The sequence below is a fragment of the Tamandua tetradactyla genome, chromosome 4 (assembly GCF_023851605.1).
Source record: "Tamandua tetradactyla isolate mTamTet1 chromosome 4, mTamTet1.pri, whole genome shotgun sequence".
Lineage (NCBI taxonomy): Eukaryota > Metazoa > Chordata > Mammalia > Pilosa > Myrmecophagidae > Tamandua > Tamandua tetradactyla.
In genome coordinates, this window is record NC_135330.1 from 71963417 (window position 1) to 72035505 (window position 72089).

The 72089-nt window shown below is 42.5% G+C and overlaps 2 protein-coding genes across 3 annotated transcripts in view; both read right to left on the bottom strand.

Annotated features, from left to right (window-relative positions):
- Positions 1-17251: 17251 nt before the first annotated feature.
- On the bottom strand, positions 17252-32346 carry BATF3 (basic leucine zipper ATF-like transcription factor 3). Of its 2 annotated transcripts, none has more exons than XM_077155793.1 (3): positions 32238-32346; positions 29496-29600; positions 17252-17437 (listed from the first exon to the last, which is right to left on the bottom strand). In XM_077155793.1, the coding sequence occupies exons 1-3, from the start codon at positions 32313-32315 to the stop codon at positions 17252-17254; spliced, it is 369 nt and encodes a 122-aa protein (XP_077011908.1). In that variant the 5' UTR covers positions 32316-32346. The 2 variants fall into 2 exon arrangements, with proteins under 2 accessions (XP_077011908.1, XP_077011907.1); XM_077155792.1 differs by having other exon boundaries at positions 32214-32321.
- A 31560-nt stretch (positions 32347-63906) lies between these two features.
- Positions 63907-72089, bottom strand: part of NSL1 (NSL1 component of MIS12 kinetochore complex) — an 81522-nt gene continuing 73339 nt past the window's right edge. The window contains exons 4-5 of the mRNA XM_077157781.1: positions 66108-66175; positions 63907-64845 (exon numbers count right to left, since the gene is read on the bottom strand). Coding sequence (XP_077013896.1) covers positions 64567-64845; positions 66108-66175 — 347 coding nt within the window. The 3' untranslated portion in view covers positions 63907-64566. The remainder of the gene's footprint in view (positions 64846-66107; positions 66176-72089) is intronic.

Here is a 72089-nt window from a genome sequence, read left to right on the forward strand (position 1 = left end):
ATGGAAAGGAGGTGGAGAATTTAGCAATCACTAGATATTTGGGTTTGGGATGCCCTGGCTACTATATGGTTTCCAGCCAGGGCCCCCGATGGCTTCTACTCTCTGGAGAGGATATATTCAAATGAGAAAGGTGAAGGGAGCCAAGAGGAAAGGGCTGGACAAGAGAAGTGTGAGGGCTCTAGGGCATCCCACACTCCTGCTCTGCTGATGTGTGGGGCTAGCATAGCACTCTCTGAAGTCCCTCCAGCCTTCCTGTTTCCCCCTTGGGAGTTTAAGAGGGAAATCTAAACTGTACATCTGTGATTCATTTACTATGAACTCACCAAGCTGGTGTTTGGCAAGAGTCCTTGGACGTCTCGGAAGAGAATTTGGTTTGGTTTCGTTTGTTTTTCTTTTTGTTGTTTCTTTGAAGCAGGAAGTCTGGGTTGTTTTTGTTTGTTTGTTTGTTTTTGCCCAGAATAAAGTGAAAAACTAGATTTGAGGTTAGATCAGAGCATAAACAGAAATTAAGATTATATCCTTACTTTTTTTTTGAATGGGCAGGCACTGGGAACCGAACCTGGGTCTCTGGCATGTCAGGCAAGAATTCTGCCTGCTGAGCCACAGTGGCCCATCCTTATCTTTAACTGAGCAGTACAAACAAGTAATCCTTAACATCCAATCCTGTGAGTTAGGCCCTATGGACATCCCCATTTTACAGACAGAAAACTAAGCCCTGAGATCATAAGTAACTCGCCCGAGCCCACTTAGCTAGTAAGTGGCCACCTATGCATCACGCACCACGCCTAAGGGACTGCAGTCCTTTGAGAGGCACATGAAAACGTTTTCTCTTCTTTTAAAATCAGAAAAAAATGAACTTTGAGGCTGAAAGAAGATGTTTTGACCTACCATATTAATCTGCTTGACTTCATGCTGACACCTTCATAAATGAAACATTTTAAGTTTGTAAAATTCACAATGCAGCCATACTTATAGATGCGTGTGATAGGGGTCAATTCAGCAATGTAAAGCATGGGGATATCTTCTAGAAGCAAGACACTGTGTTAGGTACCGGGGAGCAGCTTTAGCAGTTATTGAGCTCCCACTGCCCTGGTGTGGGCCTCCCAGTGTGTACAAAATGACTCACACTCATTATTCCCTGCACTGAGGGAGCACTCCTACGTCCGTGCATTTGTCAGATGGTGGTTGATAAAGTGATGCAGGATTTGGATCGGGTAGACCATAAGGGCTTCATGAAAAGGCTGGGACTTGAGGAGGTCCTTGAGGTTAGGATGGAGAGAAAAGGTTCGACTTGAAAAGAGGCAGATGGAAAAGTCCAGGCATGATGAGGAATGCCAAGTTTACTGGGCTGAAGGGAGATGGGGGTGAGTGACATAGAGACCATATTCTGATGACAGCCCCCCAGTTAAAACTCAGTTTCAAAACTACTTTTAAGTTTTATTCTTTCCTATTTCATATCAAGAACCCCCATTGAACTATGCCTTCTGTTTCCATTGCATTGGTAGAAGGGCATTGTATCACAGAAGGGTAAACAGGACTGCTGCTTTTGTTCATTGTTCTTTCCTGTTAGATATTAGCTAATGTTCATTCTTCAGTAGTTAATTTCCACCAATAATTAGCAAATTGTCCGAAAGGTCAAAAGAAACCATCTCACTTCCTTATTTTTGCGTCAGAATTATAGATCCAGCACAGTAATGTGGTTTCCATGGAGTGGACTGGTGGTTTACAGACAGACCTTGGGAAGACAAGGGGAAGTCAAGGGTCCTTCTCCCTGCTTTAACCAGAGCAAACTGTTTATATATATATATATATATATATATATATATATATATATACACATACAGGGATTCTATGATATATTTTGTTTAATAAAAAAGGGGGCCTTCTGGAAAAAATGTACTTGAAAACCACATCTGTAAAAAATATCAAGAAAGGTAGATTACAACTCTAGGAACTCATTTATTTATTCTCTGACTATCCCAGGAAAGACCTAAGGTAGTTTACAGAAACACACATGATGCAGCAAGATGTTCCTTTCTTTTCTTTTAAGAAAGAAGGAAATGGAAAGAAGAAAAAAGAGAAGTAAGAAAAGGCAGGAGTCTCCAGCATAAGGTTAAGGAGCCAAGGCACCGGCTGGGGGAAAATGGGCCGGTGGGTGTGGCCCCAAGAAGGTCATGTAGACACATCCGTCTTCCACCTGCAGAATGAGAGGGTGACATCCTGGGCAGGGGCCTGACCTCCCTGTGAATGCTCCTAGAAAATTAGTGAGGATCCTTTGACATTGGGCAGGCACATCCCATCCACCATCCTTTCCTTCCCTAAGAACTCATAGTCCAGGCCAAGGGGAGGGCTCTGCCTGTCCCACTTCATCATCCTCCGTCCTCTGACCACACCCCTCCCCCTCACACTGCCCTACACACTCCAACTGCCCTCATCAAAAATTACCCAGGAAGAACGACCAAATCCAGAATTTCACACCGAAGGACTCCTACTGAGTACAGACAGCTAACATTTACATCATGTTTTCTGTGTGCCACACCCCTTCCTGTAATACCTCCTTTGATTCTCACAACCCTGTGAGGTGGGTAATATTTTCTCCATGCCACAGAGCAGGAAACTGAGGCTCAGAGTGGTTAAATAATGTGCCCAAGGGCATACAACTGATAAGGGACAGAGCCGGGATTTGAACCCAGGCAGCTTGGCTCACTGCCCCTAACCAGTCTGCCATGAGGCCTTTTCACCTGGGAGAGAAGTGAGCTATGTTGGTGCCGAGTAGAAGTCCCAGGCTCTACTCTTGGGTGGGCCACTCAACCTCACTGTGGTCCATCCTGCTGGGCAGTCACAGCCATTTCATTCTTGTCGTAGATCTCTAAGAAAACCCAAGGTTTGAGGCAGTAAGGGAGCGCGCCACAGGCCTTCTTCACCATGGAAAAGGCAGCTGGAAATCTCAGCATGTGAGTCATCACTGTTGGTCCACAGTTTCATCTTATGAATAATCATTACAACAGCACTGCTCTAGGTATTTTACATTCATTATCTTATTTAATCCTTGAAGCAACTAAGCAAGACAGGCATTCTTAGCCTCACTACATAGACAGGGAAACTGAGGCCTAGAGAGTTTAGTAACTCCCCAGGGGGCACAGTCACCTAACTTGCCTGCCACTTTCTCCCAGACACTAGCTCTCCATGCATGACCACCCTGTGTGCCTGGGACTCCTAAGCCCATCTCACAGGAATTCCTTCATGATGGTCCTCAGGATCTTTCTTTGCTCAAGCTCCTGCCTCAGAAGGTCAGTTCCTCAAAGCCACGTCTATGTTTGCTAACTCTTTATGTCTTCTCTCCTCCAACTCCAAGGACCCCATGTGCAGTTCTTCATAAGGGGTTGTTACACCCAAGGGCCCATTCCTACTTCATAGCCATGGCTGCATTAGCTGCTGGCATCTCTGGGAGAAATGCAGAAATAAGGAAAGAGGTAAAAACATAGTTCCCTGATCCTTCATCATTCCTCAGACCTCTTCATTTGCATGCTATGCATAAAACATATATCTGCCTAAACGCCCCAGAAAAATGCCTACCCATGAGTGTCAGGGACCCAGCCATGTAAATCAGCATGCAAATGATGAGGCAGCTGCAGGGATTGTTGCCAGGGCCCCATCCTTAAGCACCCAGAGAGAACCCAAAGATTGCAGGAAAACCCCACTCCTCCAACCTCATCCCTGCCTTCATGACTCACACCGAAACCACGCAGTCCCAGCAACTTCCAAAAGCAGTCTGTGAATTTCCCTGCCAGCCCTCCAGTCCCCAGTCATGGGCTCAGACCCAGAGAGGTGATGATAAATGGGCTGTCGCCTTCAGCTTTGCTCAGAGCAACGCACTCACCCACCTTGGTCTCTGGGTGGACAGGGGCTGAGCAGGACACTGGGACTGGACCTGGGAAAAGCCATTTAGATAGTACTGACTTTATGACAACCTAGTGGTTGAACTGAAGTTTGACTTTTGTATAACCCATGAGGGCACTCATTTCTAAGCAACTTAATTATTTGTTCATTTAGTCAAGGCACTTATGAGGACCCATTGAATGGGAGCTAGAAACAAAACTAAACTAAACTAAAAATGGCCCATGCTGTCAAGAGAAAAATGAATATCTTGTAGACACCGCTTTAACCTATGGAAGACAACTGAGCACTTGCAGCCTGTGCCGTGGCCTTCATGTTTAGCAGAAAAACAGGCCAGTGAGTTTCAAATCACGCTCATCTCTTCACTGAAGCAGATGCACAGAATCCTCTTGTAACCTCTGGCCAGTCTACTACATCATGGTGAATATCCTTGAAAACAAAAAAAGCCACTGTGCTTTACAATATTTAAACAAATACCTTTTTTCTTCTTTTTTTTTTATTAATTAAAAAAATTTAAAAAATTAACTAACACAACAAATACCTTTTTCAAAAATGTGAACGGAATTCCCTGAATTCATGAGATGACCCAAAAGAATGACTGTTTAAAACAAACAAGCAAACAAAAAACCACTTTGGCTCTGGGATGGTTTAAGTCCTTGCCACTCAAACTGTGGTCCAGGAATCAGCAGCCCTGGCCTCACCTGCAAGCTTGTAAGAACCACAGACCCATGGCCCCCGACCCAGATATCCTGGGGCATGAGCTGCAGTTTAACGAGCCCCCCAGGTGCTTCCAAACTGCCTTAAAATCTGAGAAGCCTCCTGAGGGTTTTCGGGGCCAGTGCGCTTCCTTAATTTAGAGCCATGCCCTGCTCTTCACGGGGCTCCCGGGGGCTGGTTCTCTGTGACCCTGAGGCCATGCTCTGGGGAGAGGCAGACCTGGGCCTTGTTCCGGATGGAGGGAAACAGGGAGGGAACAAGCAGAGGCCTGCAGGATCGGGTCGGGTCGTACGGTGGTGTGCCCTGACCCCAGCGGCTGGCTTATAGGACGTGGAGGAGCAACTGGGGAGGAAGCAGCGCAGAAAGCAGGCTTTCCCAGATGGCAGGTTGGGGAGAGATGTCGTAAGAGGAAGCCTCGGTCTCATCCCAATGCTGCGGTAGGAAGGGGAGCGTGAAGCCCCTTCAAGGTTAGCACAGTGACAGAGAATAGAGGGCAGCCTAGCTCCACAGGGTCTCTATTTCAGCCCAGCCTCTGAGCTGGGTGGGCTGGGGGCTGAGGAAGGGTTAAAGGCCAGCACTAGGCTGAGAGCTGGCCCCAGGCCCGGGGTCCTGCCCTGTCTGCGCATGTGAGAGAGTGTCCTGTGCTTCATGGGCAGGGAGGCGGGAGCTGAGCTTCTGAGTCTCCAGCCGGCAGACCAGAGCAGGACGCGGGGACATGGGGACTGGCACTGACATAAGACAACCCCCACACCAACTGCTGCATGGGAGACGTGTGCAGAGTTCCCTGAACAAACGCCTAGGGGAGGCACGCCAGCAGCAATCCTGCCCCCCTCACGCCCCTACAACTGCATTCCAGTATTTCTCCAGCTCTCCTTGCAGGGGCACGTACTGGGAACGTACCGAGCCGGTGGAATTTCCTGTTGGATTTCTCTTTTTTGACTGTAGGGGAAGGAGGAAGGCCTCACAAATCCCTTCACAATCTCCTCTCTCTCCATCCTTGCATATCCTCCATGTTATATGGAAAGGTTTCAATAGTCAGGTAACTAGCATTAAGCTATCCATTTTAGGGTAAATTTTGCACAGTCTAGTACTTCTCTTGGGCCGGCGTGTGTGTTGTAACTTGGTAGCTAAGTCAAAATTTCAGTGTTACAACTTATGACATATATCATTGAAAAAAAAAAACATGAGAAAACCCTAAAGTCTACCAATACCAATTCAATAAATTATAGAACATTCACACCATGGAATACTATGCAGTAGTTAAAAAACATGAGGCTTATCTCAATGAGATTATATCCAAGATATAGTATGTGAAAAAAAGCAAATATTTAGTATTGTTCTGTTTCCAAAAGAGAAGAAAAGATGGTCATACATGTGTCTTGATGTATGTAGAATATTTCTAGAAGCACACACCAGAAACTGGAGTGTCCCCTGCTTCCAAGTAAGGGCCCTTGACGGTCAGAGTTGAGAGAGGGGCTTTGCTTTTACTGTGGACTGTTTGGTACTCTGAATTGTTTTGCTGTATCTGTGTTTTCAATTCCCAAAGGAATGTTATACAGTCATTAAGGATGATGATTATGAAAATTAATGTAATAACCTGGGAAATTTTATCATATAATATTAAGTGAGAGAAAGAACAAGATCCAAAATCATTATGTGATTCTGGTTTCAGCTATGTAAAGATAAACAGATAAAACTTGAAGGAAATAAACAGAATGATATCTGTAGTTGTGGTAGTTAGATTCAGTTGTCAGCTTGGCCAGGTGAAGGCACCTAGTTCTGTTGCTGTGGACATGAGCTGATGGTACGTGAACCTCATCTGTTGCTGATTACATCTGCAGTCGGCTAGGAGGCGTGCCTGCTGCAGTGAATGATGTTTGACTCAATTGGCTGGTGCTTAAATGAGAGAGCACAACGTAGCACAGCCCAAGCAGCTCAGCATACCTCATCTCAGCACTCGCAGCTCAGCCCAGGCCTTTGGAGATGCAGAAAGGAATCACCCGGGGGAAAGTTGTTGGAACCCAGAGGCCTGGAGAGAAGACCAGCAGAGATCTCCCTGTGCCTTCCCACGTAAGAAAGAACCTCAGTTGAAAATTAGCTGCCTTTCCTCTGAAGAACTAACAAAATAAATCCCCTTTTATTAAAAGCCAATCTGTCTCTGGTGTGTTGCATTCCGGCAGCTAGCAAACTAGAACAGTAGTTTTGTTACAGTGTTGGGATCTTCTGTACTTAAAAAAATCAAATTTATTGAGGTATAGTTTATATACAGTAAATGCATCCATTTTAAGTGCAAATTTGGATGAATTTTGGCAAATATACACCCATATAACCATCACCACAATCAAGATGTAGAACACTTCCATCACCCCAGAAATTCATCCTAGACCCTATCCTATTCAATCCTGGGCCAGATAGTCAATGATGTGTTTTCTGTCACTATAAATTAGATAAGACATTTTTAGAGGTTCACGTAAGTGAATTCAATACAGCATGTATCCTTTTTGGGTTCTGGCTTCTTTTTCTCAGCACACTGTATCCATCCTCACCTTCTTTCTTTGTAACAGAATCCTGGGCAATGTACCCAGCTAAAAAATTGTACTTCCCAGTCTTCCCTGCAACTAGATGAGGCTCTATAACTAGGGGCTGGCAAATGAAACATAAGTAGAAGTGTTATGTGAGACTTCTGGAAATGTTCTATAAAAGTGAGAGACAGGCATCCTTTTTCTTTTCTTTTTCATTTCTTTGGAAGGTGGGCCCAGTGGATGGAGCTCCAGCAGCCATACTGGAACATGAGGGTAAGCGGAAAAAGAAAATGAGCCTGGGTCTCTGCGGACACAGCAGAGCTGCTATACTAGCATGACTCTACCTCTCAGGCTGCTTTTACATGGAAAAAAAGTGTTTAAGCACACATATTTTGGGTTTTTCTGTTATCTGCAGCTGAAATGAGTTCTAATTGAATTCTAATTGTTCCATAGGCCTTCTAGCATTATTCAATATTTTGGAATTATGCATTTTAGTTAAAACACAAACTTTAATGTAAAAAATAAAACTGTGTACCAAAATCTGACAAAAGCAGTTCAAGAAAAAATTACAGACCAATATCCCCCACAAGCAAAGCTTCAGAAACTCTTGACAAAAGATTGGCAAATTGAATCCAGCAATATATAAATAGAATAATACACCATACCAAATGCAGTTTATCTCAGGAATGTAATCTTGTCTCAGCATTTAAATATCAACCAGTATAGTTTCCCCCATAGCAGAATAAAGGATAAAAATCAAATAATCATTTCAATAGATACAGGAAAATCACTTGACAAAATTCCATATGCCTTGATGATAAAAACCCTCAACAAGCTAAGAAAAGGAGGGAACTTCTTCAATTTGATAAAGAGCAATTCTGAAAAAGAAAAAAAAATACAGCTAACAACATACTTAACGGCGAAAGACTGAATGCTTTCCCCTAAGACTGGGATCAAGGAAAGGAAGACTGCTCTTAACACGTGTTAAATATTTTGCCGGAACCCCTAGCCAATGTACACGGCAAGAAAAAGAAATGAATGGTGTAAGGTCAGAAAGAAGAGGTAAAGCTTTCTCTGCACAGCAGACAACGTGATTATTTACATAGAAAGGGAGAGTAGGTTTGCTGTGGCAGTGAGGGGAGGGAGGCGGGGTGGGTGGGGAATTATGTCTGTCTGTCCCACAGAGAGCTCAGGAATTCTGTCCCCCTGAGTGTGCCCAGTCAGACAGAGATGACCAGCTTCAGTCTGCCCTTTAGTTTTTGCCTTCATGGGTCAGAGCCTGCTGGTAAGGAAAGTGTTCTCTGGGCATTAATTAGCTGGACAGATGCTGCATTTTAGGGCTCTGAGCAGGTATCAAGTGATCTTCTCCATGGTTTTGCTTTTGTTTTAACCCCTAGCTAAGTGCACTGTGGTCTAGAATTCTGGAACAGCTTCTACTAGTGTATCAACTGGGGCTCCAGGGTTGCACTCGTGTGGATCTGCTGGAGAGGTTTTAATGAGGAGACAATTCACAGGGATGCGGGCAGGATTAAGGGAACCAGTAAGAGATGTTGAGGCACCCAAGGGCTGTCAGCAGTGGGGAGCTGTTACCACTTCTAGGCCTGAAGGAGCAAGGGGAGGGGCCGGTATTCCTGGAACCCAGAGGTAGTTCCAGGAGAAACAGTAGGCACAGAGGGATGCAGTCACCCCAGAACCGAGTCAAGAGGGAATTGAGGGAGACGCTCCCCCATCCTTCCAGCCTCAGTCTCCCCCTGGTGCCTCCCATTGGCTGATGCCGATGGGAAGCCCGCTGTCAGGAACCCCCAGGAATGGGGCAGGTAGGGGCCAGCCGCCTGGACAGACAGCCAGGCAGAGACTGACGGAGAAAGGAACGGATGTGTGTGTGTGTGTGTGTTTAGGGGGCAGATGGAGGTAATAAACCGGCATAACCACATCCAGAACACAGCCGGTGCCAGGCAGCGTCGTGGGCGCCTCGGCGGAATGGCTGCAAACCCCCGGCACACAGGAAGTCAAGATCCTCGGCGCCCCCGCAGGCCCGACCCGCCGCTCCCGGGCGCGGGGGAGATGCACTGCCCCGGAGTCGCGGGCCTCGGCCGTGGGAGCTGGGAAGGAGGAGCCGGACGGCGTGAGCCCCGGCGGCTGCTGGCGCAGGTGCCCGGCGCCGCCGTAAGTCGCGCGCTCCCTCAGCGCGCCGCCCGGGCTGGGTGCTGGGTGCTGGGTGCTGTGCCCGCTGCCCCGCGCCCGCGCCACACATCCAGGCGGGGAGAGCCTCGGGCTTTGCAGACGCCGGACAAGGGGAGGGCCACGCGGGACCGCCAGCGCCAGGGACTCAACCAGGCGTGCCTCTCTTCCAGCAAACACAAGGGACGGGCAGAGTGGATGACCAGGGGCTTTCTTGAACGTACTTTTCCCTGCGGTGAGGGACATTCAAAAAGAAAGAAAGTGTATTCATCTCCAGAGAGCCGCCACTTCGCAGACCTGTGTTGCTGCAGCTCTAAGCCCTGGTGCCCCGGGCTCAGTTCCTGATAACTGAAGATGAAACTTGAACAGCAAAAGGGAAGTCTCCCGTCTCCTACAGGGTATCAAATCCTGTTTCTAGATGGTTTCAGTTCTTAAAGACACAGGATTCCATATTTTCTCACCCAATAAGCTGGAAGACCAAGAACCTTCGTTGACCACCAACCACATTTGCAGGTCCCCGGGGTGAAATGGAAATGAACCACAGGGCCTTTCTGAAGTCTGAGTTTGAAAGGGGTCCAGACGTTTCTGCAACGTTTGCTGTCAGTCTGATCTGGGCCCCAAAGTGCCTCTTGTGCTTTTACTTTTCTAGCTTTCTCTAGGGGTCAGATGAATCAGAGACGGGCAAGTCATCATTGTACTTTAGAGGTGAGAGGATCCCTGCATGCTGGCTTCAGGGTCACCTGCGGGTTGACCTCAGGTTTGGCCCTTTGTCATGTCCTTGAAGTGTCCAGGGCTGCTGGGAGAACGGCCAGAAGGGAAATGGATCTTATGTGCTTAGCCAGGTTCAAGTGATATGCAATTAGTTTTGTGGGCCCCTGTCATTTATTGAAGAGGATCGAGGAGGAAAAAAGACAAAAAGAAAAATAAGAAAAAGAAAAGGTGGCACAGATATTAGTGAGGGTCTCCAGGCTTGTGAAAATACATAGTAAAGAGAAAAGGTTATGCGTCTACTGAAAAAGAAGAAAGGGAAATGTTTCCACAAAAGATTTCATTTAGGCCTAAAAAGTTTGCTCACTGAAGTCAGACAGCAGAATAGGTGAATGAAGGATGCTGTGGAATCTTTCACATCGGGGTCCATTTATTGGCTTATTTTATTTTATTTTTATTATTATTATTTTTTTCATTGGCAGGCACCAGGAAATGAACCCAGGTCTCTGGCATGGCAGGCGAGAACTCTGCCTGCTGAGCCACCGTGACTCACCACTTGTTGGTTTATTTAAACAAGCAATAACAAAAGAATAGGAAGCATGTTACAATTTGTATACAGTCATGGGAAGTACACGGTAACTGCACTTGATTAAATTCTTCATGAATCATGGAAGGCTTCTGGAAGCGGTGATGTTTTGACTGTGATAAAGGATTTTTAGCAGTCCGAGAAAAGATGAGGGGGAGGAAAAGCCGGTATCATGATACACAACCAGGGACAGCAGAGCAGACTTGATGGCCCCAGAGAATTTCTGCTCCTTGTAGTTGTCACTTAGGGTCAACAAGCTGCTTGAGTTTCTTGGTGGCTCTGTCCACACGGTGCAAATGTCTTCCAACAACACTAGGATCACCTGACACTGTTTAAAATTTTTTTTCTATATAAGGTCAAATCATGACTCTTACTCAGATAGAAAATGAACAGGTGTTACAAATTGTATTTATTAGCGATCACTAATCAATGAGGGAACCGAGCAGTTAGAATCAGTTCAAAAGAGAATTCGAAGAACAGACATTATTTATAGATTGAGAATACTGAAATGAATGTGCAAATAGAGGCAGACCAGTTTTTCAGTGAGGGGTGGGGCAGGAAAGTAAACTGGCCAATCCACTGACAGGACAGAATTTGCATGTCTATAAATAAGAATTATTTTGCATTTTTATCAATCAACTACAACTTTCTGAGTTGTAAAAACAGCTCAAAGACACTAAGGATTATAATGAGATGACCCAAGGGGGAATCCCCTAGGTAAGGCACAGTTCTCCTGTTGAACTTTTCCCTACAACACCAACCCTTTACATTTCTTTCTTTTTTCTCTCTAGGCCAGTGTCATTCATTAATGATTTTGTGTACCCAGTGGCTCTATGCACTTATTTGGACGCTAATTCACACACGATAAATTAAACAATCCTAATCAAATATTAAGGCCCTATATAGTAATGATTGTAGAACAAATAAAAATATAACAACATCGACGACGTTTAGATAAAACTGAAGACAACTGATGCCGTTGGTGTATTTGTGTCCTGTGCCCCCACCTGCGCCCCACACTGGCCAGTGCTGTCATCAGTGTTCTTTGAAGGCCTTTATTAAACATCTGAGTGATGCTACAAAAAGATGGAGATTCATGGGGATTTATGGGAATTCCATCAACAGGCATACTGACCCAGATGAGGAATTACAGGAACAAAGGAAGTAGGTTGGGTCCATGCTATTCTGCTGAGAAATTCACATGACAGAGTGACAGTAAGTGATCTGGGGGGTGGGGGAGGGGAATGGAGTGAGGACTTCATTGCGATGAAGACGTGGGAGGGGGTAGCCATGCATTCAGCAGGTAATTCAAACAGATTTTTTTAGTGCTAGTGCTAGGTACTAGGTTAAACAACAAGGATAAATATATAGTTGAAGAAGGCTAGAGCCCTGCCCTAGTGATCTCCCCTGTTCTGACCAGACAAAGGAAAATCATTCAATTTCTTCTGCTCAGATGGAGACCGGTCTGGAAGTGAGATTTCAGTGTCGTATGTCTTTTCAAGCTGTCAGGGGGTGTGTAACCACCAATTGTTTGAACAATATTTAACTAGTGAAAAAGAGTAGCTGCAGCAGTTAAAGAACCACTGTGAGGTACATTCATTTGTTCTTTCAATTCTTTAACCTCGGGACCTTGGCCACCACTGCTGTTTCTCAAACTTTTCTTTCTCAATTTCGAAAAGTACTAGCTGGTGAATTGAACCTTTTCTGGGTTTGTGACATTTTGGAAGGTGCTTTTATTCCCTTGCCACTGGTCTAGGGTCAAGGTTGAGAAGACACTTCAAGAAAGCTGAGGATGCTTGGAAAATGGCCCTGCTTTCCAGGCTGCCAGGCCATGGCGACTCCACTGTCCAGGAATATGTGACCCTTGAGATTTGGGCACGGCAGAGGTGAGTTCAGAGCAGAACAGGAGCTTATAACCTGCTAGAGGTGACTAAAAACTTGAGCCACTTCGGGAAGAGCTTTGATAAAGTGGTGGGTAGATGAGTAGATTATTAAGGGGAATCAGGGAAGTTCCAAGCATCTCGAGGGCCTGTCAGGTTTGTGTTACTAGAATGCCAACACCGGACTCTCCCTCCACTTTCCCTCAGGGCTGTGGTCAGAATTCTGGGCTGGTGGCCTTTGGTTTGATCTGTGACGACATTTCTGGTCTTCTTTAAGAACATCTTGCCAGAAAAGATCATGCTAGAACACCCGAAAGAGCAGGAAGGCTGTCTCAAGAGGCAGCATCTGCCCCCAACACAGCCCCGGGCTTGGGGTATATGTTTTTGTTTTTGTTTTTTTTCAGGCATACCACACTGGCACCTGCCAAATCCAGACTTCTGGTGTAGGTCATGCTAATGGTGACACTGCCCACAGAGGCCATGGTGACCGCACTGATGACTTCTGTCCTGAACTGAAAGAGTGGGCCTTTTCAGCAAGGTGGGCAATTTCCAAATGGGCAGCCCAAAAAAGTTCCCTTGACTCCAACCTTAAGGCAGTTTCCAGAGATCTGGCCATGGCCAGTCCCACTGTCACCCAGCAAATAATGTGGCATTATCAGCTAAGCTTCCGATGGCATCCCCTCCTGGGCATTCAACCTAACTTCCTTAGGAGCTGGGATGGTCTAGGTTCAGCGCTCAGAGATCTGCGTCATGAGCCTCCTTTCCTCCTTCCCCTCTCCTTCTTCCTCTCCTTTCTTCCTTCTTTCTTATTGCTCCCTGGTTCTCTCTCTTGCAAACCTTCTTGTTGTGGCACAGTTGACCCTGCCAGGACTTCCTGGGTATCACGGGAGGAAAGAGACATCAGTAAGAGTTGGGGCTGCCCCTTTCTTCTAGCTCTTGTTGGGGTGGGGCCCACAGCCCCGTGCCAGTAAGTCTGCCCCGACTGCAGAGACCCTGGTGTTGATGGGAAAGAGAGGGGCTTTTGGGTCTCTCGCTTTCCTGTCCGTTAGAGTCATAGTTCTTACCGAGGCTTGAGGCCAAAATTGGAGGCTGATTCAGTGATGGAAACCCCAAGGCTTCAAGGCTGGGCTGGTGCAACTCCGGGTGAGATTGCGGACAGGAAGTGGTGTGGTTGTGAGCGTGAAGGCAGGGCTTCCTTGTTCTCAAACACTTTCTATGGCGAGGGGGCATCCTCAGCCTGCCTCCCTTCTCCTCAGCCGCTCTGAGACTTTAATGCAAATGCCTGCCAAGGCCTGGCACATAACAGCAAGTCCAGCCCTGAGCCACTTTCTACTTCCCTCGAGCCTCCCGCAATAATAGTTTCTCAGGTTTATACCGATTTTGCACTTGTTCAGAATAGAAGTTGGAGAGCCGAGACCACCTCTAATGTTACTAGGAGCTTGGTAAGGAGGTTCTTTGAAGCCCAGCTGAGGGGACATTTGCTCTGCACAACTCTCATGGGAAGTCGCATCTCCAGTCATTTCGGAGGGGACCTGGCCCCCATACCATGACCCTCCCTCCTGGGCTGCCCCGACTTCGGTTCTCTGTCTCCAAATTTACTGCTTTGGTATCAAAAGTGGAGGAGGTCCTGACACTCTAAATTCCAGCTCAACCTCAATGGATACATGATGTAAGGAGGAAGCCATGTCTCCAGGTCCTGCATTCAGCCGCTAATTTGAATACTCGCTAACAAATAAATTAGCATATCAGAGCAAAGTGTCTGGATATGGGGGATGTTTAGGAGATACAATTGCAAGACTTGTGGGTTAGCCTGATGACTCAGAAAAATCAAACATGATACCCGAAGTTTCTGGTCAGCTGTATGGTGGAGTCCATTACTAAATAGGTAAAGATAGAATAAGAAGCAGGTTTGAAAGGAAGGCGAGATCTTGCACACTGCTTTGAAAGAGTTGAGCTGGTTGCACCTGTGAGACATCCTATTCGAAACCCCTAATGAACTGCGGGTGATACAGGTCAGCCCACAGGGGAAACGGGCATGCAGGACACAGATGCGGGAGGGAGCATGGGGAAAGATGGGCCTGAGATTTCAAGAAGAAAAGCCCTTGATCCTAAGAAGAAGCAGATAAAGAGAGAGAGAGAGGAGAAGGAAGAAATGCAAAAGTCAATGCCATCTGCTGTCTGGAAGTAAGGGAAGATAGAGCCTCAGTCATGCCTATTAGATTTAGCCACTGCAGCTTTCTGATGACTGCTCAGTGGGCAGTTTCAGTAAGGTGGTGGGAGCAAAAGCTAGATTTTCATGTGGCAGGTACAGATCACACAATACTCACCAAGCCCAGACCCTTCTCCCCTTGGGCACAGGCTAATCTTCATTTGCTGACCTCCCTTGCAGCCAGTGCAACCAGGTGGCTGAGTTCTGACCATTGGAATGTGAGCAGAAAATGATTCATCGCCACATCCAGTTCTGGCCCGAGCCCCCCTCCCCCCTTTCCATGGGCTCTCTCCTCCCTCACCTCCCAAGCCAAGAGGATCTGGTGGCCTTGGGGACACTAAATGGAAGGAGCTTGGTCCCTGAATTAATACATGGAGACAAGGGACTGTATGAAGTCAAGCTGGACAAAATTTAAAGGAATCAGGCCGCTGGGGCCAGCAGGCGCGGACCCCCTGCAGTCAGCAGTGGCACGGGGAAGCAGCCAGCAGAACCAGCAGTGGCAGCAGGGGTCAAGGAAGGTCAGCAGATAGGGCAGCTAGGATTTTAGAAGCCAGGTCAGCTAGAGGGGGCAGCAAGCCAGGAGAACTTAGAAGTTCTGCAGAGGGTAACGTGCTCCTGGTAGGGCCAGAAAGTGAAAGAGAAGGAAAGAGACAGAGAAAAAAGGGAAGAGAAAGAAAGGACAAAAATTAGTTTGCAGCCCCTTCCAAGGATGATGGACTTAATGACTTGATACAAGGGTTATTACGGGCAACTCCCCGCAAGTCCACCCTTTCCCGAAGAGGGCTCCCCTTTCCTAAGGGGAAACGCACAAGGCACATAGTTTCACATGTTTACACCCACGGCCGCAGAGTCCCCTGGGACCCTGGCTCTGAGTCCGCCCTTCCCAGACTAGCTGTTCGCCTGGACCAGGCAGTCCTGGCCAGCCTTGTGAGGTGCTGGCAGAAGGAGGTGCCCCATTCGGACCCCAGCTGAGCAGGACCCTGTCCCCGTCGCCTCCTGGTGGTGTGGCTTCAGCTGATTCTAATTCAGCGGAGGGTCTGGAGGGGATCGGACCCACCTGGGGTCTTGTTCTGGTTCTGCCACTCATTCACAGGTACCGTGAAGCTGGGCCCTTCCTCTCTCTGCACCTCAACCCCCTCACTTGTAAAGTGGTCAGACTGGATGGTTTTAAGGTCTTTTGCACTAAAATTGCCATCCTTCCCCTAACATAGCTACATTCAGGAAGCTTTGGTCTGGTACTCCCGGAAGACATCAGCTTTTATCTAACACTAGCCTACAGAATTCTTACAATGCCTCTAACCAAGGGGGAATTTCGCAGCCTTCAGCCTGTGTAAGTTAGAGATTGGGCAGATCCCCAATAGGAAGCGGAGCCCTCCCCAGGAAGGGGTGGGCTTGCGGGGATTAGCCATAATAATCCTTGTATCAAGTCAGCAAGTCCATCACGCCTGGGAGGGGCTGCAAACTAGTTTTTGTTCTTTCTTTCTCTTCCCTTCTTTCTTTCTTTCTCTTTCTTTTTTCCTTTCTTTCACCATCTACATTTGCAACAAAGCACTTTCCTTTCTGTTCTCACTTCTTGTTCCTTTTATGATGGAATGACTCCACCCTCCGTGACTGCCTCCTGTTCCTGGGAAGAGAACTGGAGGGGGTGGGGAGTGCTTTCCCAATTTGCTTTCCTCTCTGTGGCTAAATTCAACTTGGCCTGGTTCTGCTTTTCCCAAAAGAATACAGAGTTGGAGTAGTCTTTTGAAAGGAAATTGCTCCTCGCCTCACCTACCCAAATATCTGTCTGTTTAAATAAGGAGGCAGATTTCCCCTCCCTCAACTGTGATTCAGGCTACTATAAAAATAAACCTGACTTCTGATCCCATACCTACTGATGGACTGGGAAGACGACGGGGCGTGCCCCCTGTAGAAAACCCACCTGGAGTAGCAAAGGTCCCGTGACCGCCCGGCCCGTGTTGGAGAGCTGGTGGAGACAGAGGGTCCTGGGAAGAGGAGACAAGCACATCCCTCCCCCCTGGCCGGGCCTGGCTTCTCAGAGCCCAGGGGCAGCAGGGAAGTTGGCTGCTCTTTGTTCCACAGCCCCCAAAGGTGCCTCCGGGCCCACCATGGCTGTGGCTGTGTGGGTGGGTGGGTGGGTGGGGGAATGAAGAGAGGGGAAGCAAGACCTAGGAGCTACCAAACAACCTGAGGAGACAAAGAGGACCTCCTCCAGTGGAGAAAGTGTGTTGTGTCTCTAAGTTCCATGAACTTGTTGAAAGGAGAGACCAAAAAAAACCAACCATCATTTTTATTATCCAAATTCTAGAGGAAAGGATCCTGCATATATGCCGGCGGAACCTACTAGCTGCCAAAGTGGACGAGAGGTGACCCCCGAGGGTGGCCCCCTTCCTGCGTCCCCGCGAGGCCTCCGCCCCGGGCGCCTGTGGGCGCTGCCTGCCCAGGCCCGGCCCCCGGCCCGCCCGCGCGCCGCCGCCCCGGGGACCGCTTCGTCCTCCGCGGGGAAACGGGCAGGGCTCCTGGCGCCGCAGAGGACGGCGGTGCTGGGCCGTCACCGGGGCAGGCATCCGGCCACCGGGTCCGGCCGAGGCACGGCCACGAAGTTCACGGGGCACAGTAGCAGCGGGCACATCTTCTCGTGCTCCTTGAGCGCCTCGCTCAGGTGCCGCAGCTCCTCCGTCAGCTTCCCGATCTCTCGGCGCAGCCCCGCGTTCTCCTGCTCCAGGCACTCATACTCCTGGGAAGACGAAGGGGCGAAATCGTTTCTCAAACCGTATTCCCTTCCTCCGATCTCCTGGCGGTTCCGACCCCACTGTGACCTTCACCTCCTTTGCACAGGAGCTTTATCACTCACCACCCCCCAGTCCACGGGTCCTATTCGGTTATCTGCTTGATGTCTCTCTCCTCCGCTAGAATGAAAGGTTCATGAGGGCAGGCGCTTTGCTTTTGAAATCAACTTTAATGATTTACACAAAGTATGATGCACCTGTTTGAAGCGTGTAATTCAAGGAGTTTTGACAAATGCATACCTCTGTGTTGATCAAGATATGGAATCTTTCCTTCACTCCAAAAAGTTCCCTCATGACCCTTTGCAGTCAATCCTTCCCTTCCCCCAACTGCTGCTCTGCTTTCTGAAGGGCAGTGTTGGGTTCCCTGCTATACCCCCAGCACCTGGAACAGTGACTGGAACATCATAAGTTCGGTCGTGGTTACATGAGTAAATGAATAAAACACCCCCTGCTTTGGCTTTACTCCAGCACTCAACTCTGAGGTTTCCACTATATCACAGGTTATGATGGCTTGGAACCCGAGGGGATCACAGAAACCCTTTCTTTGGTCCAACTCACGCCAATGCAGAAACCTTCCATAGGTAACTCCAGCTCGACACCCAGCAGCTTATGTAGGGCACGCCCTCCTTCAAAAGACAGTCCTTGCCATTTCGGAACTGCTCTATTAGGAAGCGCCTCTTTACACTGATCTAGAATCTCTCCTTCAAACACTCCCACTGAGCTTGGGTTCTGCCTTGCGGAGCCTGTTGGAAGGCAGCCCCTCACCACTTCCCCTAGGTAACCTCTTTCCTAAGCTCAGCCCTCTCGGGATCTCCAAGTTTCTTGGGTGACAAGACTTCCAGTCCCTCTGCTCTGCCAGAGGTCAACCCCGACACATACTCCAATTTGCCAGAATCTCGGAGGAAATGCCGCTCCCAAAATGCAGGGCATGACTGGGGACAGCCTGATTGTGCTGAGGACAGATGTGGGGTGGTGCCTCCTGCGCCTGGACCCAAGCCCACAGCCCCTCCTGGCTGGTACTTCTCCCTGAGCTTGAAGTGCAAGCTTCATTCATCTACATCGGCTGCCTCTCGGTCTGTGCTTGGGTGACTGAGGTTTCGGAGCTTAAGGGTAGTTGGACTTTACATCTGTCTCCGTGGAATTTCACCTGGTCAGTTTGGGGATATTCAAGCCTAGCAAAATCTTTTTGAATCTTGATTGTGTCATCCCATGAAGTAATGATAACCTACAGCTTTAAGACTTGATAAATAGGTCTTCCTTTTCTTAATCCAAATCATCAAAAAGCTTAGTAGCCACAGATCCCCAAGGCCCCAAGAGAAACCTTCTCTAGGCTGACAGTCTTATTTAAATCTTGCTGAAATGTTGTTTTCATTTATTTCTAGGTTGTCACATGGTTATGCAGTGTTGCCCTGCGTACACCATGCATTTCCTGGGTGTACCCAATACATCTTCTCTCTCTTATTAATAATTTTTTAGAAATATCATAAAAAGACAGATAAAGCCCCTGGAGACACATACAAATTCTCAACTCTTCCCCTTTGCTAATGTTGTTCTCCTCAACTGCCTTCCTTCTTTACTCAAGTCTACCACCTCCAGGAAGGCGTCCCTGATCACAGCACCTATCTGAACCACATCTTTCATTACGTATTCTATTCAGTCGTGTATCACACTTGGTCTCATATTAAAAATGTCTCTCCCCGGAGACCAGAAACATATAGCACCCAGGGCCTCTGCTCTTCTCTCCCTGCCCGAGGGGTCACAGTGGCAGCATCTAGGTGCTTTGTGACTCCTCAGCCTTCACCCTGCCTCTCCTTACCCCTTTGTCCCCCTCCCTCCCCTTCTAGGCATCTTCCTCCCTTTTAGACCCGAGGGGCCCAGAGGAGTGGCTGCAGGCAGAGGCCACCTCAGCCATTCCCCTGCCTCTGCCATTCCCCGGCAGGCTCCCAGCATGGTCTGGAACACTTTCCAAAGCAGTAGGCCTCACCCGTTCCCCCTGCAGGCTGTCCCGGGTCCAAGTCTGGCTGTCCTCACTACTGCACTAGTCCATCTGTCTTCAGTCCTCCCCAAGCCTACCAACCCCGCCCCTCAGGCTCACCACCTCTGGATTTCAACAAGTTCTGGTCCTGGTATCTGAATTCAGTCTACAAACCCAGCTACCAAGCCCTCCACAAGCAGGGAAAGGTCCACATAGGAGTGGGGCGGTGACCGAGGCACTGTGAGAAGCCTGAGCGCAGCAGAGGGGTGAGAGAGGCTGCAGCTCTGTCCTCACATGTGCACACACTCACACACCCATTCACACATGCGCAATGCACCCTGCAGCTGGAAATGCCCTTCCTCTTCAAAGGAAATGGAGATTAGATGTGAACCACGCCAGCAAGCTAATATTTCAATTAGTTTCCAAAGAATGGGAAGTTTTCTTTTGACAGAATATTCCAACGTGCCTTTCTGTATTTCCTGAATTCTGTGGTGAGGCACTCTGAGCTTCTGAGCCTTACCTGTGGAAGGCACGAGGAGTCCCGCTGCTTAACACCTTCCCGAGACACCCCCACTTTCCCCACACCCCACACCCCAGCTCAAAGAGGCTTCCGAGCCAGCATCACAGCCCACCTGCCATGTCCTCGGGGGGGCTGGCTCTTCTGGGATTTACGTTTTACCCATAAATCTGCTGAGGGGCTTTTATCAAACTGAGGGGAACAGAGAGGCAGGATGAAGTCATAAGCCTCAAGTGAGACCAGTTCTTCAAAAATGAAAAAGAGGAGCCAGGAGGGGAGTCAGAGGAGGGCACAACACTCCGAATGGGGACAAAGGAGAAAGAGCACAACCCGCTTCATAGTGAGAAGAAATTACCTGGACTTAACATAAGCTAAAAACATGCAAAGGACACCAAACCCTTTGTTATTTCCGGAGAGATGATCAGTTTAGCTCAAATCCTGCTGAGATTCGAATCATCTGCCACAGGAGGTTTGAGGTGACTGTGCTGCCTTCGTTGGGGATTTGCCAGGAAACAGTTTCAGGACAGAGATCTAAAAATCAAAGGTGGTGAAATCACTGCAAATCCAAGCCCTGCCTCAGAAAATGAGCTGTGTAAGGCAGTGGTTCTCAATCAGGGCAACTCGGCTCCCCCCACCCCCACCCCACCCAGGAGACATTTGGCAGTGTCTAGAGACATTTTTGATTGTCAAAGTTGGGGGAGCTGAGCCAATGCTACTGCATGCGGTGGGTAAAGTTCAGGGATGCTGATAAAAATCCTACTGTGCACAAGGCGGCCCCTAACACAGAATCATCCAGCCCCAAACATCAGCCGTGCACAGGCTGAGAAACCCTGGTCTGAGCATGTAAGAGGGCTTGACAGGAGAGCAGGGGAGTATCGCAGGGTGTGCAGCGTCCAGCGGAGGGAAAAATCAGGGACTGGTAAAGAAGCCCATGTGGACACCAGGAACCAGAGATGATAACTAGGACGGGAAAGGAAAGAAGGGTAGGAAAAGCTATTAGGAGCACACAGAGTCACATAGACCCCATGTCATAAGTGAGAAAACTGAAGCTCCCAGAGGTACGATGAATTTTGCAAGGTCACACACACGAGACCACATCCTTGATTTCAAGGTCAACTGCAACTCTCATGCAGTGACAGCAATTCTGCTTTCAATTCACAATGCCCTGGCCCAAATTTCCTGTGGTGGTTACCAGCAGCACAGGGCTGTAAGAGCTCGGAAGTCTATTCCCAAGCCTTATGCTGATAAACTTCCCAGCAGAGAAATTGAGTCACCACCAAGGGCTGTAGCAATTAGGGTCAAAATCAGTTTCTAAACCAAGTGGTACTGACATGAAGCATTCTCTTAGAACATGCAATAGCTGAAAAACCATGCGAACACATACCACAACCCTATTGCCCAAGTGACTTGTCAGTTTGTGACATTTGGGGCTCTCTGGGATGGCATCGCTACCTTCCTTTTCTGACTCAGAGTTCTTTCTCAGTCTTACACCTTTGGGTGCCTGGTTTGAACCAGTCTAACCCACTTCTGGAACACCTTTCAGCTTGTCTTGGAGACCCACACTGTTCACTTTGGTTCCCAGTTGTGAATGTGAACTCAGCATGTGCTTAACATTCAGAGACGAACAGAGATCAAAATCCCCATGAGAGGCAGAAATACATTGAAGATGCTTTGAGATCCCGCAGTGAACAATGAGGTGCCCAGATGTAGGACAGGAACTGCTTCTCATCACTACAGTCCAACTTTTAGCAACCACTATCCAAGAGTGACCGCAGCCTCTCTCCCCCTCTGGCCTGCTCAGGCTTTTCTCCTGTCCTGCTCTCCAAGGAATTCCTGCCTTGATGGACCACTGCTGTGGCTTTGGTGATGGAGAACTGGGAGAGGAGGAAGGGACCAGGAGACTCACAGGAGTTGAGCCTAGAGAAGGGTTTTCAGGAAGAGGAAGGTGAGAGAGACCCAAGAACACTTGGGTATGTAAGCAAGGTGGCAGGAGAGGAAAGCGAGCATGCTAAGTAAGTGCTGCTCTAAATAGGCCCCTTTATGGTATCCAAGAAAGGCACATATAGAACTTGAGTTACTTTAAAATACTTAACAATGTAATATTTAACACCATATCCAGTGGTGCGGCTTGCAGGAGTAACAGGTAAATACCTCCAGGGAGGAGCAGGCAATGGTGGGCTATTGGGTGGCTGTTTTCAGTGCCTCAATGAGTCTGTCTAACCACAACTCTGAGGACAAGGTGCCCATGCACTTGTCCAGCTCTTACTTTCCCACCCTTGAGGTGGTCGGGGGGCCCCAGAAAACCTGAGAAGCTTTTTGCCATGACCCACTGGGTGCTGGGTGCTCTGTCTTAACACATCAGAGCACCAGAAAATTACTCTTCATTACATTTGTAAACCACCAACCTAATATATAGATTTTTTTTCAAAGTCAAAAATTAATTCAAAATGGATCAACAACCTAAATATAAAAGCTGATACTTTAAAACTCTCACAAGAGGAAGATATCTTCAGGACCTCACAGTAGGCAGTGGATTTAAAGATTTTACATGAAAAGCAAAAGAGACAAAAGAAAAATAGATAAAATGGACTTCATCAAAAATTTTAAAATTTTGCCAGAGGACACTGTGAAGAAAGTGAAGACAATCCACAGAACAGGAAAAAATAGCTGGAAGCCGCACATCTGATAAGAGTTTAATATCTAGAATATATAAAGAACTCTACAACTCAACAAAAGCCCAAAGAACCCAATTTAAAAATGGGCTAAGGATTTAAAAATGACATTTCTCCCAAGAAGATATTCAAGTGGCCAATAAGTATACGCAAAGATGCTCAACATCTAGCCATCAAAGAAATGCAAATGGAAACAACAATGAGAAACCACTTTACACTCCTGAGGTTGGCTCTTATGAAAAAAAAAAAAAAGACTGAAAATAAGTTTAGATGAGGATGGGGAGAAGCAGAAATACTCATACCTTACTGGTGGAATGTAAAATGGTACAGCCACTGTGAAAAACAATTTGGTAGTTCCTCAGACAGTTAAACAGAGAATGTCCACATGATCTGGTCATTCCATAAGAAGAGAAAGGAGGGACTCAGATGGATATGTCTGCACCAGTGTTCACCACAAAAGGTAGAAGCAACCTAATCTTCCATCGACAGATGAATCGAGAAACACAATGTACATATAACGGAATATTGTTCAGCTGTAAGAAGAAGTGAGCTGCTGATACACGTTATAACATGGATGACCCTTAAAGACATCATGTTGCGTGAAATAAGTCAGACAGAAAAGGACAAATATTGTATGATTTCTCTCATAGATAATTCTTAGAATAATCAAATTCATAGAAACTGAAAGCAGTACCAGGGGTAGCAGGAGGGAGGGATGGGGAGTTATTGCTAAATGAGTATGAGTTTTGGTGTGGGATGATGAAAGCAGCCTGACATAAAGCGTGGAGGAAGTCACACAGTACTGTCAGTGTACTTAATGTCAAAGAATTGCCCACTTTTTAAAATGGTCAAAATGATTTTTTAATATTATGTATGTTTTATCACAATTAAAAATAAATTAGTTTTAGAAACAGTCATTCAATGTCTTGCCACCAGACTGTTGGCCTCATAGAAGTTAAGTCTCTGTAAGTAAGATGCCTTCCCTGGAAGGAGGCAGGGAATAAGCAGGGAAGGGATCACCCACATGGTGCCCTGAGGTCCAGATAATATGACAGTCCTGCTGTGCAGAAGGATTGGTACGTATTCCCATTTTCCCCAGCCAACCCCCCCACTCTCTTGTGACCGATGACACTTCTGTGTGGCTAACGAGGGTAAAGGTGGGGACTGGGCTCTGAGATCCATATGCAAATGGGACGTCTGCCCTGACCGCCTCAACACTGTTTCTCAACAAAATGGCCTTGTTGAGGTGCTCTGCCAACGGCACGGCTTCCCCTAGCTCCAGAGAGGCAGAGGAGAAGGGCGTGTTCTTCAGTGGAGAGACTGAGTTTCGGGCAATCAGCCAGCCCCACTCCTGGGAAGGGCAGCTGGCATGACTGGTCATGCGACACTGCCTTTGGGCAGGAACACAGGCTGGGAGCCCTAGGAAAGAACCCCCTATTCCACAGTTCTAAGAGGGATCAGGTGTGAGTGGATGCAGGGCCACCCCTAAGTTTCCCAGGCACCTGGTTCACTTGGTATCAAACCCAACAATGCCAGAGACTGAGGGCAACCTGATGCTTCAACTGGGCATCTTTTTTTGACTTTGAAGCAAAGATGTATGTTGTCTTCTGTGGTGGCAGAATAATGCCCTTGCTTCCCCTAAAAAAGTCCATATCCTAACCTCCGGAACCTGCAAATATGTTTCCTTAAATCCCAAAAGTGATTTTTGTAGGTGTAAATTGAAGATCTTGAGATGAAGAGATTATCCTGGATTATCCACATGAGCCCAATGTTATTACAAGGGTCCTGGTAAGAGGGAGGCAGGAGAATCAGAGGACGAGATCTGACGAAGGAAGCAGAGTCAGAGTGACACAGACTGAGAAAGAGGCAACTGGCCATGTCTGGCTTTGAAGATGGAAGGAGACTGGGAGGAAGGAATGCGGGAAGCCTCTAGATGCTGGGAAAGGCAAGTAAATGGTTTCTTCCTTAGAGCTTGTAGAAGGAATGCAGTCCCGCCAACACCTTGGTGTTAGCCCAGTGAGACCCATTTCAGACTCTTGACCTTCAAAGCATAAGATGATAAATCTGTGTTGTTTTAAGCCACCAAATTTGTGGCAATTTGTTCTTGCAGCAACAGGAAATTAACATAGCTTTCTTAGGAAACCAATGCCTCTCTTTGTGATCTGGTGACAATGCCTTGCCCACAATTGTGCTTAACAAACATTTGTAGAATGGAACTACTCAACCTTGCTCCATGAGAGATCTTGTTTCAGGACACTTAGTCCCCCATAAATATAATTACTCGGGACTTACAACTGAGTGTCCTCTAGTATTTTTCGGTATTAGTGCTTGTGGCTACGACTGGAAGCTTCTTGAATGGAAGGGCCCTGGCAGGCCAGCTGGGGGCGAATATGGTCTGAATATGGGGTCCTGGGTGAACAATGAGCCACAAGTCTCTTTTGGGAATTATTTGGGAACATAAAGCTAGAATTACGATTGCTCCAGGAGCAAGAGGGAAGGAAGAAAAGAGGCAAAGGGTACTACAATTTTTCAGTAGGAATTTTATAGCACAAATAAAGGGCGGGAAGGACCGCTCCCTTATCCTCGTCTGGAGAAAGCCTTCCAACCATACCCTGGGAGCTTCTGTGCCACAGAGAGTCAGGGTAGATTTTATGCAGAGAGAAAGGGTCAACTCTTAGAATGACTGTAAAGCAAAAATCATCTTAACACTTGTCTCCTCTCTCCAGGGCCCAGCCTTCCTCCTCCCAGGAGACAATCTGACATTTATAATTTATGACATGCTGAGAATTTTCCATCTGTGGGTCACCTCTCCCTGGAGTATGTCCATTCTAAATATGTTCCTTGTTCACTGTTGAAGAGTTTGCAGAGATTCTCCTCACCTACCCCTCTTAACACCTCAGAGTCTCCTCTGCTGTCAGACCCCTCCCCGCTCCACCCCCAGGGGTGCTGAGACAGTCTCTGGCAAGAAAGCAAGGCAGGAGAGCTAAATTAAAATCTTTAATTATTTACACCAACCCAGTGCAAAGAGAAGAGCGGAACTGTCATCACATCCTTGGAAAAATCCTTGGATTACTTTCAAGGCCAATTCCTGCTGTAGAACAGGAATGTCCTGACTGTGGGATTGTGTGGGATTATGTGGGATTATGCATAAGGGTCAAGGAAATGAGAAGAGCGTAGGATAAATCCCAGGTTCCAGAGCTGGGTTATGAGAAAGATGGGTAGCTCCACTGACCATATAATTTGAAGACAGTGAGGAGAGTAATTCCTGGGGTAAACGGACCTTCTGTTCTGAGCAGACTGCATCTGAGGAGCCTGCAGCAAACCCACGTGGAGACATCTAAGCAGATTCTGGAGATAATGGGTGTAGGGTCCTGGAAAGCAGGCCTGCTGGAAATACATATCAAAGAGCCACCAGAGGCAGGAGAATCGGTTAAATCTTCCAGGGTGAGAAGAAAAAAGGGCAGAGTCTAACACCCTGGTCAATGCCAGCATTCAAGAAGACAGAGACAGCGGGGGTGGCGTCATCAACATGGCGGACATAAACAGCTACTGAAAATCTCTCCCCGGAGATTCAGCTAAAAAAGGAACACTTCTGAATTGTTTGGAAATTCAGAGAAATACGTGGACCTGAGAGGGACCACACAAATGCTGAACTGAAGAAATAGAAGAATATCAGAAATGGAAATGTCCTCATGTAAACTGTGGTGGTGAAAGCGTAACTATGAGATTATACAAAGAACCATTGACAGTTTGCTTAGGATAGATTGTATGGTGTATGAGTAAAACTGTTTACAAAGTGAGCAGAAAGATAAAAGTGCTGGGGAAAACGTGGAGAACGGGATGTACCTTTTCACTGTTGGTATGGAAGTAGACTGGTGCAGCCCCTCTATAGGGCAGCGTGTGGTTCCCCAGGAGGCTAAGGATAGGGTGGCCATATGCTCCTGCAACCCTGTTCCTAGGTTTATACGTGGAAGAACTGGAAGCAGGAGCACGAAAGGACATTTGCACACTGGTGTACACGCTGGCTGTATTCATCACTGGCAATGCATGCAGGTGCCAGTTAGGAACACAGCCGGGAAGGGTGCTCTGTGGTGTATACATGCAATGGACTATTGAGCAGCTGCAAGAAGGAATGAAGCTGTGAGCCCTGCACTAGGTGAATGGACCTTGAGGACATTATGTTGAGTGAAATAAGCCAGAAATGAAAAGACCAACATTGTAACACCTCACTAATATGAACTAACTATACTGCAAACTCTGAGAACTGAATTCAAGAGAAAAGTTATCAAGGGAAGGCTTATTGTACAGACTCCTAGATTGTAAGCTCCCATAGCAGTCACACCTATTTTTGAGATTTAATGGTTATTTCTAAATTCTGAGATGCTAAGCTCATTCTGTGTAACTTGGTTGGTCCCTGGAACTTCGGGTGTCAGTGTGACACCTGAGACGGAGAGCTAGGGTTTTGCAGCTACGAAAGTCAGCATTACTCCTTATAACAATTGTTTAAAAAGCTGAAAAAGAGATGAGACTTCAGTTTGAGATATGAATGAAGCAGATCTGGTCAGAACTAAGGTAAATTAGACTAAAGGGTAAAAGGATGATACTGACTGGGCTTCAAAACTTCAACTTCTGTTTGAGACCAAAGGAAGAGATGTTTACTTAGTGCAAAATTTATATTTTCTATTGCACACTAATTTAACTTGTATGGCCAGTTTATTTGAATGCCATAATTTCCTAGAGCTTTTAATAGAGAGTGAGAGTGTATGCATTTATGTAGGTTAGTGTGAAGCCCCGATACGCCCCAGAATAATTTGGGCAGAGAATAAAAAAGTATTTGCAAAGCCCCCTTGAGAGTCTGGAGAAAAATGTGGAAATATTAAACTTTCCCACCTGGGGAATTCCAGATAAATTCAGAAGCATTGGGGACTACCAATTTAATAGGCCAAGCCCTTGATCTTGGGGCTTGCCTTTATGAAACTTATTCCTGCAAAGGAAAAGCTAAGCCTACTTATAAATATGCCTAAGAGTCTCCCCCAGAGAGACTTTTGTTACTCAGATGTGGCTTCTCTCTCCAAGTCAACTTAGCAGGTGAACTCACTGCCCTGCCCTGGACACGGGACATGACTCCCAGGGGTGTAAACTTCCTTGGCAACATGAGACATGACCCCCAGGGATGAGCCTGGACCCGGTATGATGGAATTGAGAAGGCTTCTTGACTAGAAAGGGGAAGAGAAATAAAACAAAATAACGTTTCAGTGGCTGAGAGATTTCAAATAGAGTCAAGCGGTTATTCTGGAGGTTACTCTTATGCATTATAGAGATATCCCTTTTTAGTTTTTAGTGTATTAGAATAGGTAGAAGGAAATACCTGAAACTGTTGACCTGTATTTCAGTAGCCTTGATTTCTTTTTATTAATTAAACATAACATACAAATACATTCTTACCATATGATCATTCCATTCTTGATATAAAATAACTCATAATATCATCACATACTTGTATATTCCTCATCATGATTATTTCTTAGAACATTTCCATCAATTCAGAAAAAGAAATAAAAAGAAAACAGAAAAAAATTCATATATACCATATCCCTTACCTCTCTTTCATTGATCACTAGCATTTCAATCTACTAAATTCATTTTAACATTTGTTCCCCCTATTATTTATTTATTTTTAATCCATATGTTTTACTCGTCTGTCGACAAGGTAGATAAAAGGAGTAACAGACACAAGGTGTTCACAATCACACAGTAGCCTTGATTCCTGAAGACAAGTGTGTAACTGTATAGCTTCAATAGTGTGACTGAGTGTGAACACCTTGTGGCTGATGCTCCCTTTATCCAGTGTACGGACAAATGAGTAAAAATAAGGACAACAAATAAATTAATAATGGGGGGGCATAAGGGGTATTAGGATGTTTTGGGAGTTCTCTTTACTTTTATTTTTTATTCCTTTTTTATTTTGGAGTAAAGAAAATGTTCACAACTTGATTGTGGTGATGAATGCACAACTATATGACAATACTGTGATCACTGATTGCATGCTTTGGATGACTCTGGGGTTTGTGAATATATCTCAATAAAATTGCATAAAAAAAAAGACAGCAGTAGAAAAGCGAACAGACTGAGAGAAAGTGGGAAGAGGGGCAGGAGAACTAGGAAAAGGGATTGTTTAGAAGCTGAAGAGGGGAAAGCTTCAGGAAGGGGGAACGGTCAGTGATGTGAAATGTCCCACTGAGGTCGAAGAGGATGAGATCCGAAAAAGAGACCCTTGATGTGGCAGTGGGGACACCGCGGTCCCAGTGGGGCAGCTTCTGGAGGTAAGCTTCTGTGTGTGTGTGTGTGTGAGATGAGTGTGTAAGCACAGATGTGTGAGTGTATGTGTGAATGTACGAGTGTGTATGAGAGTGTGCATGTGAATGTGTGAGAGTGAGGGGACAGAAACTAAATCACAGAGAATTGGGGACTAAATAGGAACTGAGGACATGGAGACAGCATGTGGCAGCTACTCTATTTAAGCAGCCGGGAAGCACAGGAAGGAAAGAAACGGAGCAATAGCTTGAAAGGGAATTAGAATCAAGAGGAGGTTTTGTTTTATAATAAAAGAAACTGAGTGTGAGAAGAACCAGTGGATAGGGAGAAACGAAGATGTCAGTGAGCAAAGACTCCGGACCTGGGACTGAAGGTCCACCAGTGCAGCCCTGCAGGCCGAGCAGAATTATCTAATTACTTCATTTTGATGTGTGTTGCTGAATTGGCGGTGACCAGGACGTGACCTTACACCACCACCCACCACCGTGCAAGGGCCAAGGCTGGCTCTTCCCTAAGCCCGGTCTCACCTCATGGAGTTTGTCAGCCTTTTGAGTCTGCTTCTTCCGACTTCTCTGAGCAGCAACTCGGTTTTTCTCTCTCCTTCGGACCCTCCTGTCGTCATCCTCGGGGCTCTGTGGGGGGGACCACTCAGTCAGGTGTGCTGTCGAGGCCCCTCACCTCACCGTTCTTGGCTTCTTCTCTCTCCACTCAGCCTGGCCCACTGTGTTTCGCCATTTTATTTGCAGTAAACAGCAGTGTTTGTTGACACATTGATGGGATAACAACAGCCCTTACCATGCGCCATAGCTGTAATTAGCTCTACAACCACCCTGAGAAATGTGAGGTGTGACCTTCAGTTAGAAGATGAGGAATAAGAAACTCAGAGAGGTTAAGGGACTTGTTCCAGGTATCACAGCTAGTAACTGGCTGAATTGGGAAGTGGAAGTCAGGTCTGTTGGACTCCAAACCAATGGTCAAAAACCTCTTCCCTACAGGGTGTGTGCCTGGAAGAGTTGTGGTGTCACTGCTGCTCATCTGAGACTGGGAAAGCCAGAAGGCATCTGCTTTCTGGAACTTGCTGTGTGCCAAGCCTTATGCCAATAAAGACAAGAAGGCACTTTTGATACTGCATGCTAATCACGATGACACATAATGAACTGCAACCACACAACTCTACCAACACACCAAGCGATCTTACACCACTGACAATGTGCTCATTTGAACAATGCTTGCTGACGTTTTGTTTCAGAGTTCAGAGTGAATCAGAAAGCAAGTTTACAATATATCTGGAGAAATTTTAGTTATCTGTGAGAGTTAGTCAAACCCTACAAGAGTTATCAGGAAACCAGACAGAAAAATCCACCTAACATGGTCAGAACATTTCATTTGGGATAGAAAACACGGAGAAATATAGTTATTTGCTTTCTAGAATCCCACGAAAAGATACCAAGGGGTGGGGGGCGGGGGGAGGGGGGGCGAGGATACTAACAATAAAGAATTTTAAAACCAAGAGGTTTCCATGGGGCAAAAATAGAGAAAAGCCACTCAATTATTAATATTAATGGAAAGCAAAATATTGATAAAGGTCTTGTATTCCAAATAAGCAAAAGAAATATATCTCCCCAAGTTACTGCAGGTAAAGAAGTTTTTGGTGTATGCAAGAACATAAGAGAATAAATAGAGAAGACTAAATAACAAACATAACAAAAAAGAATGGCTTGGGGACAGTGCTTAAAGGAACAGAGACAAGATGTAAAAAATGTGCTCTTCTCAGCAGAGAAGACTTGGCAAATGTAACTAAGACACCACAGTTAGACCCTGAAGAAATGTGAGACACAAAATGAGGGGAAAATGTGGTGTAGAAGATAGAACTTCAGCTTTGAATCACACAGTCCTGATTTTGGCTCTTACTAACAATGTAACTTTGGGTAAATGGCTTAAATTCTCCGAATTTTCATTTCCTTATGTGTTGTGTGATTCATTCATTCTTTCAATAAATGTTAATTGAGCACCTACCCCTTGCCAGGCATTGGGGATATAATCCCGAAAATGGTTGGTGATCTCGTGGAGCTTTCTTTCTTACAGTCTAATACTTGGGGTTGGGATAAGATGAAATGAAATTTTGCCCTAAAACTCCTTTTCCCCAAAATGTCCTTTAAAAAGCTTCTTGCCTCTGTTGAGGTTGCCATTTTTTATTGAGACCTCCCTTGTGCTTGTCACTAAATCACGCCTCTTTATTCCCCAGCCGATGAAGCAGACTGCCCTCTGGGCGCTGACTCTGAACTGGACTGATACACAACATTTAATTAGGATGGAAGGGGTGAGCAACGTGTTGAGATGTTCTTATAACTATTAACCATCTCTCATTTAGTCCTTACAAAAACCCTGAAAGGTTGATGTTACTATATTCATTTTATAGATGGGGTTAAGCAAATTGCCCCAGGCTGCCCAGTCAGGGTGTGGAGAAGCCGAGACCCCAACTCAGGTCTGCGTGACTCTAAGCATAAGCCTATGACACTACGTTCCAGGTACCGTGTCGGGGTGAGGGGGTGTAATGAGGAAAAGCCCGGAAGCAGGGGGCTCAGAGTTCCCTGATGGCAGTCCTCGTGGGCAGCCCAGTCTCCGTTTCCTGAATGCTCCGTGGTAAATGCTGCCTGGGACAGCACCAAGGTCTGGCTGGGTGAGGGCGAGGGGTTTCCTGCAGCGCCCGGGTGGAACCTGAGCCTGCAGTGGGCCCCCACTCCCCACCCCCCGCACCCCTAGGCTGACCCCTTCGGGCCCGGCTGGGGTGGACTGGGGAGTGGCTGGGCCCGAGCCGCCTCCTCGGGCCGATTTCCCCTCTTCACACCCTGGCTCCCATCCCGAGCGGCCCGGCAGGGTCAAGCTCGCGGGTGGTGGGGTGGCAGCCATCGGCGGCCGTAGGACGGCTCGGCGCCCGGAGCAGCACAGACCCCACGTGCGGGCAGCGCGGGCGGTTCCCGACCCCGCCAGGCGTCGGCGCCCGAGGGCCCGTCCTCCCCGCCGCGAGGCGCAGGAGCCCGCCACCCTCCCGGGGCACCGCAGCACCGTGCGCGCTGAGGGCGGCCCGGGCAGAAGCGCACGCCGGGCACCTGGCTCGCCCTCCCGCCGAACCCCCTCCTCCTCCTCCCTAGCTCCCGCCACCACCGCACCTCGGCAGTCACCACCCCAGAAAAAAAACCCAGCGCGCACCTCCTCCCGCCTCTGGGTCCCCCAGCCCGGCATACCCGCGGGGCCTCGAGGCCCACTACCTGCGGCTGCGACTGGTTCCCGGGCGCCGCGACGCTCCGCTGCAGGACGCTGCCGGTGGCCGGGAGCCCTTGCGACATGCCGGGCGCTGCTCCGACCGGGCTTGCCCCGCCGCGCAGCCGAGCGGAGGAGCGGCCGCCCCGCCCGCGGCGCCCTGGCGGCCGGGCGCTGCCTACCGGGCCTGCCCCGCGGCGGGCATCCTCGCACCCCCGCACCTGCCGGCCGCCCCGCCCCTCCGGGCTTCCAGCTCCGCGGGCCGCGCGTCGGGCCGGGGCTCCCCGCCCCCAAGCCCCGGCCGGCCGGCCTTCCAGTCCCCGAGCCCGCCCCGCCCCCGCCTCCCACCCCCGCCTCATTTCCTCTTCTCCCCGCCCTCTCGCCGCACCTCGGGGTCCCAAAGCCCACCCCCGTCGCGGCTTTCCGCCGGGGCCCCTCGCTTCGTGGAAGTCACGTGGCGGCTCCGAAAGCCGCAGGGACCCGAAGCCGACCCACCAGAGGGGACCCTGGGCTGGCTGGGGGTCAGGGAGGCTCAGCTTTGCGCGTCCTTCGGCTGCTCTCGGGGAACTCGGGTTGAGAAACACAGGCGGTGGTCTGGGGTTGGTGGTTTTTACCCCGGGTCCCATCACAGCATCTTGTTGCGCTTCTGCCCGGGGGATCACAGTCTCGGGGGCTTTCTTTGCAGAGATCAGCCATCCGGGCGTCGGGGGTGTTGCCCGCGCCTCTCTTTCCCTCCGCGACCCTCGGCTCCCCCTCCAGGGAAGTGCAGGCCTGGGGGGAGGGGACAGCCGTTTTCCCAAGCCCCACCGAGCACCCTAAACGCCGTGGTCGGCCCAGAGCCTTTTTGCCGGGAGCGCCCACCCTTGTAACTGGCCCCTCCGAGCTTGTGGGAGGGAGCGAAACGGGCCCGCCGGCAGGCCGAATCCCCCGACGGGAGCGTAGGTAGGGCAGGTGGTCCCGGAGAGACGAATATGTCACGTTGGACATCACTGTTTGACAGGTTCGGGGATCTGGACCAGCCACGCTGAGGTTAAATGGACTCGATCCAGTTTTGTTTTGTTTTTCTCCAAGATCAAAGTGGCAGGTAGCCTGTTCAAGGACAAGATGCCGCCACGCTCATGATGAACTGGGGACCGGGTAGAGGTTCGGTGCTTTCCCCTCCTACCTGTCATTTAAAAGATGCGAAGTCAAGACCATATTGTTCTTGGTCCCAGCAAAAGAGAATATGAGCGATTACGGGTTTGTGGTCTGGACGCTGTGAGCACTCACGGAAGACAGATAACCGCGAATCTGGGTGGGTGCATGGGAACCTGGCCCAGGAGGTCACAAGTGCCTTCTGAGTGTGGTCACTGAGGCCTTGGCCATTGTGGGCGGCAAGGGGACAGGGGCGTGCACTTTTGAACGCCTGATTCAGTGCGCTTGGCTCTCCCCCAGGATTTAAGACCCTCCCAAAAGCTTTGAGACTCAGCTTGGGTGGATTTGGCTGCCTGGCCGAGGGCAGGGAAGAGAGTGGCCCAATGCCATATTTTCACCAAGGAGAAGAAGGAGGGGCAGAGGTGCAGGGCAGCAGGGGGGCAGAGGGCGGACTGTAGCCCTTTTAATCACAGTGAAACACCACCCAATCAAGAGGAGCCATCTCTATAGTCTCGGATATTCTGCCTGGATTTCTTTCTGCCTCTTCCTTTCTTTCCATCACCCGTCATGGTCCCCCAGAGGCCATTACTTTTGTAACCCACAGACATACACATATTGTCTTTAGGATGATGCTCTATACCCGGTGGGTGCTCAGCATGGAAAAGTAAAGCAGTAGGTCAACTGAGAGCCCTCATTTCTTGAGAACTTAAAAGGTCTAATAAAACCTCTAAGTCCCATTAACTCTCAGAAGTGCTTGCATTCCCCGAAGTTGTTTATGAGTAGTAAAGGCAAGGTGAAAACCAGTGGACATTTAGGTACACTCCCAGCTTCATTTCTAGTTGCTGCCTTTCTGTTCTCACTGAGCCATATCACATTTTCAGTGCTTTGAGGCTGTCCTTTTCTGTCTCTCCCCACAGAGCCTGGGATTGTGTCTCAGCACACGAGAACTCTTTACGAGGGCATAGCATCTTCTGTCTTGTATTACGCAGAGTTTTCTTCAAATATATTTCAAGACGGCGTCTCCGTTAATTAGTTAGCATTTAATGAACAGTTGATTTGACCTACACCAAAATGAATGGAGTGAACAGATATAGAAACCAGCTCAGGGCAATAAAGCAGACAAGGAGAGGATTTTCCAATACTATACATGATAGGAGAAATCACAATAGAAGGATCTTAACTGTGTAAGAATGTTAAATTGTTCTAGACGATAGAATAATCAAAATTGAAAGACAAATAGATTGGGGAAAGTACTCACAAGGTATATGATAAAGAGTTAAAATCTCTTATATCTACAGCCCATAAAAAGGAATAAGAAAAATTTTGACACATCCTCCCCAAAGGTAAACTGCACCAGTGACTTAACTGGCATTTCTCACCAGAGGAGATAATTGAGGAAAATAGATATAGGAAAAATACATAATAAAACAAGAAACTTTGTCAAATATTAAATTAGTAAAATAAAAAGTTACAATGTCAACTGCTGGAGAGAGTGTGGTGAAATTTCTCTCATATTACACTGGCATCATTGTAAATTGGTACAAACATATTGGAAAGCAATTTTATTGTAGCTTTTAAGAACTTTCAAGAGTCATCACTTTTGACCCATTTTTCTCACATCTGGAAATCATCCTAGGAAGAGAATTGAAAATACTAAGGAGAAAAATACTATACGCACTAAAAATTCATAGTAACATTTTTGAGGGTGAAAAACTGTAAGCAACATAAATGCCCAATTATAAGTTAATGGCTAAATAAAATATCGTACAGCCACTGGATAGAAAATGATGCATCTTTAAAATTGCAAGCATGCAGACAAATTTGCCACGTGGAAGATTTATTTGATGTGAGGAAAACTGAGAAAAAAAAGAAGATACAAAAGATACATGTATAACATGCATGTAAAATATAAGCATAAGAGAAAAGATTGGAAGAGAATGCACAAAGGTACTAATAGCTTTCCCTCATTATAAATGAGATTATCAGTAATTATAATATTTATGAATGATTATAAATAATTTTAGTTTACTTATTTTTAAAGTTTTTTTATTATGTTAATATTTTTGAACATTTTATGTTTTCAAGTAATAAATATTCCCTTCCCTGGTACTAAGCTCATTGGTCAAGTCAAATTGCCAACAATTCTCAAATCAAGTGGGATGCTCTAATAACAACCTGTTTTCTTGCTTTTCTGTAAGATTTTCTGGTTCATTTTATCTTCCTTAAGTTAAAAGGAGAAAGAAAAATGCAAGTTAAAAGATAAATGAGAACAAACATCTCAGATGTCTCATTTTCTTCTGCTGCCTTTTCTTTTTATTTGTTTTAGTTTTCCTTGAACTGAGAGGTGAAATTATTTTCTTCTTTGACAATTTCCTATTAATACCACAATGACCCTAGATTACATCCTTGGGGACCAAGGAAAAAGATGCAGGAGGTTTATGGCTCAGTGGTCAAATCCTCTGGTGATTCACTTCGCAAAAAGATAGTTCTTTATAAAAACATGACTCACTCAAATACTAGAAAACCCTGTCACCCTTTTACTGTTGCTCTCCTCTTTTAGAGAAACTGGCCTTTCGGTAATAGTACTTTTTTTGCTGTTTCCCAGAGGATGCTATTTTTACCAAAAGTCAGCTACTGTGTGCCAGGCACGGTGCTAGGCACTGGAATACAGATGCAGATAATGCAAAGATTCATATTTTCATGGAACGCATGTTCTAGAGATGAGAGATGTACTAAATGAAACATCCTATGTTAGAGGTGTGTTCTATGGAGAAATAAAAAGCAGGGACAACGAACAGAGAATAGTGGGGGAATGTGGGTTTGCATTCTTAAGTAAGGAGAACAAGCAGGGCTTGAGGAGGTGATAAGGAGCTGTAGAACATTTGGGGGGAAAGTTTCCAGAGGTGGGGGTGGGGCAGCAAACAGCAAATTTATAAAGCCTACAGGAGTATGCCTGGCCTTTCAGAAATTGCAGGCACTCTCATGGCTGCAATGGAGTGAGCAGAACGAGTGGATACCAAGAGAGGAGGTCACAGAGGAAATCTGGGTCAACCAGGTCAAGTAGGGCTTTCTGGTTATTTGGCTTTTCCTCCAAGTGCAAGTTGAAAATAGCAGAGGCTTTGGAGCAGAGGAGTGACAGGATCCAACTTAAATTTTTACAGGATCACTGTCTGCTGTGTTAAGAACAGACTGAAAGGGGCAAGGAAGATGCAGCCAGGATGCAATTGCAAGAATCCACGAGAGCGCAGGGATGAGGGCTTAGAAGATGTTGCAAGCAGTGGTGGCTGAGGCAAATCTGCTTGAAGCTAGTGAGCATAAGCTTCAGGGCCCCTCACTTGCACAGGTCCCTTTCAAGACACAGAAGGGCACCCTAGCAATGTGCTCATGTGGTCATGTTTTAATAACATTTGCAAAAATGGGATATTTTAGCCATAACCGGTTAAGACTTCTGTCTATTTTCACCCCACCTTTCCGTCAATGGCCTCATATATGGTGGTGTTGAAGCAACTGTGGGCACTTTGGGGACCCTATGAAAGACCGTTTAATTGGGGATATATTTATATACTGGGATATATGTACTTGGTTTTAGTGCTTCTGTGTAGCGTCACATTATTGCTAATTCTTCCAGGAATTTTCTATTGCCTGCTGTGCTCATTCTCCCAACAACATGGGTTGTACTGAGACATGAACACGTCCTACGCTGTCAGACACCAAAAGTATATAGGTGGTGGAAAAAAAGACAAGGTTTGAAATGTACAGTCCCAGACACTAGTCTGTGACACTTCTTCAAATCATCAGACATGTAAAATTACAAGCTAAGAATTCAGTTATTGTTTATGTCTAATCAAAACAGGATTCTCTTCTGTTGGGAATGAAATCAACAATGCAATTTACACAGTTAAAAAATGTACCATAGTTTTTTTTTCCCCCTTTGTTAGTGGGAATGAGGTTGAATGTGACATCTTCAATACTGTTTGGAAAGACGTTGTAGAACATTTCAATAAAACAAGTTAGAAATTACAGGCTCCTGATATGGTTGGCATGTTCCTTTTTCAACTCCAAATGCAGTTATTTATTAAAGAACCAAGAGCAAAATTATATAAAATTAATAAAATATTCAAAAAGAACAAGATAAGCAATCAAGTCAATAGAAAATCTTTTGTTATCAATAAGCAAACTGTAACAAAAAATTCATATTATACTAGAAGCTGTAATTCACTATTAGGAAAAGATAAATGTCAGATGCAAGTGATGAACAAGCCTTGGATTGTTTGACATGGTAGGGTGTATCATATGACACATTGGGAAAACATTTATATTTCTTTCTGCTATGAACTGAAATACTGACATTGGTGAGGATAATTCCAGATTCATAATATACCACCCCAATGAGAACACGGATGACAAATTGGTTAGTGGGTGTGATCAAATCTAAGAGTATTTCAGATGAATCACTGGAAAAGAAACATGAGCTGCCCTGAAACATCACAACTCATGCATGAAAAACTTGACAGAGGTTTTTCCCTAGCCAACAAAAATTCTAAAAATTACATCACATTACAATAATGTGTTGTGAGGATGAAACTAATTAATTGAATATCAATATTTTTAAAAATCAGAGTTTCCTCAACCAATGCAGACTGAATTATCTCTATTTATGCTACAGAAAATGGCGTTACAAAATCACTGTCTTATGAAGAGGCAAACAAGAAATATGCTGTAAAAAAATGAAAAGAAAAAAGTGATAATTTATTGTTAAGAATTTAATAATTTAATAATTAATTAATAATTTATTAAATAAATTTAATGATTTATTATTAAGAAAATTAAATATATTATTTTTCTTGAGTTTCTGATGTTTTGCATATTAGTCAGTATTCTAGTCTGCCAAAGCTGCCAGAATGCAACACACCAGAGATAGATTGGCTTTTAATAAAAGTGGATTTATGTTGCTTCTTATGAAACGGAGCTCGAAGGCTATTAAGGAATGATGAGAAAGAGAGAGAGAGCGACTGAAAGAAAGAGACTAACAGGCTCAGGGGGTCTGAAGCTTTACTTTAGCTAGCAAACAACAGACACATTATTCTGAACCAGCTCCTGCTTCTATACTGCAGGGTAACAAAAGGCATGCCTGCTCTTCCTGAGGAAACAAAGTACTTAACTTTCTTCATACTTAATGTAACCATTTGGGGGTAAATGAATTCTGTTCCTCCCAGACTGTTCCAAACAAAGCAAGTAACAATCTCCTCAGTTTCTTGCTCACCCAGGGACGCCAGCTGCTCCCAGCAAATTCTGCAAGTCTTGTTTTAACCCTTGGTTCCTACAGATTTATTTAGTTAAAAACATATAGTTCTTCAGAGGAAAGGCAGCTAACTTTCAACTGAGGTTCTTTCGTACATGGGAAGGCACAGGGTGATCTCTGCTGGCCTTGTCTCCAGGCCTCCGGGTTCCAACAACTTTCCCCGGTGTGATTCCTTTCTTCATCTCCAAAGGCTTGGACTGAGCTGCGAGTGCTAAAATGAGGTATGCTGAGCTGCTTGGGCTCTGCTACACTGAGCTCTCTCATTTAAGCATCCAGCCAATTAAATAAAACATCATTCATTGCAGCACACATGCCTCCTAGCCGACTGCAGAGGTAATCAGCGACAGGTGAGGGTCACATGCCATTAGTTCATGCCCACAGCAATAGAACTAGGCACCTTCACCTGGCCAAGTTGACACCTGAACCTAACTATCACAGTCAGCTTTTAAAATTCATAATTTGTGCTTTTTTCATTTTAATAGAAAATCTGTTTATTAGCTTCCATATAGAGCAGACAACTAGCAAAATATGCATGGAAATTGTTAGCAATAATTAACAATGATTGTCTTTGGGTGTGAGATTATGGAGGCCTTCAACTATTTGTGCCTTTTTTTTTTTTGAATGAGAAAATTACTTAATTTTCTATTCATACTATTCTCTTTTTTTTTTTTTTTAAAGAGGGCCTACAATAACTAGATCTTCCTTTCAGTGGAACTAATAAGAGGGCTATATTTAAAAATATTTGCTTTGGATTGGATGGGGGTGGTTGTGCAAAAAAGAGATAGGAGTCAAGAATGAGTATGTGGTTTGAGACTGAGCCTGGAGAGGATGGATGTGTCATGGACTGGAGATGGGGAGGACAGTGAGAGGAGCAGGGGCAGGACTTCTGTACTGGACATTAGGAATTTGAATTGGGGCAATTGGTGGGTGCACCATTACATGCTAGGAGTGGAGAATGGAGAGTGGATATGGTTATCTAGGATGTTAACGATCAAAGTTAACATCAAGAGTGTGTGGCCAAAAACGCACATGAAAAGATGCTCAACTTCACTAGCTGTTAGGGAAATGCAAATCAAAACCACAATGTGATATCATCTCACACCCACCAGAATGGCCATTAAGATTTAATAGTTACATATATTTCTCCCATCCCTCAGAGGACTTTGCCAATACTTTTTGATTATCTGGTTAATATACTCTAGGATGTATCTAGGCATTACAATAATCTATACAGGATTAAAGGACCTCTTTGTTATTCTGTGCTCCCTGTGTTTCAATTATTCAAATGAGCTGTACAGATAGGTTGAATTAGATTATTCACTACAGAAAATTTCAGATCCAGACCAAATAAAACCTTTCTTCCATTGGTCTCAAAAGAATATGTGTGGTTATAAAATATAGACACTGTCTTCCTTACCCCTATGTTCTGAATTACTTTAACCCCAAAACTAGCATAAAGTTATAGAATTGCCATATGACCCAGCAATGTCATTGCTAGGTATCTACTCAGAGGACATGAGGGCAAGGACACAAATAGACAAGCACACCAATGTTTATAGCACCATTATTTACAATTGCCAAAAGATTGAAATTGCCTAAATGTCCATCAACAGATGAGTGGCTAAACGAGCTGTAGTATATACATATGATGGAATATTACGCAGCTGTAAGACAGAATAAAGTTATGAAGCATGTAACAACGTGGATAGACCTTGAGGACATTATGAGATTAGCCAGAAACAAAAGGACAAATACTGTATGGTCTCATTGATATGAACTAACATTAATGAATGACCTTGGAGAATTTCAGTTAAGAACAGAGACCATCAGGAGATAGAAATAGGGTAAATATTGGGTAATTGGAACTGAAAGGATACAGATTGTGCAATAGGACTGATTGTAAAAATTCAGAAATGGATAGCACAACACTGCCAGTAATACAATAATGTTAGTACACTGAATGAAGCTGAATGTGAGAATGATAGAGAGAGGAGGACTGGGGGCACAAATGAAATCAGAAGGAAAGACAGATGATAATGACTGAGATAGTATAATCTAGGAATGCCTAGAATAATGATAGTGACTAAAATAAAAAATATTTTTGCATGAACAAAGGAATATCAGTATTGCAGGGTGTTGAAAATAGATGGTAATTCATATTTTAAAACTTTAACTTATGTTTGAGACTAAAGCAAAAAATATTTCGTACAAAATTTATATTTCAACTAGCGCATTTCCTAATATAACTTATGTGGACAGTTTAACTGAACACCATAAGTATGTAGAGTACAGCATGAGATTTGTAGGTTTGTCCAGAGTGATGCCCCAATAAAGCCTAGTGATTTGAACAGTGAATAAAAAAGCATTTGCAAAGTCCCCTTGGGGGAATGGTGAGAAAGGGGGAAAATTCAACTTCCCCAAGTGAAGAATTCCTGATATTCTCACAAACAGTGGGGACAACCAAAGCAATAGTCGGAGCCCTCAATCTTAAGGTTTGTTCATATGAAATTTATCCTCACAAAGGATAGGCTGAGCCTACTTAAAATTAGGCCTAAGATGTTCACCCCCAGAGAACCTCTTTTGTTCTTAGATGTGGCCTCTCTCTCTCAGCCAAGACGACAAGCAAACTCATTGCCCTCCCCCTCTCTACGTGGGACATGACTCCCAGGGATGTGGACCTTCCTGGTAATATGGGACAGCAATCCTAGAATGAGCTGGGACTCAGCATCAAGGGATTGAGTAAACCTTCTCAACCAAAAGGGGGAAGAGAGAAATGAGACAAAATAAAGTGTGAGTGGCTGAGAGATTTCAAACAGAAATCTCAAGAGGTTATCCTGGAGGTTATTCTTACGCATTTTATAGATATCACCTTTTTAGTTCATGGTGTATTAGAGAGGCTGGAGGGAAATGCGTGAAAATGCAGAGCTGTGTTCCAGTAGTCGTGTTTCTTGAAGATAACTGTATAATGATATAGCTTTCGCAATGTGATTGTGTGTGAAAACCTTGTGCCCGATTCTCCTCTTATCTATGGTATGGACAGATGAGTAAAACATATGGATTAAAAATAAATAAATAATAGGGGGAACAAATGTTAAAATAAACTTAGACTGAAATGCTAGTGATCAGTGAAAGGGAGGGTAAGGGGTATGGTATGTATTAATTTTTTCTTTTTTCTTGTTATTTCTTTTTCTGAATTGATGCAAATGTTCTGAGAAATGATCATGATGATGAACATACAATTATGTGATGATATTGTGAGTTATTGATTATATACCAAGAATGAATGATCATATGGCAAGAACGTTCGTGTTTGTATGTTGTTACGTTTAAAAAAAATTAAAAGCTAAAAAAAAGAGAACTCACCAAGAATTTTAAAAAAACATGTGTTTGGGATGCCCATTTTCCTTTTTGCCTGAGGCTCCAATACAGTTCAGCACAGACTGTTGAACCCTATTTAAAATTCTGATATTTTGTTTATCACGGATTTTTTAAATTAATTTTATTTTTTAAATGTTGCATTAAAATATCATTTATATTAATTACTGACTTTTTTGGCACTGCCTTAAATTTTGTTACCCTAATTTTTTCCCTATTGATCAATAGTGAGAAACACCCTGATTGAGGTGAGTAGGCAGCCTGCTAGCTAATTTTTTAACCTTTAATATTTTTATGATACATGGCCATACATGGTAATAAAATCTAGAAATAGATTGAAAAGTTTATAGAAGGAAAATATTTTCCATAGCCCACTCACACAAAGATTCCCTATTGATATCTTGGCATATATTCCTTTCCCACATTTTTCTATGCAAGTTATATATATATATATATATGTATTTATATCCATGAAATCATACTTTAACATACTCTGTCTCATAAGAACATCACAAATATCTTTTCCATGACAATAATATATATCTACAGCATCATTTTAAATATGCATAGCATTTCATCATAGAGATACACCATAGCTTATATAAATAAGTCCCCATTTATTCTATTGTTTTCAATATGATTAAACGATGCCACTATATATATCATTGTCCCTACGTATTTCCCCTTGTCTTACTATATACTCATATAATCACAATAAAAAAGTTTAAAAAGTAAGCCCATGGGGCCTCTCTGCTGGGATATCCCACAGGTACCTGAGACTCAGCAGGAGCAGCACTAAATGTATCGCTGACCCCAGCACGCTTCTCCACGTGCTCTCTCCCAGGGACCACACCTCCAGTCGCACGGACACCCATGCAGAGATCATGGGGCACTCTCCTCAGGTCCCATCCTCATCAGTCTCTATGGGGAAAGCTCCTACACCAGGGCTGATGCAGGATTTGTGAGGCTGAAGTTGATACCACTTGTGGTACCATAATTCAAATTTAGATATTAAAGTTAAAATGCAATTAGAATGAGAAAATAAGTCTTTAAAAAATACCACCAACATGACAAAAATCCAGAATATTAGTGGGCTGGTTTGAAAGGGTTCATGTACCTTAGAGAAGCCGTGTTTTAATCCTATCTTGTGGGAGCGACCGTTTCTTTTAAACCCTACTCAGCACCGTATGTTGGAAGCTTGATTAGATTATCTCCACAGAGCTGTGGCTGACCCAATTGTGGGTATTAACGTTTGAATAGAGGGAGTTGTGACTGCATCCATTCCAGGTGGGTTTTGATTAGTTTACTGGAGCCTTTAAAAGAGGAAGCATTTTCGAGAGCATCCCTTTTAGAGCCATGAGAAAGCCACAAGAACATGAGAGCCAGTGAAGCCAGAGACCTTTGGAGATGAAGAAGGAAAACATCCTGGGGGGAGCTTCATGAAACAAGAAGCCTGGGGAGAAAGCTAGCAGACATCACCATATTCACCATGTGCCTTTCCAGTCAAGAGAGAAACCCTGAACTTCATCAGTCTTTCTTGAGTGAAGGTAACCTCTTGTTGGTGCCTTAATTTGGACATTTTTATAGACTTACTTTAATTGGGACATTTCACGGCCTTAGAACTATAAACTTGCAACTTAACAAATTCCCCCGTTAAAAAGGCATTCTGTTTCTGCAATATTGCATTCCAGCAGCTAGCAAACTAGAACAATTAGCATACTTTTTTCTTCATTAGCCAATAAACTCTGTGATTTTTTTTTATTTTTGATATTTTTTGGCTGCATACTCTTTGACCACGTCTTCATATAACAATGTTTTTGAGAGTTATTTTTTATAGAGAGAATGGAAGAATAAATCAGTCTTGTGACTGAAATTTGTTTTTTTATTATTGAGAGTTGAGATATATAAATCATGTGATTCTACTGAGAGATAAACCTGCCGCTGGTACCCTCAAAATATAGGAAGTTGATCAATTCTATTTCATATGTTTCCCATCAAAAAGCAGGGTGCATTTATAATTACATCAAGTATGTTCCTGGCAGGTAAGAACTTCCTTTTGATGAGGCTTCTATGAGAACCGAATTCTCGGATTTTACAAAGACTAATAACTGGAAGAATCCGCCACCAAGTAGCTTTGACTCTACAAGTTTCAAACCTCCACTGCCCACATACTTCTGATTTCTGGCCTGTTAGGACACATTCACATCACAGTAAACTCTGCCCTGCATCTTCACCTTGTGACGCCAGGTGACTTGACACACTGTGGGGCATGTTAGGAGAATCCTGAAGCAATATCCTGGCTAGGGAGCAGAATCCCTAGCAATAACAACCATACTCCCAAACTAAACCCAAACTAATGTACACTTACTGGGATCCCCCTTTGTTCTATTTCCAGAATGCCCAGGTCACTCCAGCGCCACCTGGCATGAGAGCAAAAATGTCAGAGTGAAAGTCAGAGTGGAAGAAGACAACAGTCTTATTTAACTGCAGTTGAATTATCTTTTGCAAAGTTTTCAAAAACATTTGACCATGTGAACACAGAGCCATGTTCCCTCGCAAGGGCCTTGGACAGGGGTCTAAGTGACAGGCCTGAACTAGCTGCAGAATAAACCCATCTCAGCTTCTAGATAGAATACCATCCCTCGGCTCCCTCTCTACTTGCATCCCGTCCCTATCCTCCCACCTGCATCCACATTCACCTGGACAAAAGCAACAGTCCTGTATTAAGTGTTCCTTCATCTCCTCTCACTGGCTCCAGTCCATCTAAAATGCAACTTTGTTATGTGACTCCCCTATTTAAAACCTTTCTGTGCTCCTCTTTGCTATGGTAACTCTGCTTGGCCTCCAAGTCTCCTTCCACCTCTCCACCCTTCTCTCTCGCCTTGACCCGCCTCACTCCTTATGCTCTAGACCACACCAGGATGTCTCCACTCTATGGCTTTTGTCTTTCAGTTTCCCCTTTCTTTTCTCTGCACATATCCTCTTCCCACTCCTAATTGTCTGTTTGATGAACATCTATTCTCCTTTCAAGAAGCTTAAGGATCTCTCTCCAAAAAGTCTTCTCAACAAATCAGATAAAATTAACTCGCACCCCCTTTATTCCCACTAATCCACTTCTTTAAGTTTAGAAAAAAAAGGTTGTTTTAATTACATAAGAAATAGAGTAATGCATTCCCATTGTGAAAAGGGGGATTCAACAGTTAGAGTAATTTGTTTGATGTGTTTCTTTCTCTATCTCATATAAATTAGTGCCCTACTCCTCCTTTACACATCCCCATCTACTATTGTATGAACCCCATAAGGGCTTCTTCATCTCTCTTGGGGATCCAGTGTCTAGTTGTAATAATTACCAGCACTACAAAAGAGTACACTGAAGCATAGAGAGCTTAAGAAAGTTGCCCAGGTTACCCAGAGAAGTGTTAGCTAGGATTCAAACTCAGGCAGAGCATTACTTAATAAAGGTTTAATTGGCAATTAATGGACAGTCATGTTGCGACAAGTGGCATTTGCATTAGATAGAAGAGTTATCCCCCGGAGAAGGTTAAACTCATGCTATCAAAGTAGAATGAGAATGTGTAATGATTTTATAAAGTCATCATGGTAGTATAGGGCACACAGTAATAGACCAATTATTTTTTCTTAACCAGTTGCACAAAGCTTGTCTTTGCTGCAGCCCTAAATTATGACATGCCATGGAAATTTTAACACCCTAGTATCTGAAGAGTCTGCTCATGATTCTCTTTAAAACAGTGAATAAACCATTTGTCATTTGTGACTTATTTTAAAAAGTAATTTCAGTCACTTCCTGTAGAACCTACCAATACCTGCAACTTGGAAGCATCTCCAGTTTCTTTTATTTATTCCTGTTGTGTCTAGCACAGAGCTGGGATTACAACAACAGTCAAACATTCTCTGAATAATAAACTATAAATTACTTCCACTGGCAGTGTGGTTGATTTCATTAGAATGATGCACACAGCTTTGGTAATCCCCCACGCAAGGTGAGTGCCTCGGGCTAGTTAAGGAACTCTCTGATCTCTGTTGACAATGGCCTGTGCTCTTGGCTTGTTTAAAGTAGAAAGCCCTTAGGCCAAAGTCTGCTTGTCAACAGGAGCTGAGCAAGTTTGGCTTTCCCTTCAATAGACCTCAGGTACACAAAATTAAGTTAACCTCATCCTTGGTTCTGGTCCTCTGTCATGATTGGTTCATGAATGGCCCTCTTTTATTTTATTTATTATTCATTTATTGATTAATGATATAGTAAGCATCTCTAAACCCACCACCTAAACCAAAATCTAGAACATGCACAATCACTTTCATTTACCTCTGTTTTCCTCCCTATTCCACCCTACTTCTCCCAGGCCCACTATCCTAAGCTTTGCATTTATCATTTTGTTGCTTTTCTGAAAATTAAACTATTTTATTTTGAGATCATTGCAGACTCACATGCAGTCATAAAAAAATTAATCTAAAGAGACCCCTTGGTACCCTTTACCCAATTTCCCCCAATGGTAAAATCTTGCACACTATATCACAATATTACAACCAGGGTACTGACATTGATATTGTCAATATTCAGAACATTCCCCTCACCTCAAGGATCCCTCTTATTGTCCTTTTGTAAACACAATTTACTTTCCTTCCATCCCACTCCTCCCTTAACCTTTAGCTGCTATTATTCTGTCCTCCATGTCTATAATGGTATTTCAAGTACGTTGTATTAATGGAACCGTACAGTATGTAAACTTTGGGGAGTGGCTTTTTTCACTCAGCAAAATTCTCTGGAGATGGATTTAGGTTGTTGCATATATCAATATCTCATTCCTTTCCATCGCTAAGTATTATTCAAGGGTATGGAGGTACCACAGTTCATTGACCCATTCACTTTCTGAAGGACATCTAGGTTGTTTCCAGTTTGGGGCTATTACTCATAAAGCTGCCATAAACATTTGAATCCTGCTTTCCAATTATTTTATCAAATTGAGGCATCCATTGAGCCTTCTTAAAGGCTGAAAGTGAGACATTTCTTTGAACAACTAGTTGACTTGGTTACTCGACATTTGCTAGATGAGATGTCTTTGGGGGCTTCCTTTCAGTTCTGACTTATGGGCCCCCTAGTGGGGCCTGGCTTAAGATTCTACGTGTGGTAAATATTTACTAAGACTTACTGGCTGTCTGACTCAAGAGTGTGGTTCCCAATAATAAGAACCACACACCATAAAGCAGTTCCAGGAATTTTCTGGTTACTCAGTGGTGTTAGGTTAAGCTGTAAAAACAAAATGCAGGCATCCTGCCCATTTCCCAGCCACTTCTCCCCGCATCCATCTTGAACAGAATTGGATCACAAAGAACGGAGTGAGGAACTCCAAAGACCTCTCGCAATGTAGCCCCCGGCTGGCCCTGGGAATAACGTTCTTCAAGGAGTTGGGGCTTCATAAGGGTTGCTTCTCCTCCACTTGGGGCTCATACAACTTGTCTCCTCCTTGTGTCCTTGTTTCTTTCCAAGGAAGCCAGTTTAAAATGTGGTGGAGTTGAGGCTGTGCACTGTTGTATCCGGTGCCCGTGAACCTGAGAGATGCAGTCATGTCCTCCCTGTGCCTCAGTTGGACCCCCTCTAGAAGTGACTGGAAAGCCAGATGGGGAGGAGGCCCTAAACTGGCAGAGTGACAATGCCAAAGTGATTTCCTTTTGGAGGCACAGATTCATCAGACTCCCAGCATTTGCAGAGGCGTGCAAGGCATTGTCAGACTTTTGCTGAAAGTGTCCCTACTATCACCTTCCCAAGTTGGCCCTACATTCTTCACAGTTATTCGCCACCCCTTTTATTCACCTTACTCACGCATCTTGAACTTCTTTTTTTTAAGGTCATATCAGTAGCTCAGAATATTCCCCCAATCAACCTCTATCTTTTCCTGCCATCAAGTGGTTTCTGAAACCACCTCTTCCAGGAAGTCTTTCCTTAGTAACCAGAGCAATGAAATCTCCTGGCCTTCCTCCGCACTGCCTACTCTCCTCACAGGACTTCCCCTTTGTTTTCACGAAACATAAACATTGCAATTTACTTATTAGTTTAATGTGTTTTGAATAGACTCTGGGGGAAGGATGTAATAATAGCTGATGCCCTCTGAGATGTAGGGTGGTGTCAAACTTGATGTGAAAGTGAACCCAACATATCAGAGCAGCAAACAAGGACCTTGCACTAGGTGTGACTTTGCAGGTGTTACTCAGTCTTTAGAACCTGAACTTCCATTTTCCCAGGGGCACTGTTTATATGTGCAGCATTATCCAGATGCTTCAGTGTATTCATTTGGCATGTTTACTGAGCACCTACTATGAGCCAGGTCCTGTGTTACACACAGGGGGAGTAGTGACCATTGGAAGTTTTTAAGACTATTGTGGTAAACTACCAATGTGGTGGCCACAATGAGCCATGTTCCTTAGCACTCATGCCTTTGCGTAACTCTCCCCCAACTCGTACCCTTTCTTAAATCTGGGCTACCGTTTCTTGAATCTGGGCTGGCCGGTGATCTGCTTTAATTAGTAGAATATAACAGAAGTGATGCCTGTTCCAGGCCTAAACCCAAGAAGAATTTTCTGTTTTAGCGGTCTAGGGAGCCTGGAGCTGCCATGTAAGATGTCCAGCTACTCTGCTGGAGAAACCATGTGGAGAGGCCACTGGAACTCCAGGAAAACAGAGTTCCAGTTGAACCCAGCCTCCGGACAAGCCAACTGAATGCAGCCACGTGGGGAGACCACCAGCAAGATCAGGAGAACCATCCAGCTGGCCCTAGCTCAGATTGCAGAATTGTGAGCAAATAACCATTTGGTTACTGTTTTTAAGCCACTATTTCTGGGATGGTTTGTTTTATAGCATTTGATAGCCAAAAAGCTATCATTCCTAAAGACAGGAGAGGAATGTATGATCTTTCAAAATGACTTCAAGATACTTTGATGGGCCAAATGCTTCGAAACTTAAAAATCAAGCAGAGTCACGATAATAATGGGGCTTTTATAAAACAGCCCTTTCCAGGTTCTTGGATAAGAATTAACCTGTTCATCTTCCTGAAAATAAGCTATAATATTAATGCAATCCTAAATAATTACCAGTGGGATATTTTTGTTATCTTAGGCAAGCTGCTGCCAGAGTTCATATGAGGAAATAAATGAGCAAAAGTAGCAAAGAACATTCTGGAAAAATAACAATAACAAGGAAGGTAGAGAAATAGTCCCAACAGAAAATAAACACACCAATATTTATTTTGGTGTTTATATACCAACATACCATAAAGCTATAAAAATTAAAACAGTATGGTATGGAGATGAACAGAACAGATATTCAAATCTAACATATTAGATTTTATCAGGTGAAAAATGTGGCATCTCAAATCAGTGGTGGGAAAAGAATTTTTCAGTAAACTGGCGTCAGACAGGCGGTTTCCATGGTGATACCCCAGTCCACCTGGTCTCTGGGAAAATGTGATGAAGTCTGTGGCCTTCCCTGATATCTTATGGCTCACCTCCACTCTGAGGGGCGCTGTGTTAGCCCTGGGGACGGCCGCGACCCCCTTCAATGCTCAGTCAGATGGTTTCTCTGGGCCCTCGAATGCAGGGGACTCTGCACTCGCCTGCGGCCCCCTCAGCCAGCTCCTCCCACCATGCCCATGTGATGCGGCAAGAGCTCCAAACGCCTTCTGTGCAACGACAGAGCTGAGAGCTAAATACTGGCCATCGCTGGGCTGAATACCACACCAATGATGGGCTGTGCCCTCTCGGCGTCCCAAGCAGAAGCCTCTGCTCTCTGCTCGCCTTCAACCTTCCCCTAGGCTCTGAGATTACTGCACAGAGAGGGAAGTGCTGGCTCTGGGTCCGCCAGCTTCACCCTCCTCGTCTTCCAGGTCACCGGGGACAGAAGAGTCAGGGTTTCCACGTCTCCCTTCTCTCCTAGAGGCTCCTGCCAGCTGGTCCACCAAGCCTGGCTGCCTCTGGCTGTGTTCAATAGGGGGCAAATGGAATTTAGAATTTTCTAGAAACAAAATATGGTTTTCAAGATTTCCTTGAGACTCACAGCTGTTCCAAAACGCTTTGCTCCAGGCGGGGCCCATCCTTCCCTTCCCCGGTACAGTAAGTCTCAGGACTCGGTTGTAGACATGAAGGGTCTGGAGGGAACCAGGTTTAACTGGAAAACAAATCACTTTTAATGTTTTCAAACCATTGTTCTTGTAACAGACTACATACATTTGGAGAGCAGATACAATCTCAAGCAGCAGGCAACCAAAGTTAATTTCTTTTATAATTTAGGTTAATATCATAAATATACTACCCAAGAAAAAGAATAGTGGATTAAATGTGTGGCAAACAGTTCTATTTTCCCCTAAAAACTTCATGACACAGTTGTGTGTAGTTGCTTTGGCACCTTATTTAATTCATATTTTACCAAATCAGAATTTCTTATAACTATAAACCTGAGAGGCGGATCTGTTAGTGTCCTACGATGAAAAAATGATTTGCTATGATGATTTATTTCCCAAGCAATTAACAGAAAAAGTACATATTTAACGTCTTTAAAGATTATCAGTTGTTGCTGTTTTTCTAACTTTCAAAATGTATAATATAACATATATACAAAGCAAAGAAAGAAAAAAAGCAATAGTTTTCAGAGCATACTTCAACAAGTAGTTACAACACAAATCCCAGAGTTTGTCATGGGCTACCATATGATCCTCTCAGAATTTTTCCTTCTAGCTGCTCCAGAACATAGGAGGCTAGAAGGAATAATTTTTTTTTCTTTTTAACACAGGTAGGCACTGGGAATCAAACCCGGGTCTGTGGCATGGCAGGTGACAACTCTGCCACTGCACCACCATTGCCCACCCAGAATAAATATTTTTTATCATCAGTTTTTTTGGTGTGAAAAATAACATACATACAAAAAAGTAATAAATTTCAAAGCACAGCACAATAATTAGTTGTAGAACAGATTTCAGAGTTTGGTATGAGTTACAATTCAATAATTTTAGGTTTTTACTTCTAGCTGCTCTAAGATACAGGAAATTAAAAGAAATATCAATATAATGATTCAGCAGTCACATTTGTTAAACCCTACCTTCTTTATACAACTCCACCATCACTTTTGATCTTTCTCTCACTCTTTAGGGGTATTTGGGCTATGCCCATTATAACCTTTTCATGTTGGAAGGGGCTGTCAACAACATGGGGTTGGGGAATGGAACTATCTGACATTCTGGAGAGGCTGGACCCTCTACGTTTCAGGACTTATCTGGTCCAAGCACCCAACTAGAGGTTGTAGGTCTCTGGAAAGTTACCGTCATGCATGGAACCTTTGCAGAATCTTATATAATGCCCTAGGTGTTCTTTTGGATTGGCTGGAATGGTTTTGTTGGGGTTTGGCAAGTTATGATAGGTAGCAATGTCTAACTGAAGCTTGACTAAGAGTGACCTCAAGAGTAGCCTCTCTCTGTCACTGATACCTATTTGTTACACTTCTTTTCCCCCTTTTGGTCAGGATGGCATTGTTGATCCTGTGGTGCCAGGGCCAGGCTCATCCCTGGGAGTCATCCCCCACGCTGCCAGGGAGACTTTCACCCCTGGATGTCATGTCCCACGTAGGGGGCCGGGCAATGGTTTCACTTGCAGAGTTGGGCTTAGAGAAAGTGAGGCCACTTGATAAATCAGTGGCTTTAAACTACTTTGGGTGATTTCTCAGACACTGCTATTAACCTGGGAATCTTAGCTGTTCTTTAACTCTTGGGAAACTTAGAAATATTTGTGGTTATCATATGTTACTACATGTCACTGAAGGAAAAAATGGACCCATGACATAGCTATGGGATAATGGTGAGGACATCTGAGACCTTGGACAAGGCGGGAGGTTGGAGGCAGGGCTGGGAATCAGGCAGAGCTGGCTCTTTAGTCTGCAGACATTTGCAGACCGGTGGGGAAGGAGGTAAGGGGTGTCCCCTCTCTCAGTCTCCTCTTCATCATTAGGGTGGGGATGATAATTGCCTTACCTTCTGAGCTGTTTTGAGGATTAAATGAGATGACGCATGTGGCGCTCTTAGCATGCTTGGAAAGCCTTTGATACATGTACTAGTATTTTATTACTATCACTTTCAACAAATGAGTTGATAAGATTAAATTTAAACATGGCAAAGTATTCTGTATAATTCTGGACATCTAGTAGAATCTTATATGCTTGTTTTAAAAAATCTGCTACTCTGAACAATTCTATAACTCACACCGCTGCCTGCCCTACACAATTTTTTTTTAAATGTGATTTATGGGGCAGTACAAGGATAGCTCAGTGGTAGAATTCTCTCCTGCCATGCTGGAGACTGGGGTTCGATTCCCAGAGCCTATCCATGCCCCCCTCCCCCCCCCAAAAAAGTGATTTACAGAGAGGTAGGAAAGAGAAAATGAGAGTTTTGTTAGAAAAAAGTGGTTTTTGAGAATTCAGAGGCTTGGATCTGATGTATTACCCAGTGGAAGGAACCACAGGCATATCTGTCCATCACATATACCATTTGATGAGATCTCTGGGAAGCAGAATACCTTCCAAACAACATCAGGGATAATACTTGATCTTGTTCCCTTTGTGGCTCCATCTTGGCTTGTCCCTCCACTGTTTCTCTCACTCTGACTCTGATGAAGACTCAGGCAGCCAGGGCAGAGCACCCAGCAAATAAGTCCAGTGTTTCAGGGAGGTAAGCTGGGGAGTTCGGGGGTGGGGGTGGGGGGTGGGGAGGGGGAGGTGGTTGTCACAAAATCCATCACCAGTACAGAAAGCAGAATTCATGTTTTAGGACTTTTGTTCCCTTCGAATGTGAAAGGAAAAGGAATGAGGATTAATTTCAGTAAGTAATATTTCCAGAGAAGCAATTGATTGTCAAATCCATAGCTTTTTTAAAAGAAAAATTGTTGGGTTTGGCTTAGAACAAAGAAAATTGTAGTAATTATTAAGACTTGCCAGTAAATTACAGGAATTTCTTTGAGTTCCATTGCAGTTTCTGAAACAAAACAACGTAATTTCTTGCAAGCAGCTAATTCCACAGAAGTCTCAGAACCCCTGTGTTTCCTGATCACCTTCCCCCTGGAGCCTGAGAATCCAGGCAGAAGTGTGGGTTCCCTCCTGCCCTGGATTCCCTCCTATCCTGGCCTTTCCCTGAGTTCCCTCTTTGCCACCCTGATGGATTCTTGGCTGCCACTGATGTCCCCCACCTCCCCTGCCGATGGCGATTTGCTTGAGGGCTGGGTCTGTGCCTTGATTTATGTGTGCATTTCCACAACACCCCTTTAGCACACTACTTGCATTCATTAAACATTTGTGAAATAAGAGTGATTATGAATAATGATTTTTAAGTATTGTTTGAAGGGTGGCTGAGAAAGACCATGGGGCTCTGGGGTTGGATGTGTGGGACCTAGGCAGAGATGGCCCCACAAGTTGGCCAAATTTTGTTATTCTGCCAGGGTCATTCCCTGGTCTCCACACCCTCACAGGATCAGAGTTGGGCACACACGGCATGTGGAATATGACAAGTCAGAGAGGATTCAGACCTGTGCTTATTTGAACCGTCTTCCTGCCAACTCTCTTATTAGGGAAGGAAATGAAGCAAAATACACAGGTCAAAGTCTCCCCTCTGCTCCTTTTTCCCATCCATTTTTCCAGCGTTGATGCTCAGCAGTAAAAGGGCTCAAAAGGAAGGAGCCTCAAATATAGGAATAGAGGAAAAAGCAACTGAATCAGCTGTTGCTACAAAGAGCAGAGATGGGAGGTCTACGGGGGTCGTTGGGTGATACAGGCAGCAAGGACTGGGACAGGGAGGGTCATCATAGGCTGCTTCATGGAGGAACTAAACCTCCAAAAGAGTTTTGAGGGAACAAAAGAATGAAATGGTAAAGTCTCAAGATATATACGGTCTGGTGAAATGGTGTATGGAGGAGGTTCTAATCAAGGTGAAATCAGGGGCAGAGATGGTCAGAGAACCCTGTTGCCATCGTGGCAGACGTGGTCCACAGAGCCCAAGGGGTGAGAAGCAAGGGAGGTCTTAAAATCCGTGACTAGGTAGGAGTCCAAAGGCATTGGAACTATTCTCTAAATGAGGCCATTTATCAATTGATGAACGTTTAGGTTGTGCCCACTTTTTGTCTATTTTAAATAATGCCACTATGAACATTCGTGTACAAGTTATTGTGTGGATGCATGTTTTCAATTCTCTTGTATATATACCTAAGGGTGAGTAGAATAGCCAGGCCATATGGTAACTATCATTTCTCTGATAATTTCGACTCCTCTGTTTTTCTGATCTTTCTGTAATGGATATCAATTTGATATTGGACCTTCTGGATTTATTCTCTTTGTTTCTTATCTCTTTTTTTCAAATGCAATCATATAATCTGTTTGATTTTGGGGGAGAATTTGCCCACCTAACTGAATTTTCAATTTCAACTCTTTTTAATTTTCAAGAACCCTTAACTTGCTAAACATTCTTTTAAAATAGTGTTCTGTTTTTTTGTTCTGTTTTGTTTTGTTTTTTAATAATGCAGTGTTTTTTCCTTATCTCTTTGAAGACATAATTATTCTGGGGTTTTGTTTTGTTTTCATCTTTGTGTACTCTGAACTCCTATTTTCTTGTTTGTTTGCTTTTGTTTTCACTCATTCAGTTAACCAGTATGCAGTGAGGGCCCATCATGAGCCAGGCATTACTCTACTTGCTTGGGATACATCAGAGAATAGAACAAAGACTCTTTCTTATCCTTATGGGAATCACGTTCTTTTGGTTTCTGTCTTTGATACTGGAAGATTTCCTCAAATGTCTGGTGAAGCTTGGTGGTTAAGAGCTGGCTTCAACAATGGGGATTTATTGGTTCATGGTTTTGAGGCTAGGATAAGTACAAAATCAAGCCATCATCAAGGTGGTCTTTTCCCCAAAAGACTGTGGCATTTTGGATTGCTGAGTTCTTGACTTGGCTGTCAAATGAAGTGCATGTGGCTACATCTTCCTTCTCTTCCAGGTTCTGGCTGCTGTTACTATGGCTTTCTCTCTCTTTGTGGCCTTCCCTGTAAGGCCTTCAATAATAGGATTAAGACCCATCCTGATTTAGTTAGGCTACACCCTAACTGAAGTACCCCCATCAAAGGGTCCTATTTATAATGGGTCCACACCCACAGGAATGGATTAACTTTAAGAACATGCTTTTCTGGAGCACACAGCTCCAGACCATCACACTTGTTCTGTACATTTTGTTTTATTTTGTAATGAAACTTTGTTTTTGTCTGCTAAAGTTGCTGAAATGTAATATACCAGAAATGGGTTGGCTTTTAGCAATGGGGATTTATTAACTCACAAGCTTACAGTTCTGAGGCTGTGAAAATGTCCAAATCAAGGCATCATCAGGATGATACCTGGACTCTGAAGACAGGCTGCTGGCAATCCTCAGCTCCTCTGCCACATGGCAAGGCACATGGTGGGTCTACCCGTCTCTCCCTTCTCTTCTGGGTTTTGTTGCTTTTAGCTTCTGGCTTCTCTGACTGTGGCTTTCTTTCTCAGCTTCTGTCTTTCTCTTTTAGCTTCTGTGGTTTCTGTGTTTCATCCTCTTTATAAGGGACTCCTGCAAGTGGCTTAGGACCCACGTGGGGCATGTCTTAACTGAAGTAACCTAATCAAATATCTCACCCACACTAAGTCTACACTCACAGGAATGGTTTAGGTTTAAGAATATGATCTTTCCTGCAGTAAGTAACAGTTTGAGACCATCAAAAACTTACATAAAGTACATACATAAATCTAACAATAAAGGGTATGTGAACCTTAAATGTATAATGGTGAAATTTTATATATGTATATGTCCATATAAGTACCACTTAGATGAAAATATAGAACATTTCCTCTACCCAAAAAGGTTCCTTTGTGCCTATTCCCAATTAATCTTTCCTTTCTCTGCTGAGTAATTACCACAGATTACTTTTCACTACTGTGATATAAATGGGTTCATACAATGAGTATTCTTTTGTGCCTGACTTCTTTCATTCAATATAATGTCTTCACTTTCATCCATGTTGTTGTGTATATCCATAGTTTATTTTTATGCCTGTGCAGCATTTCATTATATATATGCAAAAAATTATTTTTTTTACTATTGATGAACATCTGGATCGCTTCCAGTTTTCTGTGGAATTCTTATAATATCTATTAATTTTGAAGAATGAACTACAAAAATCTTCTGGACTCTCTATGTAAGAGGGCCTAGAAATCAGTGAGCTTCACAATAGGGAGACTGGTGTGAACAGCTGAAGACAAGGTTAGGGACCCCAAATATCACTATATTCTATCTTTTCTCTGGTATTGTTCCGTTTCTCCAGAGAAAGATCCTCCAAAGCATGTGAGTCAAGCTTCTGGAATTCTGGAATGAGGAGTCTCATCAGAGCAATGCAGAATTACACTTTGCCCTTTTAGTTCTTAACTTCCAGAATCTTTTTATTTCAGTTTCCCCAGACAATAAACTCCTTTGGTGGAGGAAATCACTGATAGTGGGTGAAAGGGATGGGGACACAATCTCGTTTCTAGGCTCCTGAAACTCATCTTGGCCTTTTGTGGCCATTCTTCAGATATCCAGAGATTTTGGAGGCACATTCTGATCTGTTAATTCATCAACCTTTCCTCCATTCACTTTTTTTCTAGTTTATGGTTTGGGGCAACATACTCCTGATTTCCTCAGAAGAGAGTGTGTTTTTCTCTTTCTTGTTCTTGTTATTTTGTCAATTTCTTGAAGTTAATGGCACCTAAGCACTAATTCTAAGCATCGTTTTTAAGCGCTGTAAGAGACAGGCAGCTGAACCTACCATCTTTGCAGGTTCGCCTCTAACAATTCACCTTTAGCCATGGGCCATATGGACCTACGTGATATTTGCCAAGAACACCTGCTCTCTCACTACCACCTACCTTGATAAAGTCTCTTCACATTGTTGGGAACATTCTTCCCTGATAGTTTGGCCAAAACATTCAAGACACTCAAATGTCACCTCATCTACATAGACTTCCATGATTTCTCCCTAAAGTTCCCTATATGTACATCTATTATGGCATTTGTTGCACTGCATTATCATTGTTCACATGCTCATTTTCCTCAGTACAATATGACTTCTTGAAAGGAGTTATCATAGTTTTTTTTCATTTCCTTTATCAAATCAAGTAATAATTATAGTAAAACAGAGGACTGTGTCAAGTACTAGTCTAAAGACTTCATATATCTGAACTCATTTAATTATCAAGTGACCCTATGAGGTAGGTATTATCACCCTTACTTTACATATGAGAAAACGCAGTACAGAAAGATTTAGTAACTTGCCCAGGGCCACTTTAATAATTGTAGAACAGAAATTTGATCTCAGATGATCTAGCTCAGAGACCATGCGCCTTACCTCTCTGCCTTCTGAACTGAGTAAGTACCCAATATGTATTTATTGAATGACTGAATAAATGAACAGATAGGAAAAAATTTAGGCCTTCAAAAGAAAGTCAAATAAACTCAGCTTCAGAGCATCTATATTTTACAAGATGATGTCATACTTTTTTTAGGCAAATAAAAAAGTTTGATTTTATTGACTCAGTTCCTATGCAACCCAAGCCATAAAGGCTCAGGGAAAGAGGTTCAAAGTAAGATTTCTGTGGCTTACATAACTATCTTATATTTAACTACAGAACTAGTATTATACATGATTCATGCTTATACACGTTTTGGCAGGAATACACGATTGGGTATATATGTTTTTTTTCTAAATCAGGAATTGATTATCCCTGCAGTTAATTCTATTTTAAATAGATCAGGACACAGTCCTGTGATATAAACTTACGATAAAAAAAAAGGGTATTGAAGAGAGAAGTTACTGAATCTTTATCAACAAATAATGACATGAGAAACATTTTACCAGGAGATAAAAATACCCTGAATAGGTATTTCGGGGTATAAAATACCCCTAAAAGTTCCCAAATAGGAAACTGTGGAGTGGTGTTCTGGAGATTGTCTTCGACACAGTTGGTAAAGTTGCCTCAGCAGAATTAATCTTGAGGAGCTAAATATTTTTGCCATTTGTCTTTCCAACACAAACCAGGTAACAGCTGCATCACCACTCACTGGTACCACAAAAGATGTGTTTGTCGTTTCAGTATTGGGCTTTGGTGGCCATCCTGAGTTCTTTGGTAGTTGCAGGTGGTATAAAAGGTTGAGTCTGCTGCCAGTGCCTTCCTGATAGTACACAGTAATAAATATGACTCACCTTAACTCACTTAAAAGCTGATGTGCTTATGAAAACTATTCTTTCCCAGTTATTTTCCATCATTTGTGGGCTTCAGTGAGCCATGATAAGCCAAACAAACTCCAGGGAGTCTCCAAGGCCTCAACTGTTTCCTTCTGACATGGTTCAAAACTATTTAAGCCAGCTCTGAGGAGTGGGGATGAAAGCGGCAGTGAGCATTGTACTTTACGAGGGAGGTGTGGTTTAAGCAGTGGTTCTTAAACTTTAGTGTACATCAGAATCATCCGGAAGGTCTTTTAAAACGGATTGCTGGCCTTGATCTCAGAATTTCTGATTCAGTAGGTCTCAGATGGGGTCCAAGAATTAGCATTTTAAACATGTGGCCAAGTGATACTGATGCTGCTGGTTTGGGGACTAAACTATAGAATCAATGTTCTGCGTTTACAAAGATTAGTTTGCTGTTGCTACACAATTTATTGGGTTTCTCATTCTTGCAGCATAACTAATATCTCAAGTCAGAAAGTCTACAGGACGTTCTGGGCTTCAGAAAGAGGGAGGATTTTCTGTTTGTCAACATTCATTCATTCCAAGAGATTATTTATCATTATTAGTTAAGTATCCAATGAAAGGAATTAAAAAAATGGAGTAAGATGAAATCCTTGAAGTCAAATCACTACAACCTATTAGGGTAGATAAAAACAAAAGTGTGAGTAACAGGGCAGAACGTAGTAGGGCCACATAAGACTTCATAGTCCTATGAGGCACGATAACACTCAATCAAACATTTGAGCAAATATGACTTAGCAACCAGACATATATTAAAGTATATAATTATAAAACCAATAAGAGAGACTTTAAAGTCACTAAGTTGATAAACCTTGACTCCAGGGAAGAAATTTTAGTACTCAACAGCATTTTAGAAATGCAAATTCTACGTTTAAGACTCCACCAGTGTGTTTCTACATGCTTAGTGTTTTACATTGTTTAAAATGTCTATTCCAAGTTCCTCTTGCTTATATGTGCTGTGCTTAGGGAAACGAAAACATGCTAACAAGGCTCAGTTTTTTACCTGTTCCTCCTTCAGCTTTTGGTGTTCTTTTCTTTTCTGTATAGACCCAGACACTTACATTTTGGTATCAGGATTAACTAAACTTTTTTCATTCACAAATTCGATGGAGTCTGGGTGAGAATGGTTATGAAGAAGCTCAAATTAATAGAGCCACCATAATAAGCACACAGATTAGAGAGAGAATAAAATTTGGATGCCTTTTTGCTCCATAGTTCCAACAAAAAAAATACGTGGCTGTCTGTCTCTCTTTACCATTTTCTGATTTCTATGTCTTCCATTTAGAGAAACAGACTAATTCAAGCTATGGGTGTTTTCCTGTTGAACATAAATTAAGTAATAACGCCTCTTACATATTGCAAAGCCCATACGGAACTAGATGGTAGGATTTCTGGAGTACTATTTAAGTGCTCACAGAAAGCCTTGTCTGTTGGTTGGGAGCTATCTACCCCAGAAAAACATGTTGTTAATTTTTTTATTTTTCTAAGTAGGACCTTTCGATGAGATTACGTCAGTTAAGGTGTGGTCCACCTCAATCAGGATGGGTCTTAATCCTATTTGCAGAACATTATAAGCAAATGCAATTCAGACAGATAGAAGCCACAGAGGGAGTAGCAAGAAGGTGAAATCAATGGAAAATTGAAGAGAGATAGCAGAAGAGGCCGCATGCATTGTTACGTGACAAAGAAGCTTAGGACCAAGGATCTCTGATAGCCAGCCCCAAAACACCAGTCTTTGGGGAGAAAGCATTGACTTGATGATGCTTTGATTTGGACTTTTCCTAACCTCAAAACCATGAGCCAATAAATTTCCGTTGTTTAAGCCAATCCATTGCATGGCATTTGCTTGAGCAGTCAAGGAAAATAAAATACCTTGCTATGAATAGGAATCTCTTTAGAAATAAACTTGTAAACAAGGTAAAGATGATAAGAAATTGTGTTAATCAACAGCAAAGTCTAGCATCAACTTATATTTGGTTTTGCAATTATGTTTGCAAATATTTAGTCTTAACAGATGACCTTCATAGGCAGAACTTATGTATGTATGATGCTTTCGTGTCCCTAAATTAAAAACAGTGACTACAGAGGCATAGTACTCAATAACCACTTGGTAATGAGTTTCAGAAAACCCTCTGTAGGGCTTTTTATTTGTATTTATTTTTTTTTCCAATTTGGTGTCTACCATGTGGGTCATATTTGGGCATCAAGTGGTCCTTTTGGTATTCCATTTGGTCCTCTGGTATAATGCTTAGCACTGCTGCATCATAAGCCTACAGTAAAGATAAAATCATGCAGTGCTATGGTCATAGGACATAATATTTACTGACTTCAGTAGCTATAAATTGTTTTCCACCTCTAAATGAAAAGCACCACTTGTTAAAAAAAAATCTATAACTAAAAACAGAGTTGTAGGGTGGGCCACAGTGGCTCAGCAGGCAGAGTTCTTGCCTGCCATGCTAGAGACCTGGGTTTGTTTCCCAGTGCCCGCCCACGCAAAAAAAAAACAAAGAAAGAAAGAAAGAGTTGTAGTAGATCAAACTTCATTTACTTACTAAAGAGAGAGGATACAGGGCATTTCGACAAGTTGTCTTTGAAGCACTGTTGGCTTCTACTTTAACCATGAACATTTAAAAATCATGTGGTTACTTCATGTATCATTCAGACAAAACTTGAAGGTTAATTATATCTTCCCTATCAAAGGAGAGCCTTGCTATGTTTTCATCTGCTTCACCCAATTTTTGCAAAGTCCAATCAATTTTAGGTTACCTGAATTGTTTTATACTCCATCAAAGCAAATGTGTTTGCTGTAAGACTGAAACCTGCTCTTCAGTTGAAATAATATAGCAATACCATTTATTAGAAAGGGGGTTTATTAGAAAAGGTTATTAGAAAAGGGGGGAGAATGAAAATAAAGATTAATCATATGATAAGAATTATATTTGGATTCAAACTCTTATAGGTTCATATAACATTTACCAAGTTTAGTCCACTGCTTCCTAAGGTGTGGAATGTGTATCAATGGCAGTGTAGGAGACAATTTTAAATGATGCAAGGCATGCAATTAAGTAACACTAATTCTCATGAGAAATTTTAATTTGATTGTATGTGAGGAAAAGCCTTTGGTACTAAGTATCTTTAACACCTCTTTAACATTACTGAACTGTTTAACAGAGAGCTGGTCTCAAACTCAAGAGCCTTCATGGGCAAAAGTATCTACCTAAAATTTAATAACGTTTCCTTGTTTTAACTGAGTTGAAATTTATGATTACCATCTATTTTTGGCAAGTGACACTAGTTCCATTTGTGGTAGCAATATAAAATTTTTTCTTAGATAAACTCAATAAAAACTTTGTTTTAAAATTGAGAAGAACAAAGTTGATAGAATTACTTCCTGATTTCAAAACTTACTATAAAGTCAAGTAATCAGGATGGTGTGGTTGGTACTGGCATAAGACACAAAGATCAATGGAACAGAATTAAGATAAACCTCGAAAGCATTATGTTAAGTGAAAGGAGCCAGCCACAAAGGACTACATATTGTTTGATGCTATTTATAGGATATGTCCAGAACAGGCAAATCCATAAAGACAGAAAGTAGATTAGTGGCTGCCAGGGGTTGAGGGGAGGAGCCAACAGGGAGTAACAGCTAATGAATATGAGTTTCTTTTTGGGGTGATGAAAATATTCTGGAATTAGGTGGTGATGGTTGCACAACCTTGGAAATATACTAAAACCACTGGATTGTAGACTTTAAAAGGGTGAATTTTATGATATGCAAATTATATATCAATTTTAAAAAACTATAAAAAATTAAATGAATTTAAAGAATCTGGCAAAAACTGTGAAAGCAGGTTTCTAATGGCTAAAGTTTGGAAACCACAGATTTCCCTTCACTGATTTCAGAACCCAGTTGCTTTGATGGTGTTCTTTCTTCCTTACGATTAGATCTGATCTTGTGTGTTTTAGGTATCGTGCTCGTTTTTTGTTGAAGGGAATTTTAAGACCCCATCTGAATCCAGCCTTTTTTTCATAATAGGGGGGGTCAAAATTTGATTTTCAATTTTTTCCTTCAACCTTTCTGGCATTCCTTATTTATAGACTCTCTAATTTTTTTATTCTCATAGCTAGCTTGTTTTTGGCTTATGCAGAAACACAATTTCTCCTCTTACAGTGTATACTTCTCCAATTTTATCACTATCAGTCATGTTTATCATCTTAGTTAATAATGCTAATAAATTGTCTTTCTGATAGTTCTATTTTAAACTCTGTTAAAACTGGACTGGAGCGCTGGACTCTCAGAGGGATTTTAAGTCTCAGCTCTCTGTTTGGGGACCTTAAAATAAAACAGCAATAAACCTTTTAAAATTTCTTATTAAAATTTCCAAACAAAAAACTAGAAAGAATAAATCCATCACCCAGATTCAACATTATTAAGATTTTTACCACATTTGTTTGAGCATTACTTTTCCTTTCTCTTTGCTGAAGTATTTCAGAGTAAAACCTAGACATAATGTCATTAAACTTTATCTCAGAATGCATTTCTCTCTTTTAAAAGAAGGGCCATTTTATTATATAATCACAATGCCATTATCTTATCTAATCTAATAAAACTAACCATAGTTCTTTTGTTTGGGGCTTTTGAGGTGAAATAAACATCACAGATTTTTTCTTTTTTTTTTCTTTTGGATGGGCAGGAACCGGGAATCGAACCCAGGTCTCTGGCATGGCAGGAACATCACAGAATTTTAATATTATAAAAAAGTTAACAATGCATTAGAATAGCAACATTCCAGAGTCTCAAACAGTTTTGAAGTAAAATTTAGCATGGTCTGAAATGCAGGGTGCTGACGTACCATCTAACTAAAACTGAGATCAAGAATGCCTAAAAACAACTCTTAAAAATACATAACATCAAAAAGATAAACAAACAACAAAAAAATAACATCAAGATTTCAGTTTTTGTACATTATTTTAATTAAAAAATTGCTGTGTACAAATGTACAGATCTCAAATGTAAAATAAAAACATAATGCAATAAAGTAGATATATAAGTTTTCTTCACTGGGACAGACCTGTCAAATTTAAGCATTTATGATTATTAAGACATAATGAGCAAGAGAAGTACAGATTTTCCACCTTCATGATTAGTGAATTTCTTTGAAAATGGATGAAGGCATTACAGTAATCAAGAGGAAAAATAACTGGCAAGTTAGATGGTTCTGCCCATGTTGTATAACGTAAGTGACACAATAAAAGCTATTAAGAAATTTTAGTTAAATGTTAGAGGCATAGCTTTCTCAAACTTTTACCAATAATTATATACTTGCCAAACATCCTTAAATATAAAAGAGTTCTGTATGATTACATCATTCCACAATGACAATTTGCCCATGTATTAATCTGCTATATATATTTTTGAACCGAAATTATCTATACAAAATGATGAATACTGAAAAAAAACTATAAGTCCCAAGTTAAATTATTTTTAAAAGTTAAAACATCTATAGAAAACAAAAGCATAGGCAGGAAATATTGGCTACATGTCAGTTTTATTTGTGAAAGTAACTCTTGCACAAACAGTATTATTCTTTAAGTCTTACAAAGAAAAACAAAAGTAAAAACAAAAAATCCTAAAACTAACCTACAAATTCAACTTAACTGAACTTAGAGTAATAAGGTCAAGGCCAATGCTGCCATCTGCACATTAATTTGGCAAATCAAACTGAACCTAAAAAGACCAGAAAAAAAAACCACTGCACCTGCACCTGTAGCTGTGCAGAACTAATTACTTTTCAGCAATTAAATAAAGACAACTGTTCTCCAGCTCTTTTTTTCTTAATAGGAATATGTATATCACCAAAACCCCAGAGAATATACCATTTATGAAATTCCATAAAAGCTGCAAAGCAGTCAAGATGTGATAGCATTTAAGGATGATAAAGGTTTGCACACTTAATGCCCATTGATGTGCTTTGTGCCGATAGCCAAAAAATATTTTTTTAATCTACTAGGGATGAAATAGTGAGGAAAGAAACATAACATTACATCATATCCTAGCATACAGCTACTATATTTGTGCAAATGAATCTCTAAAGAATTATTTGTTGTTTTAAATGAAGTCCCTTCTAGGCATTAGACTGTAATCTATTGATGGCAACTATTTCCAATTCCCAAGATAAATAAAAAGAGCTTATGTATCAAGATTAATTTTTTTTGGCCGCAATGGATACCATTTTCTCTGGGGACAATCTTTAGTTCTCTTTCGTTTCAATACTATGTCAGTGGTTTTCCTGGCAGCAGTCTCTGTTGGTGTGGTTTCTATTTGTGTTATAAAGTTCTCAGGTTTAACATCCGGTTTCCTATAACAACTGGAAAAGATTTCTTGGTGGATCCTTTGGAGCTGGATAATAGGCTGCATCTTTAAAACTTGGGAAAATCCATCTGCTTGTTCAATTAACACAGGCAAGGACTTAAAAAAAAAAAGTAATACTCAAAGTTAATCTCAGGTTAACACATAGAGATGGACACGACACTCTAGGAATTTCATTCTTCAGGTCTAGGCTTGTTCTGAGGCCTAATTGCTTGGGGACATGGATATTCAACTTTACCTTCAAAATACCAGTTTTAGCTGAGGAACATTAACTGGAAGTTAAGACTAGAGAGATATTTTCTGTTTCTACAATAGTATTAAAATAAAACCTTGGCAGAGCAAGAGCTAATGGAAGTTTATAGCTAAGAGTTTAACGCCTGAAAGACCTTTTATACACCAATTTTTAAATAATGATTACTTTAGAAATCTTACTCATCAGGAGCAGCGATGAACAAATTTTTTCCTGAAACGGGCCAGACTAAATATTTTAGGCTTTGGGGGCTTTATGTCTGTCACAACTTGTCAAATCTGCCATTGTACTGCAAAAGCAGCCATACGCATATGGTAAATGAATGAATGTGATGTGTTCTTATAAAGCTTTCTTTACAAAAACAGGTAGTAAGCTGGATTTGGCCTGGCCCACCATAGTTAGCCAACCCCTGATTAAGAACATGCTATGAGAACCAGAAAATGCATGACCACCAGAAAATCAAGGAACAAATACAGACCACAAAACAATGTTAAAGAGAATTAACATCAGAACAAGGGAGAACTTGTCGGAGTTTAAAAATAACTCTCATATACTAGAAATCAAATGTTTTCCTGTTTGGGGGTAAAATAAACTTCAAGAACATATATAATTTTATATGTATATACATATATCCAAGTTGGATATGTAGTATATATAATATAGTAATTCTGGCTCTGGAGCCAGACTTCCAGGTTCAGCCACTTATTTGAGCAATATATTTGTACTTAGCTTCTCTTTGTCTCAATTTCAACATCTGTAAAATAGGGAAGTAGCAGTAACTATCTCATAGGGTTATTGTGAAGATTATATAAGGTAACATATGACCCATACTAAGTACTCAATAAACATTAGCAGGTATTATTATATGAAGTTGTGTGATGGGCTGCTAACACTCAGAACCCCAAAATATAGCCAACTTTTAAAGAAAGCAAGCATAATGCCTGATAAATGGTGGCTATTCTGAATGCTATTGTAATTTAATAAATTCATTAAAGATCTGTTTAAAGACTACTGAGCATTTACATTAGAGTAGTCTAAAACAGACTATTGACAGCAAATACCCACTTACACATTTCGTACATTTTATAATTTTTTAGCATGTAGCTTTTACCTTCATGGCTTCACTGATCTCCTTAGCAATTGTTTCCCCTCTGCATTTCAAATTTTCCGTACGAGAGGCTGCAAAGAAACCACCACAAAGCATTTTAGCTCTTTTTTTCCCCCTTAATACCAAATTATAAAAAACATGCAGGTACTATATAGATAAAAATGTGCAAGGATTATTCACGTTAGTTTAATTTTTCTCAGAATGCTTTGAAATCTAGCAAAGTAAGTGTCCTACTAAATTTATCTAGGTATATTAAATATTAAAACAGTAGAGTAAAACTTAAAGTTATAAGCATAAGATATGTTAGAAAACAAGAATCCTTTTATGAGTGGTACTAAGACTATTCACCCCTAAAGGAGACCTTAATGTTTATTCTAATAACCTACAATTATGTTTAACATCTTTAAGTACTATCATCACATTAAAAAAAAATTGGCTAATAAATTTTTTTATTGCTCTGAATTTTATAAACGTAAAACATTTAACCTTAGAAAATGTAATCACGCATTGCATAGAGGCCTTACATAGATGGAATTTCTGAATAAAAATTTGAATAGATTATCAATATTATTACCTTTTTTTCTTATTTCTTCAATGCTTTTCTGATTCCTAATACATTTAATTTTCTCCCAATCTTTGTTATAAATGTTAATAGCTGCTCCATAACAAAACCGTATGTAATTATTAGACATAAGAAAAACAGCAGCTATGAACACGGCTATAGAAAATTTTATTACAATTCCAAATGAAACTGGAAACAGGAAAAGTAATTCTATGATGGAATCATTTACAAACTAGTTTTTAGAAGAGTAATCATATTAGAAACTTCTCAAGTCTCAAGCAAGTGGCTAGTTAGTTATGTTAGAAGGAACACGGCTTTCCTGGCTCCAAGAGATGGGCAAATAAGCCATGCAAAGAATTTCTCTTATAGCTACTGTTTTTCTTTTCTGACTTTTCCTTAAATTTCATCAAAAAAAAAAAAAAAAAAAAAGGGAGACCACTTTTAGGGGAAAAGGAAATGAATAGAAAAAAAAACTTATAGAGAGAAAGAGGGCACACAGAGAAGGAGAAAGACAACATGACTGCCTCAGAAAAAAGATCATTAACTTGTTTTTGATACCAAGGATTTCTTTGTCAATTTGGTGAAGCCCATGGATCCTCCCTCAGAATACGTTTAATCTATTAATTTTAATTGCGGTAGAGTAATTTACATAGAGTAAAATGTATAGATCTTAAGTTTAGCATTCAATCACTTTTGACAAATGCATGCCAAGACACTGAACTTTTCCATCACACCAGAGCGTCACCTTGTGTCCCTTTTCCAATCTTCCCTATCAAAAGCAATCACTCATCTGATTTTTATCACTATACATTAGTTTTGCTTGTTATAGAATTTTAGAATGCTTTAAAATAAATAAAGTACGTGGGATTACAGAGAACCGAATAGATTTGAAAATATAATCATTAAAAAAATGTGATAGATAATGGATGTGCTTCTTTATTAATAATTTAAATAAGATCTAGTGGTAGGTCAAATAAGTAACTATTATAACTTAAAATGGAAATAATGAGTATAAATAATGATTTGAGCTATCTGCAATAACTAATGTAGCAATACCTTGCTACTAGAAGCCACACTGCAGTTACAGGTCCTGCTAATATTATCAATGTTAAAGACACTCATAATAGAAGGAAATGCTAAATTTCAATTTGGGATTAGTGAAAATAACAAGGTAATACTTTTCCTATCCAAGTTAACAAGCTCCCTATATTCTAAGGACCTCTGGTTTAGAATAATATGCTAGTCTAATTTTTATTCTTTTAAGATTTACAGCAATTACCCAAAAGTAGTTAGGGTCATGACAATTATTACATTTTCTCCTGGGTGTAGCAAGTAAATAGCCTATCTTTTGGTCCTCTCACGGCAAACTGGCTTCCAGTCAGGTCCATACTTATTTATTCTCTCCCACTCAAATTAACACCTGTGTAGGAGTTGTCCATTCAGGTGACAAACATTTATTTTGTATCTTCTATGGACTAGGGCTAAGTATGCATACTCAGAGTGAGGACAAATGCTCTCTGACCCTCAAGGAGCTTTCAGTTTAGAAGAGACAGATATATAGAAACAAGAAACAAATACTTTTCACAATCAGCTCAAATTTTTCCTATGCAGTCTCATATATCCACATTCCCTGACATATACTCTACCCCTGCCTTAACTGATGATTCTCCTGGTACAGGCTCTTCCTGAACAGTTCTTTTACAGTACTCATAAGACTTTAGTGAACTAATATATTTAGAATAGTATGTTTCAATGCTTTTGGACCCAACCTCCCTCTTTAGAACATATTCAATAAATCCCCACTGTGGGTCACTGGCCTTGTTTCTGGGGGAGAAGAATAACCTCTATATGCATACCTGGGATGCTTGCATTTCTGTGCTATTCTACCTGGTAGGTGGGAGGCTACAAGATTAAACCAGGAAACTTGTCTAGGGTTCACACTCCCAGAATCTGTCTTGAAGGCAGAGAGTCTGCAGACAGCTAAAGCAGTATAAGAAATAATTAAGGTGAAGCAGCCTGGGGCAAAGAACTACCTGTAATAAGTCATGTAACAGAGAACCAAGGAGAGGGTGAAAGTGTAATTCAAAGGGAGTGCCTGTAACTGGGAATTCCTAAGGCCAGGAACAATAATAAGCTTAGGACAAAAAGGAGGTTCAACTCAGGCTCAGATAAGACAGAGAGGACCCTACACCTCCCATTAGCCTTGGGCTGATCTTGTTAGGAGGACAAAGCTCTGAAGGAAACCACCAGTCCAAAATAGAGCCAACTGGTAAACAGTATGAAAGGTGCTTTTTGCTTTGGTTTGTTTTTACTGACTCCCAGCAAACAAAGACATTTCTGTCATATCATTAGCTGGACACAGACTTAACCGAACAGATAACTGAGGGACCAAATGCCAGAGCTGACACTTTAAAATATTAAAATGTACAGTGTATAACAAAAGATTATAAGACAAACAAAGCAACAGGAAATGATGGCCCTTCTAAAGGAATAAGATAAAAACCCAGAAATCATCAATGAACAGGACCAGACTTTGGATATACGAGATGAAAACTTAAAAAAAAATCCTCAATATGCTTAAGGAGATGGAGGAAAACACAAAGAAATAAACAAAGGATATCAGGAAAACAATGAATGTACAACATGAGAACCTCGACAAAGAGAGAGAGATTTTAAAAAGGAACCAAACAAATACCAGACTGAAGAGCACAAAAACTGAAATAAAAAATTTTTCAGAGTTGAGTTGGCAAAATAAGAATCAGTGAGTTCAAAGACAATTACAATGATTCAGTTCAAGAGTTGCGCAATGACCCTCCAAGTACCTGTGTGTAACCTACTGGGTGGCCAAGCCTGGCAAAGCTGTTGGAATGAATATTTGATTCTCTTTTTAAAATGTTAAAATAAAGACTCTTGTATAAAAAGAAAAAGAATTTTAAAAAGTGAACAGAGTTTAAGAGATCTGTGGGACACTATCAAGTGTACCAATGTATGCATGAGGGAGACCCAGAAGGAAGAGAAAGAGGCAAAAGGAATATTCAAAGAAATAATGGCAGAAAGCTTTCCAAATTTAATGAAAGACATGAATATGCACATTCAAGAAGCCCAACAAATTATAAACTAAAAAATGACCACAGACAAATGAGGAAAAAAATAGACAAATAATGGGGAACAAAGGTTAAAATAAATTGAGTAGATTGAAATACTAGTGGTCAATGAGACGGAGATGTAAGGAGTATAGTACGTGTGGTATGCAACAAGAGACCATTGGAGATGAAGAAGGAATATGCCCCTGGGGGAACTTCATGAAACAACAGCCTGGAGAGAAAGTTATCGGACATCGCCATGTTTGCCATGTGCCTTTCCAGTTGAGAGAAGAACCTTCATCTTCATCGACCTTCTTGATCCAAGATATCTTTCCCTGATGCCTTAGACTGGACATTTTTAAAGTCTTGATTTAATTGGGACATTTTCTCGGCCTTAGAACTATGAACTAGCAATTTATTAAATTTACCTTTTTAAAAAAGCCATTCCATTTTCTGGTATATTGCATTCCAGCAGCTGGCAAACTAGAACAGTATATATGGATCTTTTCTTTTTTATTTCTTTTGCTGGAGAGATGTAAGTGTTAAAAAAAAATGATCATGGTGATGTATACATAACTGTGATGATATTGTGAGCTATTGATTGTACACCATGTATAGAATGTTTGTATGTCAAGAATGTTTGTATGTGTGTTTAAGGTTTACAATAAAAATATTAAGGGTGGGCCACGGTGGCTCAGCAGGCAAGAATGCTTGTCTGCCATGCCAGAGGACCCAGGTTCGATTCCTGATGCCTGCTCATGTTAAAAAAAAAAAAATTAAACAAACAAACAAAAATGACTACATATAGACACAGAGTAATCAAACTGCCCAATGCTAAGGACAAGTAGTGAGTTCTGAAAGCTGCAAAAGAAAAGCAATGAGCTATGTACAAAGGAATCTCAATAAGTATCAATTTCTCATCAGAAACCCTGGAGGCAAGATGCCAGTGGGATAAAATATTTAAAGTGGTCAAAGAAAACAACTGCCAACCAAGAATTTTATACCCAGGGAGATTTTCCTTCAAAAATGAGGGAGATTAAGACATTCCCAGATAAACAAAAACTGAGGGAGTTCATCACCACTCGATCTGCCCTCTAAAGGGAGGTCTCTACACTGAAAAAAAGGACACTGGATAGTGAATTAAGTGGCATAAAGAAAGACCTCCAGTAAAGATAACCATATGGGTAGTTATAAATGCCAGTACTATCATATTGTATTTTTTGGTTGTAACTCCACTTTTACTTCAGATTCTAAAATGCAAATGCATAAAAAGTAAGATAAATCTATGATTTTGGACATACGATGTATAAAGATATAATTTGTAACAATTATGAGAAAAAGGTGGGGGGACAGGCATATAGGAAAGGTGTGTATGTATCTATTAATGTTAAGTTGGTATCAAAACAAATGTGATCATTATAGATCTAGGATGTTAAAATTTAAGCCCATTGGTAAATGCAAAGAAAATAAATGAAAAATATGTACAGAAAGAAATGAGAAAGAACTCAAAAAATACACTGATATGAAAGTAGGAATTTAAAAATTTAGGGACAAAAAGACATAAAACTTGCAAAGACGAAATAGTAAAATGCAGAAGAAAGCCCTGCATTATCAGTAGTGACTTTAAATGTAGATGGATTAAACTCTCCAGTTAAAAGACAGACACTAGTAAAACGGATTTAAAAAAACCATGACCCAGTTATACGCTGTTTACAAGAGACTCTCCATAAATTCAAACATACAAGTAGGTTGACAGAGAAAGGATGGAAAAAATTTACCACACAAACATTAGCCAAAAGAGAGCTGGGGTAGCTATACTAATATCAGATAAAACAGACTTTAAGTGAAAAACTGTCACTAGGGAAAAAGAAAGTTCCTATATACTGTTAATGAGGTTAATTCAACAAAAAGATATAATGATTAAATATATATATATATCCATCTATTGGCAGAGCCCCAAAATATGCAAAGCAAAAATGAACAGAATTGAAGAAGAAACAGACTTCAAAAGCCCACTTGCAAAAATGAATAGAACTAGACAGAAAACCAGTAAGGAGAGGACTTGAACCACACTATAAACCAAGCAGACCCAACAGACATATGTAGAATACTCCACCCATCACAGTCAGAATACACATTAATATTATTCAGCCATAAAACAGAATAAAGTACTGAAACATACTTCAACATAGATAAAACTTCAAAACATTCATGCTAAGTGAAGGAAGCCAGACACAAAAGGTTATACATGTGTGATGCCAATTATACAGAATAGTCACAATAGGCAAACCTAAGGGATAGACAGCAGATTAGTGGTTGCCAAGGGGTAAGGCAAGGATG

What these genes read in the sequence shown, in the direction of transcription:
- BATF3 (XM_077155792.1), bottom strand. Translation starts at nt 32,315, where the DNA reads ATGTCGCAAGGGCTCCCGGCCACCGGCAGCGTCCTGCAGCGGAGCGTC. An exon ending in TGGGCCTCGAGGCCCCGCGG is followed by an intron (nt 29,601 to 32,213) that starts GTATGCCGGGCT and finishes TCCCCCCCACAG; the next exon opens with AGCCCCGAGGATGACGACAG. An exon ending in AGGCTGACAAACTCCATGAG is followed by an intron (nt 17,438 to 29,495) that starts GTGAGACCGGGC and finishes TCGTCTTCCCAG; the next exon opens with GAGTATGAGTGCCTGGAGCA.